General features: G+C 42.4%; 1 protein-coding gene across 1 annotated transcript; it reads right to left on the bottom strand.

Annotated features, from left to right (window-relative positions):
• Positions 1–41474: 41474 nt before the first annotated feature.
• On the bottom strand, positions 41475–68040 carry ZBTB10 (zinc finger and BTB domain containing 10). Its single transcript, XM_065668485.1, has 5 exons — positions 66926–68040; positions 58989–59886; positions 46087–46260; positions 44481–44656; positions 41475–42736 (listed from the first exon to the last, which is right to left on the bottom strand). Exons 1-5 carry the CDS (start codon positions 67859–67861, stop codon positions 42431–42433), a joined length of 2490 nt encoding a protein of 829 aa, XP_065524557.1. The 5' UTR covers positions 67862–68040; the 3' UTR covers positions 41475–42430.
• Between the last annotated feature and the right edge of the window lie 4049 nt (positions 68041–72089).

Raw genomic sequence — 72089 nt, 5'->3', positions numbered from 1 at the left:
AAGAATTCACTAAATTCAGATTTGGGTTTCAAATACTCTTAGCTGCAAGAAAACACACTTTGTTGAAATGTCTTTTGTGCATTTTTTACTTCAGATGCTGCCATTGTCTTGCTTTTGCCACAACCTTTGAAAGCTGTTCTCCAAGTGTGGGGTTAAAAAATCATTTTGTTACAATCTTACTTCTTCTGTGAAGTCCTAGTGGAAATCTGGGACACCAAAAGCAACTTTTTAGTGATGAAAGTACCACTTAGAGAGCAACAGCATTATATTGGTGCCTTTAATTGAACGCATTATTTTCTAGTTTATTTGCTTAAACTGCCAACTTTTTTCTCACCCTCCCACCCACTCTTTATTGTGCCAAGACAAATATTTAGGTTATAAAAGTTGCCACGCTGGTTTGGAGACTGGGCTACAGTTCTCTTTTTGGCTAACAAAATACAAAGCAAACATTTTGCTAAGATTTGTGTTCTAAATTTAGCTTTGGAGAAGAAAGAACTTGTACCTTCCTGAATTATATTTTCCTGCTTTATCCACAGATGATACCACCACCAACAGATACAGGGTTTTTTTCTCTGCAATTTTGAGGGAAGGAGCAGAGTTTTCAAACACTGTTGTTTCAATGCAAGTGTCACGGTTTAAGCCCAGCAAGGCAAACGACAAGCAAATATCTCCTTACTCTTTTTCTCATCTTTGTGGTCTTCGTGGTCACCTTAGCACAGCAACTTGCTCTGAAACAGGACTTCATTGTCTTGGGGGACATGGTCTAGTGCGAGGTGTTCCTGCCCATGGCACAGGGGTTGGAAGTAGATGATCTTAAAAGGTCCTTTCCAACCCTAACCGTTCTATGATTCTTACAATTTTTTGCCAACTTGTAAAAACAAAACAAAACTTATGGATGGGGAGAAAGGGAGGCACCATTACTAAGGGCGGGCTTAAACAAGGAAGCTGTTTTTACCCAGCCTTATGGCATAGCTCCAAGTGTCTTAACCTGGCTCTACAGATTACTGGTTGTCATGGTTTAAGCCCACCAAACAGTGACTTCAGTATTTTTCAGTAATACGTGAACATTTCCTTTTGGCTAGAAGCAGCTGACTTACCCCCCCTGCCCAGATTGTTAGCTTTGCAGGCTTTTTAGCTTTCCTTCGTAATACTACAAGCAGCATTTTTCATATCTATATATATAGATATAGATATATATAAAATATATAATACAGGTATAATAATATGTGTGTGTGTGTGTACATGGTTTAGAGACCCTTTTCACACAGTTAATTTTCAAAATAAGAACATGCAGCGAAAGGGAAAATAACTAGAAAATCTTCCTTTTTAGGAGAGACGAGACAAAAACTGGGTGCAAAATAAAACTGTATGACATGCAAGTGTTACTGAAAGGAACTCGGCGCTCGCCAGTTTCACTGAAACAGGAGCCGCACAGTCTCGGGATCTGAAAAAAATTTCAGACCAGTCACTGGAGGCGCAAACTTATCCAGTGCTGACCTCTTGTGGTACGCAACGAACCTGCAGTGGCTCAAAATAGCTGGGAAAAGTCAACACCAGGGCGAGGTAGGAGAAATACCGGTAAACTGGTACTCCCATCAGACCCGGAGAACACAGACAGCTCACCCCAGAGCGCACACACACACACACTCCCTTCAAACCCGACCTGAGGGTAAGGATTAATCACTTTCTTACAGCACTGTGAAGGCCAGCTGCCTGCAGGAGGCACCCTTTTGTACTGTTGCGCTTACTTACACCTGTCCCACTAGACCTGGTCATCACTCTCCAGCTGACACGGGGCAGCCCCCTACCCTGAGAGCAGCAAGGCTTTCACTAACATTCATGTACAAGCATTCAGTATAAAGCACACTTTGAGTCTTACCTCAGAAGAGGGAACAATTTCGTTCCTGCAGCCTTGCCCTGTTAGTGTCATCAGAAAAACACTATTCACAAAGCAAGCCTTCCTCCTGCACCCTCAGAAATGGGTGAGCGCAGTGAGGATGCCTTCATCTTCCCACACAGCTGGAAGTGCTACTCAAACACAAACACCAGCGTCCTTCTAGCTGAAGCTCCTGGGCTTTGAAGCCTCACCCCCTCAGGGTGAGCTGAGAGCAGCCACCCCCAGAAATCACTGCCAGACACGCTTTTCAGTCCTTTTTAGGCCATCAACATACCTTTTAGCCACCTTAGAGCAGAAACTGGCTCTATTTTTCCCCTTTTATGTTCCTTGCAGGTTCCTCACTCTCATGCATTCACCACCGTTACTTCCCATCATGCCTGAGGTATGAAGTTAGTAAAGTGGTGACTCACATAAGCATGTTTAGCCTGAGCTTTTAGCTAGGATCGGCCAACCTCTCTGAAGTGCTGTGGTGCAGAGGTTTCTGTTAGGGGACTCACATTAACATCCCCTTTAGAAAGGGCTGTTTCCTTCCTTCTGGTCACAGACCTCTTGACCTGTGAAACCAAACAGGATACAGAGTAAGGGAAGGAAGGAAGGAGGAAGGAAATTTTTTTTTTTTACTTCTGCAGCTTTGGTAAAAATAAGGAATTTCCAAAACTATCTGCAAAATTCCACTCCCAGGCTGCTGCTTCCTTGGGTTCTCTTTCCTTTAAATGTTTAAGTTTCCTCCCAGAAATGCTCAGGAGTTCTGGCATTTCAGGCTGAACTTACACCATGTGGCTCACTATGGGGATGGTTCTCAGAGCTCCTCCCTCTGCCAGCTCTGCTGCTTCCCAGAGTCGGCAGCAAAATGAGAAGTACAGTCTCTCGTTGAAGATGTTTCATATTTAGAATTGGCACTTGATAAAGACGCGTCCTGCACTGCTCCAAGACATGTGGAGGGAGGCAGACACAATAGAGTGTCAGGGCAGGGGAACTAGAAAGCTGTCAGAGGAAAGCAAGATGAAAGTGGAAGGGAAATTAGGTAACTCGGTGATAAAATAGTTCTGTTATATAGAAAGAAACCCAGAAGGATCAAAGGATCTTTTTATTTGCATTTTATCCTCATTTCTATTCCTTGCAGTTTCCTTCCTCTGCTGTATATTATTATCACCTCTATTATAAAACGTTCTGGTTGCTTGCAATTATCCCCCCTTTAATCTCATGATAGGCTCTTCCCCTTTGATCCAGTGCAGTACACGCCTCCTTGCCATATGACTGACTGTGTGACTGCTGCATATATATGTAAAAGCATACTTTTTTTTTTCAACCTGATTTCGCCATTGTGTCCCCAGTATAGTCTAGGCAAAGTTGTGTGGCCTTCATAAAAACTTTTCTGCTTACCTCAGTTAGGGTAGATTCAGCTCCCAATAAAAATGTTGCAAATGAAAATCTCCTTCTAGCATCTTTGTTTTATTTTTGCACTTAAGTTACAGTTATAATTGTATACAATAAAAGAACAACTACAGAAAGGGACACCTAATTATGCCCTTCACTGAGAGGCTAAGCTGAGTTCAGTTGGAAGAGACAAACCTATTACTGGCAGACCGTTGATTCTTTCTCTTCTATTTATTGAAAATAAAAACCCAACACACAAAACAAGCACCTTCTCCTGCTTCTCCCTCCCTCCTACCAGCCTGCCCTGAGACCACAGCTTGCCCTGTCCCGTGTCCCTGCAAACCGGGCTTGACGCCAGGACTGGCAGGGCTGAAGGAGGCTGGGATCTGAGGTCCCAGAGAAGAGCTGAGAGACAACAAGGAACAGGGCAGAGTCTGTCAGAAAGTCCATAGGGAATACACTCCTTCTCCAAAGCAAAAGCCAGTGCTTCCTTCTCTGGTGGAAAACAGAAGGCAGAGAAGAGCTGCCCAGCCCAGCCTGGCCCAGCTGCAGAGGGCAGCTCCCTGCTCAGGGGCAGCCATTCTCACACAGGACTGGCACCAGGCGAGACCGGGTAAAGTCCTGTTCTGTTTCCTCTCCTCCTCGCTGGTTTTAGGGCTGTCACACTCTTTAGCTGAGCTGCACCCTTATGAGTGTATGAAACACACCGACCTGGACTGGCCAGAAAGTCTCATCTTCATTCTTCTTCAAATGGAACACTGAAGGAACAGCATTTGGATGGTATGAGTAGTACTTGTGAATGCTGTAAGGAGTGTCAAAAAATACCCACAAAATATTTAAGCAGTTTTAATATGCATATTGTTAATTAAACCTTATGCTTTTATAAGGAGCACGGAATCATAGAACATAATGGAAAATTTCTTCCTTACATTGCTGACACAAGCTGAATTCCCACCAAACAGCTACAATAAGCACCCTGATAGCTCAGGAAAAAAGAGCTATTGAAAGGAGCCATAGAAAGGAGGAAGGAGAGCACCTGAGCTGTAACTTTTATCCTGGCCTACGCAAATCTTTCACAAAGCAACACATCTTCAAGAAAAATCAAGCTTTTATTCTCCTTGGCTATAAAGAGGATCTGCTCTTCATGTCCTCCAGAGTATCAGCTCCCCCTCCAGATTCATTTTCCATCATTCCTTGACTTCCACATCCACAGTTACAACCTCCTATCCACCATCACCACGATGCCGTCTTCCCTGCCACTTTCCTTGTGAAGATGAGAGCTAGCTGAGATTTTTTAAGAGCAACAAGTGCTCTCATTTTGTTTTCCCTCACATGAGTTTGGTACTAATAAGTGCTGAACAAAGGATCTGCAGAGGTAAGAATGGCAAAATGTATTTAGATGTTTTTGCCTTAATCTCTTGCACATGCAGCATTATCTCTCTGAATTAAATGGGAGCATGGCTGTTATGCTGCTCTGCATTCAAATAAATTCACTAGTAATAAAGCAAGATGCAGCATCTCATTTTCTAGTATTCTCAGATCACAACATGACCTTGATCATCTTTCTGCTGCCACCTTCACAGACAGGACTGCAGAAACACAAAGGATTTGCATATGTTATTGAGTTAAATAAAGTCCTCAAGATTTTGCTACTCACATCCTTCACATGTTGTACTCTACACAGATGATGCAGTACTGCCTTCTATTTCTCCTTTTAAAATCTCAGACAATGGTGAATTTATTCATGCCCCGTGCCCTGGTGATTAATTACATTCCCCTCTCAGAAAAATACTTTGCTTGATAGATCAGGAGCAAGAAACTGGATCTTGCTAGCAGAACTGAAAAGCCCCGTGCCAAAACACCTTTTGCAGCTGTGAGCATCAACACCCACTCATCACATTGCCTTTTTCAACCTTCTCTTCAGTAAGGTGTATTAGTCAGGCTCCTGAAATAAGCACCTTCAGGGCATATTTTCCATTCTTGTGGTCCTCCTTTGAACACAAGCCAGCCTGTGCCTTCCCAGAACATGAACAACCATGGTAATAAATATATCTGATAAGAGTTCACAGAGCATTACCACCAACAAGCCAACAAACAGCTACTAAGTGTTGTAGAGTATTACATGCAGGGGATATATAAGACTGTGGAGGCCCTTTAAGACTTCCAAAGGGCAGCTGCCCCCCTAGGGAGTGCGGATGGGCACAGCTGGCATGAATTGACTCATAGAGCTGGATGCCCAGCTCAGAGACTTCAAAGATTGTTTGCCTTGGTGATTCAAGTTTCTTATGATGGACTTGATGAAAGAAAATAAGCAAATACTGGAGTCCATTGGATTAGTTTTGCTGGGTTGCAGTGTTCTGATTTCCTAGGCTTTAGGAAACAAATAATGTATGTATTGCTGCTGATTTAATAGTGGTAGCAGTTCTTTCAGTAGGCTGGTAAGAGGTATGATGCGTGATCAGCCTGGTAGTTCACAACACACAATTGTGGGGCTGGAGCTAGAATATGTAGATCACTAATGAAATATGTGTGTAAATGTATTCTTTTTCTGGTGTGGTAATGTGTCTGACATTGATAGAGGGGAGCTAGGGGTAACTTTTGATGTTGCTTCCACGAGAGGTGAGCTCCAGGTTCTCCATTCAGCCTTTCCTGTCTTAGCAGTACAAAGCAGAAGGGTTCTCACAGGCTATTCTGGCAGCTCAGATTCCTCGGGTGTCAGAACTCTATAGGTAGCCTTCTTCTGTCAGAAGCCCAGAGCTGTGGTGCGCAATGAAATCCTCTAGTGGCCTGTCTCCTAGACTAAGCTGGAGTCCAACTCCCTGAGTGAGGTGTCCCCCATTATAAGGGGAGAGAAATTAATCACTAGATACTGAGGTCTGTCTCAGGTTTTGATGGTTTTTTCTTCTGATCTTAAGGTGTGATATTAAGTCTGTGTGATGCATGTTTCATCTGGAATCAGGTTTCAGTAGCATATGTAAGGGCTTTTCTTTTTTCATAGCCTAAAGACTCGAGGCTATGCTCAGTCTGTTCAGATGCTGTTTTCTGTCAGAGGCCCACAGCCTGTTTTTCATCCAGAATGATTACAGAACACTTCAGGTACATAAAGGCTGTTCACTATCTCCTTGCTGAACTCTATCTTAACCACCCAGCAAACCACATGGGAAACTCTGGTGGGAAGTGAACTGTGCCCTGTGCCTCGTTTAATCTGCAAAGGGGATAGATACAAGCAGGATGTAATTATCCCAAGTGGAAGCTGGCCAGAGCATAGGGCCGTAACCCCCCCCTGTTACTCCATGTTACTTCTGAGGGAAGGGGAGAGTGTGCTGGCAACTGCAGTTCCTCAGTTCAGAAAGGCGACTGCAGTATGTATTGTTCACCTGCTGACTTCAAACAGAAGAGCACAGATACAAAGGCTACTGGGAGAAGGGTGCACATGGACTTCAGATGAAACACTTGGTTGCCATAGCTCTTCATCCACACAGACTGGAAGAGTTACTGAATTTCTCATTGCAGGGGTCATAACTGCAGGTGTTGCCAGGAAATTTGGTGCAGCAGCCTTAAAGCATACACAAAGACAGTAAATTAGAAAAGCAGTACCTCCAACTGAGATATAGTCCACAGTGAAGCTGTCTGAACAGGAACTGATATTCCTAATGACTTGTGACGGAAGATGAAAATACTGAGTTTATATTGTTAAAGTTGCAGTACTGAGGACTTCTGCTTCAATTCATGGTAATGCTTCCTTGCCATCAAATTAAACCGGCTTCTTGGAATTGCTCAATGGTGTCCCCCAACCTTAGCCTTTCTTCTGGGGCTTCAGCTTTATTCTGAGCTGATGCAGAGCTTGCAGCCATGCCAATTTCCTTCTTTCACAAGAGAACTGATCTTCTGTTGTGCTGCAGACAAGAAGTTGGTTGCTGGAGGGAAAGATCAACATCAGGGAGGAAACAAGTTGGAAGAGACATTTCTGTCTAGGAAAATTACGTTAGAGATTAATCCAGTTGATAGTAGTCCTATTCAGTAAACATTTGAGCACTTTCTTTCCTGACCAGAACTTTGAAGAGTTGAGTCTTGGTGCCCTTAGTCTGTATTGAGGTCTGTATATAAGAGGATGATTGTCAAATATATTGCTTTACAGTTGCTTTAAAACTTGATCTAAAACACTTTTTTATGAAAATGCAACTATCAACACGTTAATAATTTTTTCCTAGAAAAATAAAGTATTTGATCAGTGACTTGGACAGGATTTGGGTTAGGTGTCCAAGATAGCTATCTTGTTTGTTGTTATTACTCTAAGAACACTTCTATTCCATTATTTGTGCCATCCATGTGAGTATAATTCACAGCTTTGTGCAATTCTCTGTTTGCTTTAGGGAGGCAAAACAGGAGGCACCCTTCTGTTGATCCTACTTTTTGAAGGGCTGGTGCTTCTTGGCCTGCTGTAAAGATGAACTTCTGAGCCCTTCTAAGTGCACTTCATTATACCCTGATAGCTGGATCCTACTTTTGGTACAAGCTGAGGTAGGAAATTGAAAAATGGGGAGTAGGGACAGTAGCCACTGGAAAAGAAGAGACAAAAGATGAGACGAAAAGGTGTCATCACAGAGCTGTGTTTACCCTGAGTGGAGACATTTTTATCTCAAGTTGGCAATGATTTCTGCTTCTTTGATCTACCAATGTACAGCTGAGGGAACTGTAACAAGAGAGGCTTCAAAACTGGAGGAATATTAATGCAGTATGTTCTAAAGTACCTTAAAGTTATCTGAGAAATGTGATCAGACAGTCTGTAGCATGGAAGGGAAAAGGGCTAGAAAGTAGTGGACAGCTAGTGAGCACTTCGTGTGGAGAAAAGGGAGGGAGAGGAGGAACTTCCCAAGGAGGGGTGCAGGAAGGAGGGAAAGCCAGTGAAATGTTTGACTTAGTTGGCAACAAATGAGTGGAGTGGAGGCCAAGACTTTTTAAAGGTCTGGCTTATAAATCTGTGAAGCACTGCCACAAAGCACAGCACCGTAATAGACACACAAGTGTTTTGCCAAAAAGTATCTTAAAATTTTTTTAAAGAAATTTTTAAGCCTTTCTGTATTCCCTTAGCCATTGCCTATTATCTACACTGCTGCACACTGCAGTTCATCCCTTTACCATGTTCATGTCTTCTCTTCTTGCTTTTCCCCTTTAAATGTCATAGAAGCCCACAGAAAGGGTCTGACAAGTTCAGCTCACCAGCCTTTTAAAAGTGGGATGGGGGAGGTTACTAGTGTCTAAAGTGTTGGCTATTCCAAGGGGCTGGTGGCATGTGCATGTAATGTTAAGGAGTATTATTTCTGTAAAGGACAGAAGGCATCAACGCAGGCCTGGAAGGCAAGAAGCAAGCAAACAAACAAGATAAATGAAGGACAAGTTCTATCATTTTGCTTCTTTCAGTTCAGTGCCTAGTACACTAACTTCACCACACAAAATACAAGCAGTGGCAAGTACCCCAGGAACTAAGGAAAAAGAGGAATAGAGATGTTTCCTTTTAGAAGTGGTTTTCATGTGAAATTCCAAGGGTGAAGTGCATTTTTAGCTACTTACTGGCTTTACAAATTTGCTATATGAAAATCCACTTGAATTTTCTGTAAGATTTCATTTAAGTTTACATACAGATTTTTATACTGTTCTCCTATTTAATTAGTGGAATTGTTTGGGGAAATGTAACCTTTTTTTTCTGTACTCCACAGTCTTGGGGAAAGACTGAAATAAAAAAGGAAACACACAGTTGTGTAGCTGTAGACCTGTGTAGGTCAGAGACTTTCAACACTTACAATATCAAGCACAGAAAGCCTTCCACTTAAGAGTGATGCAAAAGCAGTGACAGCTCATTTCAGAAACACCGCAGACTTCTTCGGGTCAAGCCAGGATGCCCCTCCTGTAAGGTAAGAAGATCAATAGGCATTTCAAAAGAGGCTTGTCCTCCTCCATACTGGTCAGGAAAATCTAGAACCTTTGGAAGCCAATTTACAAAAGTGGAATGGCTGGAGTTGTTCAAGGATGACACTCTCACTGAAATGGTGCACACCTGTAGCTGCTTGATGAAAGCTGGGAGTACACACCAGCATCACTTTGGGTGAAAAACTGATTTCTCAGTCACTTTGCTCTTCTCTTTGTGTCCTCACAGTAAGTTTGTACTTAGGATTACTGCATTTAAGCACCCTGGTACCACTACAAATTGAATGCCTAAATCCCAAAGGCACCTTTGGAAATTTCAGACTCATAAACCAGAAGATTGTATGAATTCAGGATGTTACCTGCAGAAGTCCGGATCAGCACATCCTGATCCCACACACATCCAACTTTCTGCTGGAAATAGCTCTCCTCCTCTATCGTATGCATGTGTATAACCTTTTCCTTAATATCTGTGCCTTTCCTGCATTGAAAAGACCTGTCTTAAAGTATGTAGCAGGTGAGCTTGTTACCTGATTTTAAAGGCTCATCAGCTGCATAACCCACTTGCTCTTCTACAGACTGCTATTTCAGGGTACTTCTCTGATGAAGCTCCAAGTCAGCAAGGCACTCCAGTGAAAGCCTTTGTGTCATAAATTCCTCATACAGTGTAACAGAAGGAGAGAGGAGAAAAATCTCAGGGATTTTAGAGCAGAGCTGCTTGAGAAGTAAGGACTTACATTTGTTGTTTTGTTTTTAACAAGGGCAGTTTCTAGGTACACATGGGTCCCTTTGTTCTGCTTCCAAGCTTAACTGGACTTCCCTTTTTTCAGGTGTGGCAACCTGTGAATCAGACAAAATAAAAGTATTTACAGTTACCTGCACAGGCAGCCTTCCTGACTGAACAAACATCAACCAACCCAAAACACGGTCTTAACCCTGTCAGTATGCACTGACACAAGAACTCAGGATGAAGTACTGCCTGGCCTTTCCCTGATTCCCTATTTGGGCTATTTGGTAAAAGGACAGTACTAGGCAAAGCCTCTACTTTCCTTTGGTCTTTTTTCCATTCTCTATTTCTTCCCTTATTATCACAAAGCCATATTCTCTAGCACTGAAGGAACACACTCATTCCTACAAAATTACGGTGGTAAGTGGAAATTTTGTAAGTAACCTAAATAGGTGACCACAGACATTATTTAGGGAGAACCCTGGGGGCTTGGGGAGGGAGGAGAGGGAAAGCTGGAATTTATTTTGTTGTTTTACTGCTGCTGTATCCCTAAGTTTAGTGGTTTGAAAGTTGAAGTAGCATGCTGAAGGAGACAGGTTCCTGGCGTCTCTCTTCTTCAAACTCATGCTGGTCTCTCACAGAGAAATGCTTAGCAGTAATGTCCTAGGCATAAACACACCCAGGTGACACAACACTTACTGCCAGAAGTTACAGACTTCTGGTAGGAGAAAAAAAACAAATTTCATCCAGCTTCTTCCTCCCTTTACCTTGTAGTTCATATTTCACATCCTACTGGAAACATGCATTTTCCTTATGAAAACAACACTACTCAGATATATCTCGTGCAGCTGAAGTCTGCATTTTGCTACTTGAATCCAATCTAAAAAGAAACCAGGCAAGCACCTCCATGTACCCCACATGTTCCACCAGCTTGAGACCCTCCTAACAAATTGTGCAGAGGACCAGGACCATTATACAGGAAAAGGGCAGGACAGCTAAGCACTTAATGAAGCTGAGATTTGTGGCAGTGCTTCATACTAGTTACCTGATTACAGAAACCTGAAAACATCAACATTGTGAATTTATGGCCCCGAAACTTAATAAAAAGATATGTGTTGTATCTCAGACTCTCCTATTGCTTGCCCTAGCTGCTTCACCTCACTGCTCCTCAGCCTTCCACTTGAAAATGGAGAATTGCCTCCTTCATAAATCATTCAGTTATGTCTTTACGAGCAACCTCAACAAGTTCAGTGCCTGTCCTCTGACTCCAAGGGCCAGTGATGCTGCCCCGCTTGTATCCATGTGGCAGCACTCTCCTTCCCTCCTGAAACAAGTCTCCATGCTCCCTACTGGGAATGGCATCTATCTTGTGCCTGGGCATTGCCTGAAGAGCACCAGCTGCATGGACCAAAGCCATCCAAAGCAGCATGCTATCAGCATGAACAGTCACTCATCAGTCACCACTTGTGCCCTCTTTAGCTCATTATTTTTCTATCATAGTAATTCCAAAAAAAAAGAGAAGTGTTCTTCATATTTTCTAATTAAAGAGAATAAAGTTATGAAAATTATTTCTTTGAATACAGACATGGAAAGCAGAGTATGGAGTACTGAGTGGACACAATTAACAAGTCCTTCCAAAAACATGCAACATCTCAATCTGCATTTTAGGAGTTTTTAGACCATGATTTTAGGAACAACTAAAAAAACTCCAAAGTAGCCATGCCTGGCAGCCCCTTACTTACTGAGGACTGCAAAATAAACTCTGGAGGCAATGTTATGTTCTTAAAGAGTCACTGCCAAATTAAAACCAACAGAAAACACACTTGCATTTCAAACCTATTTGTCTCCTGCTGTTGTATGTCACACAAACTGCAAAACAGATGCTATTAGAAATATTTTCTTCTTTTGCCTGGTGTGCTGGCAATCTTCAGGGCTATTTTGGTGGATCTTCCACACAGCAACAGGAAGGAGAAAACATTTTTGAAAGTGTGATTGTAAAACCACAAAATACTGGCTTGGGAACTTTGGTCACTTGTCCTTGAAGCTGCCCTTATTTCAAACCAAAAGTAACCTGACAAACATGCACTAAACTCTCCAGATTCCCCACCCCTACCAGTCACTGTTTCCTCAGCTACAGACAAGCTTAAAACTGTCCTTAAAAACTGTCACTGCTGAATGGGCTGTGCTACTGTGGAAATAAAGAGGTTATTCCCCTCTTTATATCCAGAATCCTTAAACTTATTTCCTCATCTCTTTTTCCTATAAGACAAACAGAACAAAGGAAACTTCTGCCTTTCTAACTTCTGGGAGCAGTGCCTGCTCCCCAGTTTGCTTAAGTGTATTGATGTTTGGTGGGGCAGACCATCCTCTCACATGGCCCAGCTGACCTGTCCTCTCTGCACTCTGTACCCCAAATGTACCCCAAAGCCTGCCTTTCCCTGAGGAATAGAGGCTGCCCTTCTCCACCCTCACAGCTCTTGGCTCACACACTGCTTTCAGGGGAAGGAAGTGAATGCAGCAGCCCCTGTCAGGGCAAGGACTACACTGGGCTGCCCTGGCAGCACACCTCTGTCAGTTCATCGCTGCTCCTCGGGCACCAGAATACTGCTCACCAGCGGCAGCACCCTTGCAGGCGTCACAGGCAGGTTGAAATGGAGAAACAGTTGTACTGAACAGATCTAAATAGGAATCATAGAATCTTAGAATAGTTAGGGTTGGAAAGGACCTTAAGATCATCTAGTTCCAACCCCCCTGCCATGGAAGAAAGTGGTATTTTTCTTTCGGTAAACAGAGTATTTCAAAACAAATTAGTATTTTAGTCAAATAGTGGGTTAAGAGTTGTGCCCTTCACTTAGCCTCTTGCACAACTGTGCAAGGCTGCAGTCTTTAATCACATGTGATGTTCAGGATGGGCTTTTTCCTGTGGGATTCTGGCATCATTTGGTGAGCAGAACAACCAGTGAGCAGTTGGTGAGAGTCTGATCAATATTTTGATTTCTCCCTTTTTCTGCCTGTGCTTGTGTGTCTGTATATGCAAGATGCTGCCCCAACTCTGCTCTGGGCAGAAAATCACTCGCTGATGTTGCTCAGGGGCTCAGATGGCAAAGTTACTCCCCAGCATTAATGCAGATGTTGTTACAAGCCATTTGAAGGCGAGGGGCAAGTTTCCACGCCATCATTACCACTCGAGCGATGAGGGACTCAGAGTGTAGTTATATGAAACTTTCCTCTCATGGCAAAGACAGCTGAAGACAATTCAGTGGCGCCATCTTCAGCTGCCCAGTCCCACTCTGGCCTCCATAGCAGCGCAGATGCAATCACTTACGAGATTAGCCTGTATATCATCTGCATTGCAGGCCCACAAACAGCTTCATTAGTGCCTTTGGGGAGCCAGTAGCTGCCACGCAGAGGCAGGGAACAGCATATGAGTGGATGTGACATGAGGAAACAGAGTCTAGCTTTGATATCATAGAAAATGTTCATCTAAATAAACCTTAAGTCTGGTAAAGAATATGAACAAGAGACAGGGTACTTTAGTTTCTCAGTCCCAGGTGTAACTTTCATTTCACTTACTTTTACAGAGTATTTAGCATTTTGCTGCACTCACTTTACTGGGACTCAGCTAGTGATCTCAGCTGTAGCTGTGTCAGTGCAGATTGGATATATGAGCAATGGAGCACACACCTGCAGTGGCAAGCCTGATGAAGTTTAAGTTAAGTTGTTGCCCCGCATTCTCTAAGCAGCCCTGTTGTGCAGGCAGGTTCTGCTAAGCGGTGTTTAATTACCTTGCTCCCAAGGCCATCCCTTGGACCTCCCTCATGTTCCTTGCTGTATGTGTTCCAATTTCTGCAAAACTGAAGCAGGAACCAGCTGGGTAACATCCCCCTTCAAGTGCCCAGCTACAATTCACCCCTCAAGCATCATCCACCTCATGCACTGAGGAAGAAAGGCATCCTGGGAAAAAAATACCCCACACGATCATGCCATTTAAACCTACAGTGTGATGAAACTGATGAGAAACTTAACATAAGTGGGCAGCATGTTCTTGCAGCCCAGAAAGCCAACTGTATCCTGGGCTGCATCAAAAGGAGAGTGACCAGCAGGTTGAAGGAGGTGATCCTGCCCCTCTACTCTGCTCTTGTGAGACCTCACCTGGAGTATTGTGTGCAGTTCTGGTGTCCTCAACATAAAAAGGACATGGAACTGCTGGAACAAGTCCAGAGGAGGGCCACAAGGATGATCAGGGGACTGGAGCACCTCCCGTATGAAGACAGGCTGAGGAAGTTGGGGCTGTTCAGCCTGGAGAAGAGAAGGCTGCGTGGGGACCTCATAGCAGCCTTCCAGTACCTGAAGAGCCTATAGGGATGCTGGGGAGGGACTCTTCATTAGGGACTGTAGTGACAGGACAAGGGGTAACGGGTTAAAACTTAAACAGGGGAAGTTCAGATTGGATATAAGGAAGAAGTTCTTTACTGTTAGGGTGGTGAGACACTGGAATGGGTTGCCCAGGGAAGTTGTGAATGCTCCATCCCTGGCGGTGTTCAAGGCCAGGTTGGACAGAGCCTTGGGTGACATGGTTTAGTGAGAGGTGTCCCTGCCCATGGCAGGGGGGTTGGAATTCGATGATCTTAAGGTCCTTTCCTGTGGGAAATCGCCGGGAGACGAGCTCATCCGATGATGACCGACAAGTCTCGTTTATTGCTAAGCAGATGGATACTTATATACCTTGCTTGCATGTTTATAGTTTGGTTACAGAGAGATCATTGGCTTACAGCTTTTACATGTTACAAGATCATTGGTTTGTAGCTTCTACATTTTTGCAGCTACACCATGCACCCCCCCACCATCCTCCTTCTCATGCACTTATCACTTAGTGGCCTTGGCTGTGATTGGTCATAGTATGTTGCTGTTTGCCGGTGTCCTTCATTTCCTCATTATCTGGCGTGAGAGGTTTGCACCATCTTCTACACAGATGTCTTGTTTCAGCTCGTTGATGGGAACATGACCTTTTGACCTTTTTCGACAAGCCAATCCTCCACACTTTCCAACCCAAACTATTCTATGATTCTATGAATATATGCAGGAAGAGGTTAATCCGAGCATCATAACTGTGCAGGTTGTATTAAAAGCTAAGAGAGGACACTCATCCCATCATGTGAATTCATGTATGTTACTGCATGATCTTGGTGAACACTGTAACTCCACAACATGTCCTTCTGCCATTTGAGCTGGAGGATTAACCTCTGCCACTGGCTAACTGCCATCTTGTGTACAGATGAGTGGTGCAGGGCCTTGATGGTTTCCGGCTGTTATTTGTTGACAGCAGAGGAACAGCAAATCGTGGGCGCAGCTCTGCATTTCCAGCCCAGCTGGTCGGTCTATCAGCAGAGGACATCCCCTCCGCCTCAACTCCGCCATAGTGACCAGCCCGTCCACCATTCTGCTTCCTCGCCCTCGTGTTTGGGCAGGATGAGCAGAGGGCAGCACAAGGAAGGAATGAGGCGATGGATGGAGGTGGAAGGCTGCGCAGCTGTGGCAACCGGCACCCTGCGGGGCAACGGGCCCTCCTCCACATTTGCGAGGGGAACAGCAGCTGATGAACAGCAGCAGCCTTGCTGCTTTTGCCCTTCCCAGCAAACCTCACATTCCTCAGCTTCATCCCAACGTGTTTCTTTGCCTTTGCTTTACGCTCCGGCTGTTTCACCTGCCTCCCCATCCACACCAGGTCCCGCCCGCCCTCTCCTCTTCTGTTCCCCCGACCCCTCCATCCGCGCCAGCTCCCGCCCCGCCAGCCTCCCCTCAGCGCCCCTTCTCCTCCCTCAAGTCCAATGCCCCCTCTTCCAGGCAGGCAAGCCGCCGCACCAGCTCGGCGCGCTGCCGCTCTCCCGGGCTGTTAAACAAACACAACGCGCGGTGCTCTGACTAAATTTGGACAAATTCCCGTCCGCGCACACGCCACCGGCGCAGGGCGGCGCGTCCCGGGCAGCCCGCTCTCCGGCCCTCAGCGGGACGGGACGGGGCGGGGCGGGGCGGGGCGAAGGGGGCGGTGGGCGTGGCGGCGCCGCCGCTTCTCGGCCGCTTTCGGCCCCAGCCGCCGCGCCCGCCGGCCCCGGTTCCGCGGGGGAGAGCGGCGTTCCTATGAGGGCAATGGCGGCGCTGCTTCCCGCTGCTGCGGGGAGAAGCGGGGGGGCCGCTGCCGGCCCGGCCTTTTCATCCCACCCGGGGACCTCTCGGAGAAGCCAGGAGAGAAAACGTGAGGGAAACGAGGGGCTGATAAGGGCAAATCTTCTGGTTTTCACCCCAGAGGATCCTCTGGCACCCCGCACACAGGATCTGGGGATGGGCTTTGAGAGGGGGGCAGCCCCGAGGGGTACCTCGGTGCTTCCGTTTCCAAGCCAGCAGTTTTCCCCATTCCTCCCAGTGACAGCTTGCTTTTCCCAACGGGAGGCTGGTTTTCCCCAGGTTTCCATGTCCCGGGGGAAAACACGCCGGTGGCTTCCCAGGACTGTCTGCAAAGCAAGGTGCTGGAACTGGAAAGTAGCAGCCAACTACTGCTGTGTCAGGGACAGGGTTTGTGCCCTGTGTCTTAGCCACTTCTGGGATTTAAGGTTTCCGGGTCAGCTGTTTCCTGAGCACAGGACAATACTCCCAACCATCCAGGTTTTTACTAAAATACGTGTATTCCATGGAAAACTCAGTGATTATTATCTCTTCAAAGGTCACACTGCTCATCAGCAGGGGGATAACGTAGTCAAATTGGTCTGAAGCAAAAATCACTATTCAAGGATATCTATTTTTTATACATACGCAGCATTTCAGTCACAAGACCAGAAATTCCAGCAGCACTGTTGATTCTGCACATTGTGCTCACAACTTTGATGCTAAAATCTTACATGAAAATGGAGAACAAAATGTCCTCACAAACACCAGCGTTGTTGAAATGATAGGTGACATCACTTAACGTAAAAAAGTCAAGACCATTCAAAATAGGCATCAACAGTGTATTGCTAGTGTGTGTAACTGCATACATTATGTCATTTCTTATTCCAGGAAATGTAAAGGAGCCCACTTCTTCCAAAATGATTCATTCGTCCAACCTGGCACCCAGTTTCAAGTGAGTAGTGCAGAAGAGTAACACATCCTACACGTTCCCTGCAAACTTCGTTTGAAAATCAGCTTCAGGAATCTGGGCATGGGCAATGTTCTGCCACAGCTGAACTATATACACATACTGCCTTGTGCTGGAGCCCACTTGGCTGTGTAATTGTACAAACTTGTTTGATATTTTGCTTATTATGTTGCTGCTAAGAACTCTCACCCAAATTAAATCGTTTCGGAAAGTTGTTTTCCAGGCACGTGTGAAGATTAGAAACCCCTTAAGGTTCCATTTATGGGCTATTCATTATTATTATTATTATTAATGTAATACCCTTCTGTGCTAAGTACTTCTGACTCTGTGTGCTTAAGGAGCTTACTGGATGGGTTCCAAAGTAAGGATGTTGCAAAGCAGGAGAGGAAAGAAGCCTGCTGCTCCTTAAAGGAAGGCAGCTTGTTATGTAGGGCTCATGAAGAAGCTGCTGTCTTTAAGCATGGAGAAGGTGGAGAGCATAAGAAGAAGGGACAGGAGGTAGGTTTTGGGTGTGTGCAAAGTCAGTGGGAACAAGAAGCTAAATTCACACTGGTGATTTAAAAGGTACCAGCAGTTCCTCTGAAGCACCTTACCTTTTAACTGCCCTTATACCTAATAGAATCATAGAATAGTTAGAGTCACAGAATAGGGTTAGAAAGGACCTCAAGATCGTCTAGTTCCAACCCCCCTGCCATGGGCAGGGACACCTCACACTAAACCATCCCACACAAGGCTCTGTCCAACCTGGCCTTGAACACTGCCAGGGGTGGAGCATTCACAACTTCCCTGGGCAACCCATTCCAGTGCCTCACCACCCTAACAGTAAAGAATTTCTTCCTTATATCCAATCTAAACTTCCCCTGTTTAAGTAAGTTTTAACCCGTTACCCCTTGTCCTGTCACTACAGTCCCTGACGAAGAGTCCCTCCCCAGCATCCCTATAGCCCCTCTTCAGATACTGGAAGGCAGCTATGAGGTCTCCACGCAGCCTTCTCTTCTCCAGGCTGAACAGCCCCAACTTCCTCAGCCTGTCTTCATACGGGAGGTGCTCCAGTCCCCTGATCATCCTCGTGGCCCTCCTCTGGACTTGTTCCAGGAGTTCCATGTCCTTTTTATGTTGAGGACACCAGAACTGCACACAATACTCCAGGTGAGGTCTCACAAGAGCAGAGTAGAGGGGCAGGATCACCTCCTTGGGCCTGCTGGTCACGCTCCTTTTGATGCAGCCCAGGATACGGTTGGCTTTCTGGGCTGCGAGCGCACACTGAAGCCAGCTCATGTTCATTTTCTCATCGACCAACACCCCCAAGTCCTTCTCTGCAGGGCTGCTCTGAATCTCTTCTCTACCCAACCTGTAGCTGTGCCTGGGATTGCTCCGACCCAGGTGTAGGACCTTGCACTTGGCATGGTTGAACTTTTAAGGTTGGCATCAGCCCACCTCACAAGCATGTCGAGGTCCCTCTGGATGGCATCCCTTCCCTCCAGCGTATCAACTGGACCACACAGCTTGGTGTCATCAGCAAACTTGCTGAGGGCGCACTCAATCCCACTGTCCATGTCAGCGACGAAGATGTTAAAAGAGACCGGTCCCAACACTGATCCCTGAGGGACACCACTCGTTACTGGTCTCCAGCCGGACATTGAGCCATTGACCACAACTCTTTGTGTGCGGCCGTCCAGCCAGTTCTTTATCCACCGAGTGGTCCACCTATCAAATTGACGTCTCTCCAATTTAGTGACAAGGATGTCGTGTGGGACAGTGTCAAACGCTTTGCACAAGTCCAGGTAGATGACATCAACTGCTCTACCCTTGTCCATCAATTCTGTAGCCCCATCGCAGAAGGCCACCAAATTGGTCAGGCAGGATTTCCCCTTAGTGAAGCCACGCTGGCTGTCACCAAGCACCTTGTTGTTTTTCATGTGCCATAATAGCATCCACGGGTTTGAAATGAGAGACCGGTTCCCTCCTGAGATGCCTAGTGTCAGCAAACTGAACAGGGTTCTCTCTGAAATAGCTGTAGGAAATGCTAAGGAGAGAGCCACAAGTTAACCCCAAGGGATTTAGGCTCAGATTCTTAAAAGTAGTTAGGTACCTTCAAATACAAGTTAGACATCTAAATCTTTGAGGCTCAGAATCTTACTTAACTAACTCTGGACTGGAGGAAGTCTCCTTAACTGATTCACAGCCATGAACCGTTTCCTGGATTTGAATCCTGTTTTGTCTTTCAGAAACTGAGCAGGGCATAGTTTTATTATCATGGCAATTAGGCTGGCGTGGTGGGGACTCTGATAGTCTCCAGGAAAAAAGAGATAGAAATGTGGGGTGGATAGGAAATGTTATAATCATTTGTCTCTTGGGGGGAAAAAAAACCAAACAAAAACCCCAACCCACAACAATTTGCTTTTGGTCAGCAATGAGGTTTTCCTAATATAAGAAAGCCAGTAAATGTGAGGAGAGAAAGGCCTGATTTATCATGTAGTGGAGCAGAATCTCAGAATTCTCACATGACCTTTATTTTGATGGACATCACTCATTTCACAGCTCTATTCCTGTATTCTGGGAATAGAAGAAACTTGCTTTTATTCATCTCAAGCATAAAGAGCCTTGAACTTGCACTCAGAGTAATTTACACCACATGCAGGGATCCTATAGTATTTTAAATTAATTCCTTGAAAAATTTGTATGTTCTTTGTTTTGGGCCCCCAGCACATACTGCATTCCACACACAAGTCTTGAGGGGTTCAAAAGGATTCATAGCATACGTTTTCTGAGAGTTACATTACTAGAAATACAGTCATATATTTGCTTCCGTGTAATGTTCAGCTTTTAATAAATGAGCTCTCTTTGTCTCTCTGTCTCTCTCTCTTCTGTCCCTGCTGCCTACTGTCATAAAGCTACAGTTTTTAGGAATCTTGACAGTCATTGTTTTGACATTGTTTGGAGTATAATACTCAGTATTTATGAACCCTTTCATGCTGTAATTTTAAGAGGTAAATAAAGAAGAGCTAAATTTCATAACATCAAAGCTCATTTTTGTACAAGTGGGAGAAATTCCTAGTAATAGAAATGTTTCTGTATTTTAAGATCCAGTGGGGACAGTTTTCTTTCAAGTTCCCAGAAGCATTTCCAGCCCACACATTGCAGTTTTGCAACATTAAATGACATACCTGCTAGAAATAAAACATTACAATGTTTGTTTCTTTTAAGTCACTGATGGAGGGAAATTCTGGAAAATTTGTTTCATTTTTTGTGTTTTTAGTAACTTGGAATGGAGCAAAGAGCACAAGCCATCTCTTGAATAATGATGCATTGAACTAATTCACTCCCTTTTCCGCAGAAAAGAAGTCGGAGGGAGTCTGAAACAGACTCCCTTGCTGAGCTTCCTGTGGAACATCTGCCAAAACAGCATAGCTCTTCGCACCTCCTGTTCTTGATCTTCACACAGCTATACAGCTCTCACCTTCCTGCCCCTTCCCCCAACTTCCTTCTCTCTTAAAAGTGTTTGCACACTTCCACACCTAGCTAGACTACAGCTGCATATTTATACTCACAGGAATGGCATAAGGACCCTAACAGTTACTGGGGATCACACTGAGGCCAGGTTATTACAGCTGAAGAGTTCATGTATGATCACAACTGTAGCAGAACTGTCATACCTGGAGAGCTGTATGGGACAGTCGTAAATACTCCCACACAGTAGTTGCTGCACAGGGAGTGCTCACTGTGGTGACTGTGCTATAGGGCCTGCTGGAATGTATTCAAGGAATTCAAGGGCTGCTAAAATAGCTTTAGTTCTTGAAGTGTGCTGATCCCCTAGAATCTAAGTAGAAAAAAGAGCTGCCAAGTGACGTTAAGTCACTTCTGCATCCCTTCCTCCATCTGTGCCTTTGAGAGGTGATACAGCTCAGCACTCGGTGCCTCTTTATCCACATTAGCAGATGTGGTATAAATCTGAAGGGTTTTCATAGCAGGAAGCGGTAGGTGGAGACATCCTAAGGGCTGGAGCAAGGCTAAGACACAGCTGCCAGGGAAACTTGGGTGGGTGGAAGGAGGAGGCAAGAACATGCCTGGCAAGCCTTCCCAGGGATGAGCACTGCCGAGTGACAGCAAAGGTAACTGAACAGCAGTGCCTGGGGTGGGGTTTGTCGTCGTGTGTGTGTCCCGTCCCCCCCCCCCCACCGCTCAAGGCCACATGTAGAATGCTAACTCCCTCTATTGTGTCCCAGAGAAGTGAAATGGAAGATGTGTGAATCTCCCATCTTACTCCTCCCCACCTTTCCCCTCTTTCCAAATAGAAAAGGAAACTTTATGGAATGAGGGCATTTTTTCCTTGAGGCCAAACCAACCTTTTCACTCCTCACAGTATTCCTTTCACAGTGTTTATTGACTGTACTGTTGTTACCAGCAAAAAAGTCTGAGGAACTCCAGTCTCTGCTGGAACAGAAAAACGTTGTTGTGAACTCAGCCTTCAGCGTAGAGATGGAAAGTGAGTGTCAGATGACATGCATGGAAATTCCAGCAGTGTCGCCTTCTTTATAGGGTCTAACGCTGCTGTAATTTGTTGTTGAAGCCAGTTGTGGGGGAGCATCACTAGAAGGCCTGCTGGCACCTTCCAAGGACTGAGTTGGCTGGAGCAGCCAGCAGCCCACAAGGGTATGAGGGAGATATTTAGGGTGTAGGCTGGTCAGAGGCCATGCCCTCACTAAATTTGATTGCTTACCAAAGTCTCAGAGGGAAAAAAAAATCACTAATAATTATGTACTGATTTTGTTGGGAGATCTTGCAACAGTAATTGAGAGGTCTGCCTGTGGGCTAAAACAGCTCTCAGAAAGTTGCAAGTAAGAACTTGATACGAAGCATTAGTGTAGGAAAAAAATCTGAAATCCAGATGGGAACTGTAGACCTGCGTGTAACTGACATTGTCAGATATGTCCAAGAGCTCACAAGTAACAGGGAGGCAGAGGTGGCTTTGCTGGATCTGGAAGGCAGGAGCACATCAGCTACAGGCTCAGTGGTGGTGTTTTAAATCCATGCAAGTGTAGCAATCTTCGACCTTGATTCTGAGAGGTTCCTACAGCCTGACACTCTGCAAAAGGCTGGTGGAGGAGAAGCAGATTAGACAGTTGTTGAGGCTTCTTTTATTTCCTCCTTTCCTAACTGAGTTAAACACATCTGGGTTTGGTCCCTTTGTTCAGGGAGCAGTAACAAGTATTTGTCATATGAACATATTCTCTACAGACTTCAGAAAGATAGTTTGTGTTTAAAAAAAAAGGCTTTTCATTTTGTCTCTACAGACAGGCAGGCTCTCCAAGTGCAATTGGAGCACAGAATACAAAGAAGCTAAGGAAACAAGTCTGCCTTCTGGAACTTGAGACATCATTCCTCTATCGTTCTGCAAAAACAAAACTGAAAGCATAGAAACTTCCAAATGCTCAAGTGAATGTGTTCATCTAGGAAAGTATACTTCAGTCTCTTCTAGGGGAAAATGATTCATTTAACTTACAGTAGGAAAAGAGGATGATTTCCTTTGTTTAAGGCTCCATGGAGAATTCCTTATTTGGAAACTGTGCACAGTTCCCCCTATTTGGGAGAATCTGGTTGCTGTTTCCTAAGGGTGTGTTCCTAACTGTGAGAACAGCCCAGATTTTAAAGGCAGAGGACTTTCCTCCCACTAGGAATGCTGTCTACCAAGCTGCTCCAGCTGCTTCTTTGTCCATCTGAACATTTGTCTTTCATTTTAATATTGAGTTTAGTTATCAGTTTGGAGAATACAGATTGAATGACCATCTTGTTAGGACATCCTCTTTGAGTTATAAACTCAAACCAGGCAGATAGTAGGTTTAGCTGTTTATTTGAAACAACAGGTGGTTTGATTAGGAAAATACAGGATGTGGCAACAGAGGAGAAATTATGCAGCTGGAATAAATTAAGTGTCTCCATGTAAAAGTCTGTATTTACCATGGCTCCAAGAGTGCTAGCATTCATTCACTAAAGCGAGAGCATAGGGTTTGGTAGAATGGGGGTTTTATGCATGGCAGCAAACTAGAACATGTCAAAGTGACTGGGAAAATTCCTTAGGATTTATGTTTTGAGTTAATGCTTAATCAGACTGCAAAATCCAACTACTCTGATAGAGTGCTGAGATAGGAGTCAGGTCAGACACAAAATCCCTATTATAACATCAATAATAACATTATATCACCATAACTAGTAGCTTTGTTTTCAAAGTAGGCTGTAAAATGTGCTCTGGGTTGAAATACAGTGTATGTAATTAGATTTCCCTGCAAAACTTGTTTCTGGAGGGCTAATATTCCCAGCTGCCCTGTGGCAAAAAACTCAAAAAAGATTCAGAGAAAAGCCATAGAAAACACATCAGAATTCCATGTGGAAGGAAAGACCCCTAAGTTTGCATTTTTCATGGTCTCATTAACCTGTAGGCACTTCAGATCTCTCCATTTCTGCAGTATCAGAGTACAGCTGCAGCTCACTGCTCACCAAAAAGTTGTTGTCAAATACAAAACAACTGTTCAACTTTTCCTGAATCGCATTAAAAATTTGTGGTATTCTTTTGAGCATTGTATTTTCTCCTTGTGTGACATTCCTTGGAGGGGACCTACACACCCAAAGAGCCAGGTGGTGGAAGCTGGGCAGATGCTATCGCTTGCAAGAGCAGAAAGAAGTCAGGTAAGTGGAGTAGTCCCCTTGCTAGTCCAATGGTCGCAGTCAGATATCCTTGCCAGACCTAAAGAGTTTATGGGACAGAAGAAAAGTTACAAAGTCTTCATCCTGTTCTGGTACTGTGTAACCTGCAAAAAAGAAGCTGTAGACCTAACTTCCACATTGCACATGTGGTCAGTAGCTGCATCTAAGAAAGACACAGTAGGGACACTGTGCATGAGCTGCACGTTCTGCATCCGGGCAGATTTCTCCTGCCAAAAGGAAGAGCCGTTTCTGAAGTAGGTGGGGGCCATGCTGTACTGCCTCGGGAAATTAGTCAGCTGCAGGGGAGCTGTAGGAAGGACAAGACAATGAAAGTCCCATGCTTTTTTTTTTTTTTGTCTTCTGAACATTCTTCTAATGGAAGGAATGCAGGAGGCAAGGATTTTGAAGGGAGAAGAGACATTAAATCATTATTGTAGGTGATCTTAGCTCTTGCTTCCCTCCTTTTCAGTGGAGTATTGTAGCTTCTTTTTCTTCCCTGTCTGCACATCAGATGAAGTAGACCAGAGTGTCTGCACTGCTGCAGAGGAACCTGAGAAATAAGCTGCAGCCTCATGTTACCTGAAGGCCTGTGCTATAGCCCACCCCAGTAGCTGGCAGCCAGGCAGAGCAGGGCTGCACGCACCCACGCCAGGGGCACAGTTTTGCCATCATAACTCTGTAGTTAAGATATAAATATGTTTCCTAGATTCCTCCTTATGCTAGCATAGAAACCTCTGAAACTTTGCAGTATCTAACTGATACTGGAGTTGCCTGCTGCTCTCACTAGGCAAGTCTCTTCATTACCAGTTCTTCCGACAGTTCACGCTTTCTCCTAGGTTTGGCTCTTTAAATCCCTTTAGTATTTTTGTTGGGTTTGAATGACAGCTATTACTTCCCTTCCACAGAAATTGCATACATGACTTCAGTGCAGAAATCTCCGTGTAAATCACTTTTTATGAGTTTGCAGATTTGGCAGTGCTAGTGATTTTCAAATAGATCAGAGACTCTCAAGTCTTTTAATATACAGCTATTAATTAAAATCTGCTGCAATTAAATCTAAATAAAGATTTGCCATCTAAGCTATTTAACTCCGTTAAGACTGTTCAGACATCAAATAAACCTGTTTCTGTTGTTGTACCTGAACAGCCCGTATCACAAAGATTCAATAAAGCCTCTAGGGCCATTGTTGCAGCTTTACACATTAAAAAGAAACTGAGTTCTGATAAAACCAATGTGAGCCTGAGCAGGAAGCAGCGGAGCTAAAGGATGGCTTCTGTGAGCAGCTGCCAGAAGCTTCCCCCATGTCCGATAGAGCCAATGCCAACTGGTTCCAAGATGGACCTGCTGCTGGCCAAAGCTGAGTCCATCAGTGATGGTGTTAGCACCTCAGGGACAACATATTTAAGAAGAAAAAAAAACCCGTGCAATTACAGCCAGAGAAGGGAGTGAGAATATGTGAGGGAAGACTTGTTCTGTAGACATCATGGCCAGTGAAGGAGGAGGGCAGGAGGTGCTCCAGGCGCCAGGGCAGGGGTTCCCCTACAGCCCATGGTGCAGCCCATGGTAAGGCAGGCTGTGCCCCTGCAGTCCATGGAGCAGGTCTGCTGGCAGGACTTGTGACCCCGTGGGGGACCCACACTGGAGCAGTTCAAGAAGAACTGCAGCCTGTGGGAAGGATTCATATTAGAGACGTTCATGAAGAACTGTCTCCTGTGGGAGGGACTCCACACTTGGAGCAGGGGAAGTGTGAGGAGTCCTACCCCTGAGGAGGAAGGAGCAGCAGAGACCACGTGTGAGGAACTGACCACCACCCCCATTCCCTGTCCCTCTGTGCCAGTTGAGGGGAAGGATGTAGAGAATTTGGAAGTGAAGTTGAGCCCAGGAAGATGGGAGGGGTGGGGGGAAGGTGATTTAAGATTTGGGTTTATTTCTCATTACCCTGCTCTGATTTGGTTGGTAATAAATTTAACTAATTTCCCCGAGTCGAGTCTATTTTTCCCATGATGGTAATTGGCGAGTCATCTCTTCTTGTCCTTATCTCAACCCACAAGCCTTTCATTACATTTTGTTTCCCCTGTCCAGCTGAGGAGGCGAGGGATAGAGGAGCTTTGGTGGATACCTGGTGTCTAACTGGAGTCAACCCATCACATTGTTTTCCAAATTTAAGAGCATTTCAGACAGAAGTAACTTTTCAAACAGTTGTAATCTGAAGTGAGGAACACGAGATGATGATTAAGGATGGATGAACTGCAAGAGCAAACATACTGCCATAATGCTCCTCAAACACTCCAGAAACAGCTCCCATTCAGTTAGTTTCAGAGCACGTATTTGTGTGTGTCCTGTATTAGGTTTGCTCATTTGGGCAAAGTGAGGAGCGTTAATTATTTGTCCATTCGGGTCGGTAATTCTGACGTGTACTTACCAGTTTCCTCAGTGTTTGTCTGATCCTTAGCTTAACATTCCATCCTGAGACTGAAATGTCACAAGCCAAGGCTAACCCAAGGAACAAATAGAAAGCAATAATACGGCATTTCCTGACAAGTTTCAGTGAAGTTGGCTTTAACAGTTGCTGTGAGTATGAAAGCCTTTAGAAGATGAGCACATTTACTTGTTGCCAGCTGTTACTGTTTTATCCTTATTCTTGCACCATGGGATTGTTGTTTTTTTCCCATAAAATCATAACCTCCATTGTTGGAGTTAAGATTATGCAAAAATTTCACCTTTTATTTTCTTTGCTGATGATAATTCTAATGGTTGCAAAGAAAAAGAAGAAATTGTATTCCACAGAATATTGGAGTTTAGAAAGGAAAAGCCATGCTTAAAGATTTCATGACTTATGATTTAAAGAGGCCTGACTTAGTGTGACTGCTGGGTGCTGCACATGGCCACACAGGCATTATGATGGCAGAGAAGCCAGGGAGGGAAGTTTACTTGTATGTTTTACAACAGTTTGCAGTGTTTATGTTTCTCTACAGGCATTCTTCATAGTAACTGTCACTAATTCTTAGATTAAAATGAAGTGGTTGGATAAACACTTTCCCAGGGCTTTGGTGGAAGGCTGGTTTGGCATTTCAAGTCACTCCTCTGAGAAGCGCTCACCTGTGACAGATTACTATGGCTACTCATTTATGTCTCAGCCTGTTTCACATTAGCTTGTCCTTTCCTGACTCCAATAACAGTCTGTTTATTTAGTTTGTGGCAGATGCGCCAAGCCTGAGGATTAACAAACACGAAGAACTTCTCCCCCACACCCCCCAGTCAGGTGCCCCCACTCTGTGGTCGATTTATTTTGGGCAACATTGTTGGCTCCTTTTATATGCTTTTGGGTTTCTGAGCTTGAGGATGGGCCTGACTCACATTTTCCAAGTGCTATGCAAGCTCTGGGGCTTATTTTATTTTCTCATTAGAAAAGATCTGTTCTATTGCAACCACTCTATTCCTACAAGTCAAATCCTGGGGAGGAAAATCTAGTATAAAATCAGCTGCAACAAAGCTGACAGAAGCTGGCACCACCCCATTGCTCATTACTGGAACAAGTCAGGAGGTTCAGGAGCCGTGTGGTGATCTGTTTGCTGCAAGGTGAAAGGAGTAGGTATCTGTATTAATTGTTGTGCCAAAATACTATGCTCTAGCCTGAGGTAAGAAAATTGCAGCTATTACGTTATTCCAGTTATCATGTGACCTTTGAAAAAATGAAGCCTGCACTGCTCTGTGCCCAAGACAACAACTCCTGCACAGTAATTTATGAGGTCAGGCCAACAAGGCTACCAGCACCCAACCAAACCCCACCATCTATGCGGATCAGCTCTTACAGAAGGTGAAGGGAGTTCTCTAATTCTTAGTATTTAGAGCTCCTCGTTGCATGACACCTCCAAAAGTGACCACACAGCTCCCTGATACATGAGGGCCGTTTTTCCCCTGGAGATGTGGATTCCCTTGTGGCTGCTCTTTTCTGCGCTGCACCTTTCTCCCCCAACCAGTTTGACGAGGCAGTACAATCACCTCCAGTCCCTCCAGCCTGACTGGCCTCATTTATTCAGGAACTATTACAGTTACTGCTCTTACACTTCTGGCTACAAAGCTGTTATTCTGTCAAGAATTTGAGAGTAAGAGCTCTCTTCCAGCACACACAGTGAATTTCCACTCCCTTGGATGAAATAGCCTAGTAGAATTCGTTCCTTTCCTTTTCTTGAGGTGCAGATGGGAAAAATACATAGCAATCTCTCACATTCAGGAAAATTGCTAGAGAAAACAGATTTTCCCTCAGCCTCATCCCAGTGACATTTATTTTCTATTTCAAATATGCCCTAGTATGCTCATAGCAGTTTCAATGCTTACAGTGCTCTGCCATGGTCCCAAATAGAGCTTTGTATCTCCCAACTCCATTTTGTGGTACTGATAGTTTCATATATTGGCCATATATTTTAATTTGGGGTCAGACACTGGGATTCTGAAGAAGGCAGAGCTCAAAACCAGGTGAGGGCAGTGATGCCTATATTATATTTGCCACCTACACAGCTAAGGCAAAAAAAGGTTACAGAAAGCTCTGTGCCACACAGCTTGCAGACTACAGCTCCCCTAAGGAACCTGATACAGATGAAACATCTGCAGGTGCAGAACCCAAAGCATTAAACCACTACAAACCCATTAGAAGTGCAAGTTTGGAGTTGTACCTGTCATTGCTAAATCAGTTGTTGTTTCTAATGTCCTACATTGATCTAATTCCACAGAATTTCAGGTATCCTTTTTCCTCCTCCTGTATAAAGCCACCTTGAAAAACCCCAAAATCGTATGGAATTGTCTGCACTTAGTATGCTGATGTTGTAGAGCCATGTCATTAGGCATATGAGCCCCTATGCTTCTTGGCATTTAAAGCAGGACTGTCTGTCATTCCCTGTGCTTGAAGAAAGTAAATTGTGTCTGTATGCAGGAACATAAAAACCAGAAGTAAAATACTGAGCATTGACTACAAAACTACTTAAAACTAGCCTGGATTTGGCCAACCTTTCAGCCACAATACAAAAATCTTCATCCAAATCAATACCCACAAGCAACAAACCATACCTAACCTTGCTATCAGGTCAGAGAATGTGCTAGAAATGGTTCATAGGGAGGAAGTGATGGTGCTCAGGAGTTCTGTAAATTCCCCGCAGGAGGAGTCAGGCTGGTGGTACAGAATGGTTTGGGTTGGAATGGACCTTAAAGCTCGTTTCATTCCAACCCCCTGCCACAGGCAGGGACACCTTCCACTACATCAGGTTGCTCCAAGCCCCATCCAGCCTGGCCTTGAACACTGCCAGGGATGGGGCAGCCACAGCTTCTCTGATTCACTCCTTCCTGCAGGGTATCAATAGCCTTGATGCTGCATAGGCCTGAACTGCAGGACGCATATGAGACTGTGCATGTTTAAGCTTTTTTATGGAGCATTTTATGAGCAGGTATGACAGACTTGACAAGAAATTAATGTCTAAATATAATTTTACAGCTACATGTATTTTTAGTTTCCTGAAAGTTAAAGTTTGTCCAGACTTGCTTTAATTACCTAATTATAAAACAATTCATAATGCCAGCCAGCTATCAGTTGACATTATCTGTGTATGTCAGCACCAGTTTGTTTTGCTGAGCTTTTGCTTAACTCCTGACTCCCTTTAATTATTATACTCCATAGATTTATCAAAAGTGGGTAATACAGCTTCTCCTGCAATAGACGGTCTGATATTTTCCACACATTACAATGTTTCAGACTTAGGGGAGGCTTAGGTTAGGTATGAGGAGAATATTCTTTAATGTGGGAGTGGTGAGACACTGGCACATGTTGCCCAAGGGATTCGTGGCTGCTCCATCCCTGGCAATGTTCAAGGCCAGGATGGATGGGGCTTTGAACAACTTGGTCTAGTGGAAGGTGTCCCTGCCCATGGGAGGGGGTTGGAACTAGATGGTCTTTAAGGTCCCTTCCAACACAAACCATTCTGTGATTCTATGAATATCATCATAAACAGCAGCCACTTCTAAAGAAATTCTGATCTAAAGAATTGGATTCTAATCTGAGGATTTCCCTGGCAGACGTAGCCTTCCCTGACTTTCTGTGGTGCTGTTTGCCACGGCTGACTTACACACATGTGAAAGTTGCTGTACTACATTGTTTTGTGAAACGAAGAATAAAGAATAGATAAGTCTTGCTCTTTGGCCCAAGGAGCTAACAAAAACCTGGAATCCTCTGCGGCCCTGTGTACTTAAAGCCTGTTTCCCTCAGCAGAGAACAGCATTTAGCTGGCAACAAGCTTTTCCCAGGTGTTTCTCAAGGTCACATACCCAGTATTGCTCTGGCTTGTCATTAGGGCTCTCTTTTAGCTTTCATCTCCTCTACTATTTTTGCCTCATGAAGTTTCAGAAAGGAATAAGATGCATCAACTGAAGTTCTTATCTGACCAAATACAAGGTGAGGTTTAGCTCCAGGTCAAGGCACCTAAATTCAGGTACCTACCTGTCTAAGTAGGCTCGATGGAGTCTATGGAGTGATTCTGTTTACCCCTAGAGAGACTCTTGATAGCTTGTCCACTAAATGGCTTTTAACCTGCACCTGAGCTGAGCTTCCAGTGCAGTCAAGTGTAATGACTAGCTCCCCACTGTCTCTAATGGACCTCAGATGCAGACACCTGCATTGGTGTCTTGGCATCAAACCAAACTCCATCCTATGGAATCAATTCAGTACTTCAGCTCTTCAAAACATCCATATGGGACTGGCAGCATCTATAAAGTTACCCCCATGCTTTCTAACCAGCACCTAGAGAACAAGTATTCACCCTGAAGCATCTGAAATTGGGCAGCCCAATCCAGCCCTAGCTCCTTCCACAGGAAAGGGGTTTCTATTATGATCATTTAAAAAAGCTGCTGAATTCAGACAGCTTTAGCTCTGGGCCTACAATTTATTTTGCAACCTTCCCCAACCTGGTCTCTGGTAAACAGCAAAGCAGGCATCCAAGTCACATCAAAGAGCTCCTCCGGTGTGCGTGTGTGTGTGTGTCACCGGGCTTCTGCTTGCACTGCTAGCAGAAGGTAAAACCAAAGCTGCAGTCTTTACCAAAGTTAACATAGCAGGGAAGTAGAATGACTTGGTCCCATGTTCAGTCAATGCAATTTCAAGGATTGCACATACAGCTATGGAAAAGCAAAGTAAGTGTTTCCATCATGGTGACAGCCATTGCCTAGACAGCTTTCTAGCAAGATGCTCAGCAGACAGAGCATTCATAAGCAGCTTTATCCCTAATGTTTTTAAGAGGAATACTAAATGGCCTTTGCCTCATCAGCCCTTCAGGTTTGGGTGTTATTAACAGGCAGATAGGGCCCAAAACATTAAAGAATATTGGCAAGAATGCCTAATTTGGGGCAGTGGTGGTAGGGTTTTGGGTGGTTGGTTTGTTTTTTTTTGAACTGAGCAATGAACTGCATTTCCCCTTTGCAAGGTGAAAAAAATTGCATCCAGTTGTGGGGAGTTTTTGATGTTTGGAAATTTGAAGGTTAATGAGTGTGATTCATGCAATATTTCAGAACAATACATTGTAATTAAGTTTATATATACAGCAAGGAAGCAAAAAACCCTATAAAGCAGTTCAAAAAATTAAGAAACTTCCAACGATGAAAAACGTCCACGCAACTAAATGGCAAAAAAGATGCTGGACACCTAACAACAGAAATTGGGCTTTTGCAGTCTCACATACTGCAAGGCAGAAGGCAACTCAAAAGTGTCCTTTACTAAAGCAAGTTCATTCAGCCTAAATGGGGGGAAGAAAAGATGGGAGGACTAGAAAAAGTGGGTTTATTTTATAGTTTGCTGGAAAAAAGCTACCACCACCAAAGTCACGAGTATGAGAGAAACTTGGTGTGGAGAAACTTTCAGAAAGTAATTTTTATTACTCTGAATAGAGATGTCCAAGTCCAGTAAATTCTAACCAAGCTAGACCCAAGTAACAGCAGAGTTGTCCCTTTTGTCCTTTTTATAGCATCTGTTCCAATTCCCTCGTTACTTCTTTTAAATTGTAATGATGTGCTAAGGCTGATTTGTACCATAGTCAGATTTAACAACAGGAGTGGCAAACTGATAAAGCTTACGAGTAAAGCAGCTTATTGGCACTGGCAGCTCAACCAGCAAACAAAAAAGGGTTTAACTCACAAACTGAATCCCTGCCCCTTGCTTTTCAGCTGGTTAACAGCAGAAGATAGAGCATACCAAAGAATCAACTGCATCAGTCACCAACTCTGTTAAAACTGACAGGAAGCAAGAGTAGTACAGACTTGACATAAAATCTGTCAGTATTGAGCCTGTCACCCCCATCACCTGCATAACATGTCGCCTCTATTAAAAGGTAAGAGAGAGCTCAGCATCAAACTTGAAGAACTGAAGATGCACCACCTCTCATGGCAGTTCACTAAGCATCCGAAGCCTCAACAACTGTCATGCTCTTCCCACACTATTTAAAAGAAGGTGTAAACTAAGTTACAGCGAGCTCAAAAGAATAACCCTCTCCCTAGAGAGGAAGTGGGCACCTGATGTACTTGCATTTTGTTCCTCAGAGAGGATTCTAAGGAGAAAATACACACGCTACAGAGGACAAACATCACTTCAAGGCAGAAAGCAAGCAAGGAGGACATGACCAAGGTTTCAGAAAAGCTTTCCGTGACACAAAGCTGCTGGCAATGTTTGTGCCCTACTACCTCAAGCTTCAGCAATACCTTGATTTCTTCCGCTTCACTTGCCCAAAAGATCTACCGCATTTCTTTAATACGGCTGCATTTTGTACCATGTTTTATTCACAAGTATTTGTGCCTGAAGGCACACACTTCAGCATGGAACCACCAGAGACTGCTTTGAGGCAAAGTTGGTATTACATTAATATTAAATGCATTAATAAGATATTGCTTGGGCCATCCTGAATGTAGGCCAAATGTTCAGGAACAGCCTTTATTTTAGCACCTGAAAAAAAACCAAAACCAACCAACTTTGCAGGGTTTTTTCTTAGAACTCATGTAGAGTGTGAAAAAATAGCAAGTTTCAAACGATGTGCTTACCAAATAAGCTAAACACACAGTATGAAGACTTTGATGTTTCATTTGGTACAGGAAAAGCAGCTGAGAGGTGGGGAGCAGCTGCATTTCAAAGTGAAATTCAGAGCTGGCCTCCCTATAGAAACAAAGGAAGGCAGCCAGAGCTCAGGCCTGCTTATCTGAAGGAACAACTGCAAGATGAAACACAAAGCATGCAACCTTGTCGCATGCGAGAAGGTACCGTATGATCTTCTTTTTGTGTATCAGTTGCATTAAATACTGACTACACACAGGGTGTCAAACAGTGGATTCTCAAATGCTCGCACAGAAGCAGCTTTAAAAAAAAAATATTAAGTTGCAAATAAATTTAAAAACAGAATCTGGCCTTCACATGGCAACAACAGGTTGCAGGCTGCATGCTACATTATACTAAGAAAACTCACATACTGTTGAAAGGGTTGTGGTGTAAGCTCAGGCTTGGAATATCTGAGCGCCCTAGCACAAAAGTTCAAATTCCAACAGGGCTGACTCAGTACTTCTGCCTTCCAAAGTACATAAATCTAATTCCATGCAGTTTTACTGTGAAAGGAATTCTTAAAAGCAGGAGTCCTCTTCCCTGCTGTGCTGAAGCGGAAGATTCCCTGTCCTGAGATATTTTCAAGTTGTTCCCTGCCATTCTTCATGAGAACTGACCTGCAGGCTCTGTGTGTGTTCCAGCAATCAGGCTGTTACTTGCTGATATCAAACATGTTACCTTGAAAGCCTGGAATCAAGTTACAGAAATACAAATGACTCGCAGTAATGTAATTAGTGTAATGTAGTTCAAAATACTGTTACATGAACAACCCCCCCACACACACATTTCAAGATACTTCACCTAAAATGTTTTAAAGAGTGGCATCAAATCCACATTTAAAAGCTACCGCTTGCTTCCTTACCAGTAATTTCTTAGGTATGCTAGCAATCTTCAGGATACACCAGATTTGCAGGCAATTGTTTTGCCAGTGTCCATGATGCACTCACATTATTTATAACTGTTTTACCTTCAGTAGGTGTGGGGGAAGCCAATCACCTTCTTCAAGAGTGGTAAAAACAAAGCAGCATCATGAAAACCCCCACCTAGCCCAGCAGAAGATCCTTGTGCTAAATAATGTTGTTACTCTTTTTTCATCATTTACTTCTTATAATCGCATTGAGGAGAAGCAAGTGTGCAACTGTCAGCTCATGTCAGGCAAACCCAGTTCTCCCTGACTCCACTGGCTTTCTTCCTACACAGCTCCTTTCCAGTTTTTGTATCTCCAGCAAGGAAGGAAGTCCATGGATCTAGAGGAACAATCACTTCAGAGCCAGCTAACAGGAGTAGAGAAAAGAGAACTATAAGCAAAACTGAAGCATTCCAGCCTGTGAAGAGAAAATAAATAAATAAGACAAGTATGTGGTGCAAGACAAACAGGTAGAAGTGTTTCTTGGAGAACAGCTGTTCGAGATTTTAGCCTGTGGCAATAAAGAAATGAGTCATCATCCATCACAATGAATATACTCTAAAGTTAAATCATTTGATGTGGTAACTTAAAACCACATTCAGCTTTAGATTCTTTTCTAAACCTACATCAAAGAGGAGGAACTTCCAATAATTCCAGCTAACCACCACAGACTTACACAGGTTCCCCAGTACTTAGGCCCTTGAATGGTACTGTTCTCAGTACTCCAGGAAAGCCTTATGAAGTATCTCAGCAGAAGGAAAAAAGAGTCAATGATACAACTGGCGAAAGACACAAATGGGGCAAAATGCCCCCCATTCCCCTTCCCACTTCCCCCCCGCCCCGAGATCACCCGAGAGGCCACGGCACAAATGGACAACAAAAGGGCTGTCAAACGCTGCCATCAGAACACACCACTTTGATAGCCACCATTATTAAAGCAGTGCGAAGAGTAACAGCTGCAGTTAAGACTTGTGCAGCACTATAACAAGATTACGATTTTAACAACATAAATGGTGTGGAAGCACCAGAATTACCATAGCAGTTCAGACTGACTACTGGTCTCTTTATACTGGTCAGGCTTCAAAATTAAAATGCTTGAGGACAGTGCAAGAAATTCCAAGGGAAAATTCTGCTTCCCCTATAAAGGACAAATATATGCCCTTTTTGTAGATTAACATTCTGCCCCCACCAAGCATACAGCGGGCACTCTGCCCCTTTCCACATCTTCCAGACAGTAAAAACCATCATTCAAAGAGGAACCTAGAGCAGAATAATACCTTTCAACAGAAAGAGCCACTGACAGCTTAGCTGTGAACACTGTGTTTTCATATCTTGCTGTTTCTATAGAGTGAGCAGATCCTCTAAAACTGTAAGTTATATTACAAGTATAACAATAAAAGTAACTTTGAGATTGCAACTCCAATAGTTTCAAAAAAACACCCAGTAATTAAACATGGCAAATGTAGTTTTTGCCAACTTAGCCACAGGAATGTTATCCATCCCATGCAGTTTATGAACACTTTGGCATATCAAGTCTCAGCAAGGCTTAAAAGCAAACCTCTTTCTCAACTGCAGTTACTCGTAAGTTAAAAGATAAACCTTCCCACTCCCCCCTCTTTTCCAATTACCTCGATCTCTGAGAAAGATGACAAAAATGCATAGAGAATATTATAGCCTATGACCTCAGTAATCTGATTTTTCAAGTGGATGTAGAGAATAACTTGCAGAAAGATGGTATGCCAACACTTGAAGAGCACGTGCAGGTCACTCACCAAACCAGTGTTCCTTAAGAAAAAGACTTAGTTTTAGTCAAAGGAGCTTTCAGTTAAAGAACCCTTCAGAAAGGTACTTCCTACATTTTAGCAGTGAGAAACACACACAAAAAAAATCCCAGGTTGATTTATTTCATGACTGTTCTTCATAGAGAAGATTTCACAACCTATATCCAGGAGGAGGAACTTGAGGCTTGTTTGAACAAGATGTAACCTAGGCAGGCCACATCTTTGGAGCATGCGGCACACACCGACTGATAAAAGCAGCCCTTCCAAGTCAGAGGCATTTTAGGAGTTAATCACAGCAGGATGCAGTTACCATTTCCTATTGAGCTGACTGCTTTGGCATTCAGTATCAATAAAATCTTTGAATGAACTGAACCAGTGATGTGTCTTCACTAGACAAATTTGGGAAGTCAATGCACTGAGATGGTATAATTGCTTATATACTGAAAAAACCCTCTTCATTTGTTTTTAAAATAACTTGGGCTGTTTCTCAGCATAAGTTTGTCATGTCTTCGCAGTTAACCCTACAGCTGTTTTCAAGTTAAAGGGCTAGAAAGAGGCTGACTGCTTAAAATTGATATTGGGTCTATCCTTTAAAGACCAGGATTTCAAGAGTTAAGGGTTTACAGCAACATCAACTCCAGTCTGCTGCAGAGGTAAGCATCTTTTCCTGTCATAGATGTAGGCAGCTAGACTTCAGGTCCATTAAGAAAGCTGCTAAAGACCATTTCAGTTCTGCATTGGCTTTTTTCATGACCCTCCTACAAACTTTGCAGCTCATCTTCCACGTGTGCTTACTGTCCCACTGTCAATCCTTACCTAATTAAACTCATTTTGCTGAATTTCAACAAACTCACATGGGAACAAATATGTTTCTTTTTCCGCTGCTCTTTCTAGCTACAAAGTTAACCCTATTGTATGGGATCTGAAACTTGTTTCTTAACATACTTAGATGCAACAGAATAGCTTAGATAAATTTAACACAAACACATCACATTAGTATATAGCACTTCAACAAGCTGAAAACATATACAAGTCTTGAAACAATCCTCTTGAGAAACACCATTCAGATCATTTTAGAAGAAATGCAGAAGTCTGTCCAATAGACTACAAATTATCTTCCAGGCTCTCCCAAAACCAGCGCTATTGTCACCCACGGGACAGTGTTCTTACGCACTTTAGGAGATAAAAAGCTGTGCAGAGCCAGCTAACAGGGAAAGCTGACGAGACCTTACTGTTCAGAACCCGCTAATATCAAGTCAAGACAAGCAGACCTCCCTGTTCAGGTCACAGAACTGAAAATTTCCTCTTCAGGGCAAACAGAAAAGTTTTGGATATGAAAGAACTAACCCAAAGAGCTGATAGTTTTCTAACTGAAGGAACCCAGTTGCGTGTAACCTACCAAACACCCCACTTGCTTAGGAAGATAACAGGAGCCAAAGGATCAGTTCACACACACATCCAGCCTTATTCAGTCAAGCAGCTTTGAGAAACGCAGGTGAAAGCGCTTTTCCCCAACATCTCAGGTTGGTGGGATCGAAAGAAGAGAACTAAACACCAAAGCAAAGGTTTTGGGCACACATGGTACAACTGCATTTCTGAGGGGATGCAATCCTTCTGGTATGCGCTAGACTGTGTCTGAAATATCCCTCCAGTTGATCTGCTTTATGAGAGAAGTTTAAAATACAACCTTAAAATAGATTCTATTTTCTATAGATTCTGTTTTATGTCAGAAGCAGAAATTAGTCATTTGAGGAAAATGATTGTACATCAACACTTATGTGTCCACAGAAATCGCTCTGCACCTACTTGTGGAGGGTGAGGAGGCAGGGCACAGATGAAGATAGAATGAAATAGTGTTAACATTTATTTGCAGCATGATAACTTAAAGACTGGTACACAGACTATTAGAACTCTTCAAATTGTGTTTACATATAAATATGTTAATGAGAAATTACTGATGTCTGTACTGTGAAGTGCCTAAGCCAAATAAATTCAGGTAAAGAAAACATTATATATGTAGCTTGTTTTAAACATTCGCCCCCAATTGCAATAGTATTAAATACAATGTACTTGTTACAGCCAATTTTATTTTCCAGCCTAAGCCATAGAATCTTTGAGATATTTTTTACCTTTTTTTTCCCCACACAAAAATATTTTAAAAACCCATGGTAAATTAACTATATGTGGAGTTTTCAATACCTCAAAGGGTTCAGCTCAGCAATGCCCCTGCACCTGGATTTCAAACATGTATTTTATTACAGGTTTGTTGAAGGATATTAAACCCAACTTACTTTTTCTCAATTATATCAATATTTAACCTTTACCATACTGTTCAGTGAAACACAGTAATGGGCTATTAAAACATATAAAAGACAAATCTCAGTTCTAAGAAGCAAACATCCATCAAATAAAAAATGGGTAACACATTACATGCTGAAGAGGGATATGGTAAAATAACTACAGAGAAGTACTCAGTGGTACTACCTCTGCAGAGCATGAAAAACATTTTGGGGACACCGAATAAACTCGTGGGCTTCTTGCATAGCTTCTTCATTAGAAGGTTGTCACAAAATTATGCTAGAGAGAAATACAGTGAATTGTCCAAAACATTCAAGTAGCAAACCAAAGGAATTGTAACAACTCTAATTCAAAGCCTTTTTCTTATCACATTGCATTCAACATTTGTCTCCTTTGTCACTTTCTTTTGGCACAACAAGTTTTGGGGATTTTTCCCAGGCTGGTTGTGGTGTCAATTATCTTGCATTAATTCCTCTTATTACTTTGCAAGGCCATTTAAATACAACAAAGTACAAAGGAACAGACAATAAGGTACAGTTCTTGCAAAGTGAATTCTGCATCTGTGTGGAGTCGGCAGAGCACAGAAATATTCTAGTATAGGTGAAGACTTGTGTTACTGAGTGGCAAGAACAGGAAAAGTCAAGTGAAACAAAGTTTAAAGCAAGCAAACCAAAGAGATTGGCCTCATTAAAGAAAATCCTATTAAAAGCCTTATCAACTTAAAGCTAGGCAAAGAAAGCATCTTCTGCTAACAGCATTACTGCTGTGACCCACTACTAGAAGCCTACCACATGCCAGTGTCCTGTCCCCACACTTTTCTTCACTTGATAATGCTTACTCTTTTCAGAAGGAAGAGGGGCACGTATTAATGCCTGAAGACTGTGCAACTGCAGAAGTACATGCATCTCAGAAAGCTGACAGCGTATACTATGGGGACCAGTAATTTCAACTCTTACTTCTGTGGGTGCATTACTATGTTGACAACCAAGTACCATTTCTGGTTTTTAAAATTGGTCTCACTTCAGAAAATACAAGATACATTTGACATGCCAATTGAAAAGTGCTTGCGATTGATTGTAATAACACTGGCAAATGCATTTCACATTGTCTGTCTTCCTTACATGACATATACCTTGACATGGACTAATTCATCCACTTCTACTCAAAGTGAACTTACTGATTTGATTTCATCCTGTATCACAGTTTTGTCCTGCCAGAAAGTGCTAAGTTTATTTGTAAAAGGTAACCACCACTGCTTGAAGAGACCAAAAGGCAAACCAACCCACAGAAACGGGGAACCCAGTATCAGAACTGTACGTGTTTTATGAAGAGAATCGTGGAAGTTGTAAAAACTACTCTCATGCGGCATTGTCCCAAATATGCATATCTCAGACATTTAGTGTAAGCAGTAGTTCATCAGAAGACAAATGAAAGCTTGGGTATCTTAATTTGATAAGGAAGACAGTTTAAAGGCATTAGTCTCCCTTTTTTAAAAGGGAAAAAACGTCCAAAAAAACCCCAAACTAGCCAAACTAAAATTCACTGCCACGTTACTACAGCACAGCTCCAGTGTATCTTAAGGGGAAGGCAGTTTCTAGTGCAAACACAAATGTCTTCCAACATTTTACAACAGCAAAGAAACTCGAGCTGTCCCTTTTAAGGTAATTCTTCAGAAATTTACATTTATTGATTTAGAGCTCCCCAATCAAAGCAACTTATTTAAAATAACTTCTGAATAACCAGCTCAGAAAATCCAGACTGCGGGTAGCATCCAAACAAATTCTTCTGGTTCTCCAGCACAAGAGCAATGGATGTCTGTTAAACTGTTTCACACCATTTGCTAAGAGCTAGTATCACATTTAAACAGCCATCCCTTGCCCTCCAATCCCAAGGGCAATTACATGTGACTTCTAAAAGCGAGGAGTTAAGTATTACCGAGGAAACCATGATTGTCACAATGCAAATGCTAAAGAATATTAAGGCCAGTGAATAATAACTGTTTATAAATAACACTAATTTCTATTAAAGCTTGCTTTTCCAAATATAACCAGAACAAAAGCACAACGATTCTGTAGTGTACCAAGTGTATATTTCAATTTACTGTATGCAGTCTAACAACAAATTTGGTCATAATTTCCCAGATATACATAAATGATTTAAGTAGTAAAAGAAGATTCAGTTCCAAGAGAACAAGATCATACCTTGAAAGGAGGTGAAAAACAAACAAACAAACAAAAAAAAAAAACAACCAAAAAACCAAGGGGGGGAAAAAAGGGGGGGTGGGGGAGAGGGAGGAGAAAAGGAAAAATACATGAAGACTGTAGGAGCCAGGTCCAGTTTCTAAGCACTAAGTGAGCAGTAATTTAATAAAGCAGATTTAGGTGAATTTCAGATATATATATATTTTTATATATAGACAGATCTACCAATTGTAAACTATGTTTTTAAAGGGGATAAATGGGATGGAAAAAATCTTTATGCTATACTTACATATTCACAAAGCAGAACATTACTTTAACGTTTAAAATACTTTTTCATTCATATCATCTTTGCCCAACTAATTTCTACTTTGGACCCCACCAGAATTACACATTACTCATTTCAGTCTAGAACAGAGAGAATAAAATGTATTCTTCAGTGTAAAAAAAGGCACCCCACCCTCCCACCCTCCCCAAGAAACTAATCATCTCTCAGGTTTACAGTGATGTGGAAACTACCAATGAAACAAGTGGATGATTAAAAAAAAGGAGCATTTTAATTCCCATTTAAGTGTAGTTCAAACTCATCTCACCTTCAATCAGCAAAACCAATGCCTTAACATTACGTTACTGTTCTAATGATGTAAAGGACAACAGTAAAGCTTGTCTCTTTAAATACATAATGGTGTTCCATCTGAACACAGTTAGTAAGATTCTGTCCGTCAAAGCATAGTTCAAAGTCATCCACACAACTAACATAATTTAGTTACTTGATATAAAATAGGAAAAAATATACTCATTTTAAAATTAAACAAAGCTGAAAATATGGTGACCCTCAATTGGTTTTTATACAGTACTGTCACACTGGCCTAGCTATGTGTCATGATAAATGCTCTGCATATTTACTGTTGTGACATAGTAAATCAGATGCATTGTTCCAATGATAGCCTGATTTCATTTGCCTTAGACTAGACAACACAGAGGAGTTGAAGATGACAGTGAAATGCCCTCCCCTCCCTTTGAAAGAGGCTAAAATCATTGGTGCAATATTAGAAGCTGGGGGGGGGGGGGGGGCGGGGTGGAAATAAAATCCACATGGCAACAGAAATTCAAGTTTCAATGCCTCTGAGAAAATCTGAAATAAAGAATGGAGGGAGAGGTCATCCTGAAAGGTAGAAACTCAAAGAGCATCATTTTGCTTTGGACTCTCCATTTTTTCTTAACAAAAAAAAAAAAAAATAATCGCAGCAAATTAAATTGACAAGTTAAGTGTAACTGGTTTACATTAAACACTAGCAACAACCCCATTAAGTACAAAAGAATAAAAAAGTGTGTTCATTTTCATGACGAACAACGGGCACAATAGCCTAGTGTCCAATTCACATCACAAACTAGCCAAAAACCGGACAAGTAAGAAGTTATCAACCAAAAAGCTGTTTAATATGACACTTTCTCCATTTCTTGTATTTTTATTCTATGGGACTGAGGTATACACCAGGGAAGTCAAAAAGTCTGAGAGAAGGGGGGCCTTAGAGGAAGAAGGAAACATTATTACATCAGATACCTTTTAGCATGACTATCTCTTTTGACTAACCGGCAGAAGAGCTACCCATGCTGTGACCAGTTTGTTATTTCCATTATTGGTCATTTCTTCTGCCAAACCATTTTGGAACGGACACATCAGTAACAACCTTCTTGAAAACTCAAAACTGTGAAGAAACAGATGCTAAATTAATGCCATTATTAACTTTTCCAGTGCTTATCACCTATACCACCTGCCAACATAGAGCCACAAGTTTCAAAACCCAATTTCAATACGGTGGTGGCATTATCTGTGCTGCATATTTAAATGATTGGCTTTCATCTACCAGCATATGGGAGAGGTAAGTTTTGTATGGCAAAGACATGCTTGTGGAAACAAGAGCCACTAGCCCAAATTAGATTCTCTGGCTCACTGACAAAGTAGGAGTAGATTTGGGAAATCTGTCTTTGTATTTCCATACCAAGTTGCAATTTTCTTCATTCATGTTAACAGATACATGAATGTGTAACATACGTACAGTTACTACTATGTCTGAATAGGACCCAAGTAGCTATATCCTATAAATAATAAAAAATACATTTTTCTTTTGATAACTGACTGTAGATGTGAGGACTCTGTATAATTCAACCAAATGGTTGTATGCTGTACAGTCCTGTGCAAATATCATAAAAAATTAATAATCCGTTTTTGCTATAAGGCTTTGACCCTACATTTCACAGCAACATAACTACCATCCAGCCTGTACCATATTTCGCAAGCCTTCAGTCCAAAAAATTCAAATAGTCAATCCATACAGTGTCCATCTGTGGCACCCTGAAGTCATATGCTCTGTCAGTCATCTAAAGGCATACAAACTTCTGCAGATTCATCCCATCGAGACTGGTCATTCTGTTCTTCTACATCATCACCAAGCTCCTCATCACCTTCTCCTACTTCATTTTCTTCATATTCTTCATCCCTAGGGAAATCTGTGTCCTGCACCTGGTCTGCTCCCTCCTGCCCTCCAGGTTGAGATTTATCTGCACAGTCTACACAAACGCCATAACGTCGTGATCCATGTCTTATTCCAACACTGGCTGCCAGCATGAAAATCTTCTTACACACCATACATTTATACTTTTTATCCTTTTTATGCACCTACAGAAGAGAAATATTAACAGCTGAAAATATGCATATTGGGATGCACTGGTATACAGGACTAGAAAACAATAATTGCTAATTAAAAAAATTAATTTTTTTAACTCTCCCAAAAGATACCCAGCACTGTTCAGAGAAAGAGAAGTACTACTAGAAATCCTTTTTGACTCCATAATCTATTGCCCACAACCAAGCTAACTGCTTACTGTTCAGAAAGAAGCTTAACTGCCTGGTTCATAAGCAACTGAGTGCTCATTTAATGACTATTCAGTGTACAGAACAACACTCAAAGCCAGCACTTGTGTTGTGCACGGGGTCATCTCTCATCTAGAAAATTGCCTTTACAATTTCAAGTCCTAGAAACTTCAAGAACAAGTAGGAGTTAAATTGTGCGTGAATTCAAACAGCTGAAAAAGCCTCCCCTCCCAACATATGAAGGCCTAACATCATCCAGGTTCCTCTGGGGAATTTCATGTCCTGTATTGAGATTGTGTGTAAAATTAGAAGGCTGCCGTTGACCAACTTGACTAAACTTGAATTTTAATCAAACTTGGGTATACGTTACTTGTACAATTCATGGACAGTAGTTATCTTGGAAAAAAAAAATTGAGTAGAAAACTTCTGTCTGGTGTCCTCACAACAGACTACAACTATGTGCTCAAGCATCTTATTTGAGACCACACTGAAAAAGCTGCCATTTTAGATAAAACAGAAATTCCCACCCAGATGAGGAAAAAAAAAAACCACCAAACCCCAAATCCCAAGGTCAAGATACAAATAGTTACTTTAGTCCCACTGTGTAATCTGTACAGATGATACAACGGTTTTTCGTCAGCCTCTAGACTTTTTATGATAATGTTTCACATGAAGCAGAATGTTTAATGTATTTCTTGGAGGTGGGTGAGGAGGAAGGTGTTCCAGCTCCATCAGGGAGAGTACACTTCAGTGAAAGCACAGAGCTGTATAGAACTTACTCTATAGCTACTTTCACCCTGTACGACTCCATCTCCTTTCCTGGAGAGAAAAAGTCTTTAGCTACAAGACCTGGTCATAAAGTACAGGACAGAAACCTGAAGTCCCACTCTACACCACCTAGTAGACTGACTACTATCCACTGTTGCCATTATCTGTGGTGAGCCACAAAGGAAGAAGTAAAGTAGCTGCTGCACCACCAATAAGGTGATAATTATCTACCCTCCCCAGTGTAAGCTCAACTGCTGATTATGATATTGGCAGAACACAAGTCAGGAGGACATTCACTTTCTGCATTTTTTGTTCTTTCCTAAACCTTAAAGCAGACACTATACTATAGCTTTGCCCAGCAGTGAAATAGTATTTCAGAACTTCACCAAGATGCTGCAATTGCTGATTAACAAGAGTGTCCTCACAGAAAATGGTGATGCAGCATTATAGAACAAGATGTGCTATTCTACTGCAGTAACATTAAGCTGAGACTCCCTTTTGTTACCCATAGAATACTTAGATATAATGCATCTCTTTATCACATCTTTATCAGACTTCAAACTGTCTTAATTGATGCTGCATTTTCCACTGAGATAGAATACTAGAGGTGTAGTTAACATAAATAGATGCTTATCTTCGCCCATTTTAGATTAAGACAAAACAACTGACATTATGGCAGATCAGAGAACAGTGTTTCTTCCAACTTCCAAAACATTTGTAACAAATGCAAAACCCACTTGTACACGTGCACACATACATACACACACTTGAGGTTACCTACCAAGGAATGTCTCTTTACGTGCTCTCTTCGAGTGAACAGCTTCCCACAGATGTCACAACTGAAAGATCTCACGCCTGTGTGAATGAGCAAGTGTCTCTTTAGTGTTCTTCTGTATTTGGCTACATAATTACAATGTGGACACTTCAGCTTGTTCATGATTAAAGCAGAGGAATCGCCTACAAGATAATAAGCCATCAGGAGAAAAGATGAAGAAACAAAAAAAGTAAAATAAATAAATTCAGTATGTACTGTCTGGTGCACAAAACTAAACAGGTGCCAAAACAATAAAGCACCCACATGACTTTGCATCAGCCAAATCACAGCAAATGTCCACCTCCAGAAACCACAAATACTGGTAGGTCCTGCATGTATGATCTTGCTAGAAAAATACCTACTTGTAACCAGGGATTTTTTACTACACAAGTACAGATCAATTCTTTGAAAATAAGTCTTATGTAAGTTATCTACAAGTTAACAGTATTCTCTTTTCTAGAAGTCACTTATACCAGAAAACACTGTATTCTGGATTAGAATGCCTATACCCAAGATACTGCCTCCCAGTTTCAAAACCCATCATAACATGGAAGTTAAGTTGTGCTAACATTAAAAAGTTTGCTTTGGTGTATCAGAGCACTCATGCTATTTGCATGACAACATAATGTTATGTGTTTCCATGAAGAATTGTCAGTTTATCAAGGTAAACTGCACTCTTATGCATATCAGCAGGGATATGACAGACAGGCTGACATCAGGACTGTAAGATATATGGAAATTTCATGGTTTAAGACCAAGCAGACCTCCTGAAACCCAAGGTCTAATCCTTCGCCTGCTACTGATTTTCACCTTCTTTTAACCCAATTTCTTCCTCTATAAAAAAATATTTACAATAAACCATAAACTGCATCCCAGTAACAGCTCAAAGTTACTGAGAAGATGTAGGCATTACTATTACCCAGTCCCTAAGATCCTCTTTTCACTGAAGATTATGTAATTTAAGGATCTAGCAATAATTATTTTAGATCTGATTGTGGTTCTGGTATGTTTTTAGACAGAAAACTAATTCCACATAACTGCTTGCTTGAACTATTCATGAAGCACACAAATGGTGAAAGAGTAGAAGATGCAACTAAGTTTCACTGAAGAGGGCTTTAGTTATGGCTGCACTGAATTCAAAAGCTTTATTGCAATGAAGTATTCTTAATAGCAGGAAATATGCTCAGAGATCTACCTTTAAAATTATATTTAACTTTGTAGCTTCAAAGCATTCAATTTCAAAGCCCATTTATCTATAGCTAGCTTACTAAGGAGAAGGAAGGGGGGAAGCCATCAGATCATTAAAGACCTCACGTATCTTCCTATTCAGGCACAAAAGCTGATCTAAACCTATGTTCTGTTTTTACTTCTCCATACACCTGAATTCTTCTCCCTCCAAGGAAGTATTCCTATTTACATTACCCAGAAAGGCAAATGAAGTGGAAGATAATGATACAAGCACTTGATCTTATAAATCTCTAATCAAATTAATCAAACATTACCAGCAATGACACAGAAGATAAAGAACCCCTAGAGGCAAAAAAACCACCTCCTGTCCATCAGATATACTTGCCATTTTCCCAAGCTTCTTTTGGCCAAGATTCTGGCAGCAGTCCATACTTGAAGTCACTTGAAGTACCCGGCAACAGTCCGTACTTGAAGTCACTTGAAGTACCTGGCAGCAGTCCGTACTTGAAGTCACTTGAAGTACCCGGCATCAGTCCATACTTGAAGTCACTTGAAGTACCTATTACAGACACAGTCTTACTTTAGCTTCCCAGGTTCTAACCAGTCATGTTGTTTAGTGAAATACATATACTTTTTAAACTGTGACAAAAAAAGTTCCAAAGCTAAAAATAGTAATTATAATCTTTTTTTGCACACAATCTTCAATACTGAAATGAAGAAATAACTGCATCCCTAATTGCAATTAAATGAGACCTTTGAACTACTCTGAACAGCACCATTTTTTCTCCCCATCCTGAAAAAAATTCAAAGCCTTTTCCCATACTACAGGAACTTCTATGGTAAGGATATTTATTCCTTCACTATCATCAAGACAGGGATAAAAAGTTTTCCATTGAATGCTCTTTACAACTACTTTGCGCAGTGACTTCATCTGGTCTACCACAGGCAGTCTAGCTGATACAAAAGTAAATATTTTCAAATGGAGGTGTAATTTTCTTTATTGCCTTAAAATACCTCAGTGGTATATTAAGTGCTTAAAAGTACCTTTATTTGTATGAAGTATCCTACAGCTATGTCTAAACCCTTTTTTGAGTAATCATCTCCATTACTCTGTAACCACATCAATTCAAGAGACCACAATTACTCATAATATACCAGCTTAAAAGACTAGTTTGCATATTTACATTTGGTCTTTAGACAAGCTCTTCATGCAGTGTGCATGGTCTTCGTAGGTTTTTCTCCCACTTTAAAAGAACAAAATAATTCAGAAGTGAACAATGCCTTAAAGAGATCCTTGCTTGTTTAATCCTATACTTTCGTAACGAGGAGGAATTGCATGTGTGAACATGGAATCATTACTACACATCACAGAGAACTATAAATAGTACATAAGAAAGCTACACTAGGCATTTGACAAAACTGTATTGGAGGGGCAAAGACTCTTCTGGCAAGAGCGCAAATTGTTCTTCCCCCCTCCCCCAGACAGCAGTTTGTTGGAAAACATGAACTCATAAATCCATTACTTTCCTCACAGGCACACGGTTGTTAAATAAACAGACTGCAGTGGAAACTGGCAGATTCCTTTTCATTTGTCTGCATGGTGCTCAGGTCCTCACACTGAGTTCCCAAATATCACCCTTGTGAGAAGTCTTGAGAAGGGCTTCATAGCAAATAGATGCATTTTTACTTTAAAGTCTGAGACTGTACATTTTAATATTCCTAAGACTTTATCCTTTGTCCCTATACTGCTCAAGGATTTTCCTGGGAAAGGAAATTCTCTTAATGTAAACTACATGCAGCTCATGCTAAACTGCATACTGAAACACTCCCTCCCAACTTACAGTTTTCTTGGAAAAAAGTACAGGTTACAAATCCTCACAGCATTAGACATACCCAGTAGTTTCATTTACTGCTCAGGCAGCATTACATTTGGCAGCAGTGGGTTCATTTGCAATATAAGATGGCAGTTCAAAAGGATACCAGTTAACAAATAGGAAGTTTATACTCCTATCCTATACGTTAGACAATGGCAAACTATAATCAAAGCTGTATCATGACTTCCAAAATAAGTATTCCACTGGAGCTTTTAAAAAGCAGAGCTGGAGTGGACGAAGGAAGAGAAATCCCACCGTTTTAGCTCACGCACCTAGCTATTTTAGTATAGAAAGGAAGAAAGGCAAGGAGAACAGAATAAATCTCCCCCTCCTTTAAGAAACACAGTAGTGAGGAAGTTTTTTTTATTTTTTTATTTTATTATTGACTGTAATAGCTGTTATGTCCAAAAGAGGCAAGAACTCCTTACACTAACTTGGAGCTATGGATTCCAGCAAAGACATCCCAGAGCAGCTCAAGGAATAGAGCACAGATACCCTATAGACATGCCAACTACACATTCCTTTGAGGTGAGCAGTCAAACTTCCTTCTGCAATACACAAGAAAGGATTAGTGAGAAAGCAGTGATGTACAGTCTGGGCAAGAGAAAGATGACTTCAAGGCTAAAAGCCTCCAAATTAAAGCAGGCTTCAGGAATTAGAAGGAAAAAACAAAGCCAAGCAAAACAAAGCAAAAACATTCTATAATCTGTTTTAAATATTAGACATTCTCCTTATAGGGTCTTTCCCTCTAACAAAACTGTTCCATCTTTAGCTGACCAGTGGAAGATGAATGATCAAAATATTTTAATCACACACCTCTTTTATGGAAAGAATTATCTATATGATAAACAGATGTCATGTATATGCTGTGTGTAGCAAATATCACATAGATTCCTTCAAATTAAGCATACAAAGACTGACCATAAGTAACAGTTGTACCAAGCTGAGCACATTTGTCACACTGTCACTTTGACAGTTCTGGATCTAACAGAACACAAATTGAATTTCATTAGGAACATTCATACTCACAGCTGGTACTGAAGTCTGAGGGAAGTTAGGAGCTCAAATCCTTGCACAGGTCTAGATCTTAATGTAAGACTCAGCATAGAGCCAAACAATTAAGAGCTGTAGTGTAGATAACAGCTTCTAAATCTACCTCCAATTTTAAAAGAAAACCTGCTATAACATGAAAGAACTTCGGCACTGATACCACAAAAGATAAGAGGTTGCTACAGACACTTCAGTCTCTGCACAATACAGGACTAAGTAGATGATAACTAAACCTAATGCTTATTCTTAGAATGATTTGTTGACCTAGAAAACCTGCTTCCTAGATTAAGTACACATACAATGTGTCCAAAACAACATGAAAAAAAGGCATTTTTTAAAGGGCTAATTGCTCATCCATATAGGAAAGACATGATTTTCCTATAGACTGGGAACTGGAAGTGCAATACCCAGCCCCTGCTAGTTTCTCCCAAGTGGACACAGAACCCATAGTGAGACAAGCTTCTGGCTGCAGCTGAGCCAACCATAAGATGTTATGGACCCCTCTGCTTGTAACATCTGCTCCCATTCCTCCTCCCACTCAAGCTGCTGCCCCCTGAAATCTACTTGCAAAACTGTTCCTGTCAGATGATTTTGATAGGAGATTGAAAACAACTACGTATGCGATTGTACTGGTAGACTGAGGGTGGGGGGCAAAGGGGAAAATACAGACAGCAATGGGAAAGATCTTAAACTAAAAAAAAAAAAAAAAAAAAATTCTCCAACAAAACCAAAATGAAACCAAAAAATAACAGAGGGTACTTGGGAGCACTGATGTTCGGTATCCTCAGACCAGGTCATCTGAATGCAATTTTTCTCTGATCAAAGGACAACTTTTTACAGTTTTTACAGTAGCCCGATCTTAAAAAAAAAGAAAAAGAAAACCCACCAAAAAACTAAGCACCTCCCCCCACCACAAATCAACCAACCAAAAACCCCATAACAAACCCAAAATAATAACATCAAACCAGGATACAAATAAGCTGATTAACTATCAGCACTAAAATTCTCAAGATGTCCATTTGAGAAGAGATGGAGACAGTCTGACATACAATGAGGTGGTTGTGTAGGCTTTCACATAACTAACAAAACTTTTATGGAAGGATTTTATGTTCTACCGCGCTTGTTCTCAGGAAAAAGGATAACCAGAACTGGGACGTATGGATTTTCAGTTTTGAAGGCAAGTAGGGGAGTACCACCAGAAAGAACACATTTAAGCAGAAGCATCTTTAGCTTGACGGATTTTCTTGTCTTTCTGTAACCAGAAATATACAGATATTTGGGGAAGAAAAGGAGACATTACTGAATAGGGAATGATCCAGGAGATTGACAAGAAGATCAATGACAGAACCCATTGCACAGGTCATTACGGAAAGGGACATAGAGGTAGGGCGCACCAAGACAAGATACAAAAATTCACACTGGTTACAGTTGCCTGAAGAACTTAACCTTTGCTTTCTTTATAGACCTTAACACTAAAACCACCACCAACAGAAAATAAGAGGATACTACTATTTCCCACCAGGTTTTCTGGCACTGACTGCTCATCCACATCAGTTAAAGGACAGGCAGAAAACAGACAGGATAAGTGATTAGGCCATAGCTTCCAAGGATTGTGAAGAGAGCAGTGGTAATCTACTGATACAATCTGGATTGCTATTACAGAGCTGGATTTGTTGCTTGTGTTAAGTAGCATGACATAAAAAAACAGCACTGCACAGACAGACATACTGGGGAGGTGCGGGAAAGAAAATATATTGTACTCTATTTGTTTCCAGAGTACTACTCACAGCTTTAACCTTGCTTCTGAAAAGGGGTCAAAGTGTATTACTTCTCAACTGCCTCTTGCAACAGAAGGCTCAGACAAATTTAAGACATTCTGCCAAAGCAATCTTATGTACTAATCCAAAGTGCTCTTTATCTTTACTATTTCTCATTCATGAAAACAAACAAAAAAAGTTTTATTGCCTTGACTATGGAGGCAGATCTATCACTACTGAACCCTGCCAGATGACCAAACTGATGCCAAATATACCATCCACTTAGTTATCATTTATTCCCGGAAAAACTCCTTCCTAAGAAAGGGGTGCCATTCACATTAGAAAACTATTTTGTTGCTCTCTTCCCCACAAAGCCTAAATCATTGAAACACAAGATAGTAAGAGTTTTCCTCATCCAGGCCATTTATTTGTGGGGGTATTATTGATCTCCAGGGACTATCACAGACTCAAACAAACAAAAACTTAAGTCCAAAGGGACCTCTGAAGGTCACCAAGTTTCAATCTCCTGTTCACAGCAGGGCTAACTTCCAGGCTGGACTGTATCTTGCCTTGGACCTTGCCAAGCTCTAAAAATCCACAAGGACAGGAGATTCCATAAACCCTCTACACAATCTGCTCCAACACAACTGTTCTCATGGCCAACAGTTTTCTTAATATACAACTGAAATTTCCTTAGCGTCAACCTGTAACAACTGACTCTTGCCCTTTCCCTGTGCAATCCTGAAAGGCAGCTAGGTTCATTCTCTCTTTAATCCCCTTAAGGTGGTAGAAGATAGCAGGTAGATGTCTCAACCTCCTTCATACTAAACAGATCTAGTTCCTGATGTTCTCCACCCCCCTAACCACATTAGTGCCCCTTCAGTGGGATCCCTTCAGCTTCCCAGCATGCTCTGGGCTGCCCTAACCTGGGCACAGAATTTCAAATGTGCTCTTGCCAGTCCTGAGTACAGGAGTATTCCCCCAGCCTGTGGGCTATGTTCTTGCTAATACCACCACCATGAGGCTGGCCTTCATTGCTCCTAGGATGCAGTACTGACTCATGTTCAGCTTGCTGTCCACAAATACCCTGTCATTCTTTTTGACAGTTAGTACATAGCATTCAGCTTGTAGTGATGCACTAGGCTGTTACTTCCAGATGCAGGACTGCACATTCATCTTCGCACAGCATCCTGGGGGCTCCTGTTCACCGATTCCTGCAGATTGTTGAAGTCCATCTGAACAGCCACCCAGCCCTGCCCTCCAGCATATCAACGTTTCTCACCAATTTGATGTCATCTGCAAAACTTGCAGACAGCATCTTCTGTACTACTATCCCCATCACTGATGAAGATACTAAACAATATGAGACTCTGCTAGTTATTTTCAGGAAAAGAGCCCTTTTGACTTCACTGTCAAGAAAATAAATTCACCAATAAACTTCAGGACTAAGTTGTCAGCTCAAGGGCTAGATCATGAACACTGCCAACAAGTCAATTTAAGGACGTACCTCAAGTTAAGTGTTAATGTAAGTAGGACTTTCAAGGAGGTAACACACCTGAAAAGCTGCATGAAACTCCTAGAAACTGACTGGCATTTAGAATTAAGATCTTTCAATACAGTAAAAACCACCAACCACTCTAGATACTCTGATAACTAAAATGTTTTGCATCATGTTCTGCTTCTATTTCCTTGCTAATTCTTTGGAAGAGTGACTGCAGAACAAATCCAAGGAAATATGTTTGATTTGTCCTCAAAGCTTCTTCCTAATGAGGGGGTAAAAAAGCATCCCATTAAGAAAATGGGAAAATTCAGTTTATTTTCATCTTAGCCCTAATATAAGGGGTTTCTACACAGTAAAGCCATTACTTCCTTTCTGCATCACCATTAGAGAACTGCTACTGCTACTATTCTATCAGCTACCTGTTGTAGCTTACAAACACATTTTCCTGAAGAGTTAAATGTCAGCCTGAATGACAAGAAATGGAAAAGCATCACAAATGAAGACCACTGATGTCACTGTAGTTGACAAGTACACTGAGAACAGGTACAGGTTTTCATCTGTACTTGTTCTTATGTAAGTACATAAGAACAGATATTACTGCTGTATAGAGACCATTTCAATCCAAACAACTTTTTATGCTAAAACAGTGAAAGGATATGATAAGTAGATCATCATCTTAATTTCTTTAATCACAGTCTTAGAAGCAGTATTGTAACTGACCAAACCCCCTGTGTTGAACTGGTATCTCAGCAGCATTTATTCCAGACTTGGTTTGCAAAGCCTAACTGTGTCCAGGAATACCAGTGAATTCTGTCTTTACACTGGACTTTGAAGAAAAGTCAGGTACAAGACAGAGGCACAAGTCTGTAAAAACACCAAGAAGAAAACCCAAACCTTCCAAAAACAAACCAATGAACCCAAAAAAGCCCAACCAAACTAAGAACAATCACAAATACTTCCTTCAAGAACTCTGCATAATAAAATGTGGGAGTACCTGAGAAAATAAGCCATTCAGCCTGGTACCATGCTCTCCTCACAAAGTAACATGCAACATTACATCCTGAAGAAAGGGGATCAATTCAAGTCACAAGCAAGCGTATAAGAGATTGGCCTTTTTTATGTTAGCTCATACTTTGCATGTACCACTTGACCACAGAAGACAACTACTGCTTAACAAAGGGCTGGGTTGTTGGGGGATTTTTCAGCTTTAAAGATCACATCCCCTCAATACCACCCTATCCTCACCCCACCCCACCCCCCCCAGCAGTGAGTGGTACTACCAGAAGTGACCGAAGTTCAGCAATTGTGGCTACATTTTTACAGTAAAAATGGCAACTCTGATCTTGCTACATCCCTTCCCCGCTCTTCCCGGTATGACAGAATAAAGCTTCCAACTTAAAAAGCTGCAGCAATGAAGACTAGTATGGTTTAAGTGAAACCGACTGCTAAAGCTGTACTACCAGCACAGATGTACCACAAGCACTACAGCGAGCTTTAGGATAAACACACAAATGTAAGTTTGCTATGCTATAGTATTTTAACATTTCACATAAACTTTCTACTTTCTGGTTGGATACATTTACTGATACCTGTCAGAAACTGGCACAAGTAAGAAATGCTGCCTACCTCTCTCCTCCACCCCCAAAATAACTACAAGTTATGCACACAATAATTCCAGAACGTGCACAGAGAATAAATGGTTGGGCAGTGAGCGAAACAACTCGGCAAGGGAAGAGAACCGGAAAAAGAGAAGCTGAAGAGAAGTCTTCTAGTCAAGTTACATGCCACTTAAAACCTATTCTACTCGGCTACCTACACTGAGGATGACCTAACCCTTCTCTCAAATTTAGAAGAGGCAAAAAAAAAAAAAAACAACCAACCCAAAACTTCAAAACACACTAAGCCTTACAAGCCCAGAGTAACTGAATTGATGAATTTATACTTGTATTACTCTTTCATGACAACATGACTCTAGCTTAGGACTGCTCTCAGAAGAGTTATGGTAGTGTAACTGAATTGGTCTCCAATGCAGAAAACCTACAGGTTAAGTAAGATACCTAACATTGGTTTCCTGTACTGTATCACTGAAGCATAAAGTGTATTTTAAAAATACGCTTTAGTGGACATTTAGCTTCATAAATATCATATGGGAATGGACAGATATGTGAAGACAAGCACATAGGAGATTAAAGAGGCTGTGGATAAATACACTATTTTCTAGGGTAATTACTATCTGGAAAAAAGCTTTTAAAGGAAGTTGCATTCTAATTTTCACAATAGTTTTTTAAAAAAAGCTCCATACTACTCTGAAAATCAGCTACAATCCAAAAGGATTTGAAATATCTCACTGCTCAATGTGCAATAAAATTAATTAGATTTGACTTACTGAGCTACATCTCTAAGATGCAGAAGGGAAGCTAGCTGAAGAAACAGCACAGCTAACTTCTGTGACTGGAGTTATGCCCCCAAATTAACCAAGATACACAAGCCTTTTTCTTTTTTTTTTTTTTTAATGGAGTTGCTGTCATCATCACCATCTCATAAATGAGTTAGCAGAAAAATCAAATCAGCACTTCAGACTGACAAATCGAATGTATTCCCTGTACTTCACCAGCACAGAGACAAGAAGAGGTTTGTCAGGTAGGAAAGGCCTGTGGACACCTTATAACCTTCCCCAGCCCATCTACCTTGCTTGCCTGTATGTGTTATGCTGCTCCCTCATGTAGTTCTGGTCACAGTTTTGGTCATGACATTATTTGTAAGCAGGTTTAGCTAATGCTTGTATCCTTCTGAAAAGTAGCTGCTTCTATAACAAGCTGAATTAAAAAACTTTAAGAACGCTCACAAACTCATTCAGGAATCCAATTGTTCCACAAAAGGGCTATTTTCATCCTGCCCTTGGTATCCTTCTCCTCAACACCACCCCCCACACACACTCTCCACCCACCTCCCCCAGTATATGATACAGGATTACCTAGCCTGAAAATCATGGTAACAAGTAATCTAGTGGTAGCTTTGTAAAGATGTTGGGATATTACATACAAGTCTCCTTTGTCAGCTCCAGGAAGCATAAGCAACACTTCTTAACTGTGTTCTGAAGCCTAGGGATAGGACACTTGCACTCCAAAAACCAGACCCAAATGAAAGACAAATTCAAGATGTGACAGACATTTATAAAAAACCAACTCCGAACGGACATTAAGAATGTGATGAATTAGAATCACTGAACTGGAAGTCATGAGATGCTGATTGTTATTTTCACCATGGTAAATGGTCAATTGGAGGATGTACCACAGCTCGAAACAATAAAGATATTTTTTAGCAGATTATCAACTGCTAGGGAAAATAGCAAGATAGAGTGTAACATTCAGCGTGAAGAAACATGGCTATTGTAATCAGTACAGCTAAAACTGAAGAAAGGCTTGAAAGCTTCAGTAAGAGTAGGTAACTGAAGTAAGACAGTACATGCAATTTAAAATCCATGTCAGCTTCATGGAGTTTCCTCAAGCTCACCAAAGTGCTACTTTTACAGAGCAGGTGTTACATATAAACTCACTGGGCAGCACAAGGTAAGGAGAAGGAGCAGCTGACATTTCCTTATGGATACCTGTAGGAAAATGCACATTTGGCAAGAAGCAGTAAAACATGTTTGTTTTACTGGGACAAGAGCAGTAGCAGATAGTTCAGAACACTGTTACTGTTGATTATGTAATACTTACCTAGCAGTACCCAACTGGAAAGTCCATTTACTACAGAATACATGGTAGGGACTTCTGGAGTTAAATTTCACAGTGAGAAGAGTGTCCTTAGACAGGCTTCCCTACTACCATACCTATGCTATTTCCCACAAAACCACCAAACAACCCAAAACCATAATCAAGGACACAGCAACTCACTTCACATCTAACAAGACATATCATAACCACAGCTGGTGTTGGTTTCCTCTATCAGCCCATGACAAAGCATAACAGAATCAGCTCATTCTTTCCCTTTTAGCAACCAAAAAGGGCACTCCTTAGCTTTCATCATAAGAATTTGCTATGCTTTTTTTTTCCTTCTCACACCATTGTCTTTCATCTCTTCCAGAAGAGATTTTGTAATGCATTTTTAACTCCCAGTTCCTATTACTTTTGGTAGCTTTTCATTTCCACCAGAAATTTAATCCACAACTAAAAAGTTACCATATAACCTGCAGGTTACTCTACAACTCATTCTTGTCATTCTTACGGTTCTTTACTCCTGCCTCTTCCACATTTTCTTGGGCATAGAGGGAGCAATTGAAAGCAGAGTGTTTAACAGTAGAATCTATCCACAGAGCAAAGAAAAATCTGCCAGAATACAAGGGAAAGAAAACTGAATGCTAAAGCACAAACTATGGGTGAAAGTCAAGCTATACCAAGACCTACTTCCAATACCTCTTCTCGTCTTAAACAATGTGCATGTACATAAGAACTTCATAAAAGGTCTTACAAAAATACTAGATATGGCTTCCCAAAAATAGCTCTAACACTGACAGAAGATATCATTTTTAACTTGGGACCAATTATGTTGCGCTCTAAGAGTATCAAAGAGATCATTAGTTGACACAATAAAACGAACTTCCCCTGCAATCACAGAACTTTCAATGGTTTTGGACAGACAACACAGCACAAATTCAGTGTGTTCCTGGCCTCTAATACAGCTCTTTTTATTAAGATGTTGCATGGATGTATTTTTAATTTAACTTTTTTAGCACAGTGACTTAATGGAAACCTTGGTGCTTCTGTCCAAAAGAACTGAACAAGGACTAAAATTGTTTAACTGCATTATCTATTATTTCTTCAAGGAAGCTCTACAGCACATATTCAAATTATGCAGAATGCAAACGTGTATTTATTTCTGTTGCTGACATCATTTAGTAGACATATTCTCTGTGGTGTTTCCAACAGAGAAAGAGGCTAAATATCTACCCCACAACTACACATGCTAAATTGTGTCAGAAATTAACATTTGTGCAGTTAATATACAGGCCCTCAGCTCCTACTCCAGTCCTCCTGCTGCCCTTTTTAATGCCGCAGCAACTGAGTTTGTATTAGCAAGTAGTACAGTGCAGCATGGGCAGATGTGTTCTGTGGGTGCCGTGGACTCAACATCTAAAGGAAACAAGCATGCTTCTGAAAGGCAGCTCATATTTTCATTTTGGCCAGAAGAAACCTTAAGAAAAGCTTAGATGGTATGAGAAAAATCAGGAAACTCACTCTGCAAGTGCACTCTCCCCAGCTGAACTGCAAAGCTAAAGTAGATCTACCCACTGCATTCAGAGATGAAGACCAGAGAAAAGCAAACCCCTGAAGCAATTACAGAATGAATGCTAGCTCCTCAGCACAGCTGCTTCTCCAGAGCTGCTCCCTGGTGTGCCACACTGCTTGCTAACTATACAGATGCATCTTGTACTGGCTTTTCCTGCTCACACATTAGATGTATACATCCATAGCCCCAGTCTTCATTACTCTATGTTGTCACAAGTCAGTGGTGCTCATGCACATATACTGTAGGGTACAGCACAGAGCTGAACGATTGCATGCCCTCCACTGAGCTGCTCTTTGGCTATTGCGGGCTTGCACGTGGGTACTGCCAGCCACATGGATGGGCATCTGCACTACCATGGGCAGAGGCACTGCAAGGCCCCAGGAGAAATGGCTTGCCCCTGCCATTACTGAAAGCATTTATTTCAGCCTTGTTTTTGAAAAATTCTGGGGGTACAGGAGGAAACTACGGCCACCCTTCCTTCCAACAAAATAAATAGAGGTTCCTGAACCCTCCCAGAACTCAGGCTGCTTTCAAATCTCTGTTTTGTCACTGAAACACAAAAACATCCAGAAATACTCTGTACCCAGAGGTGCGAGTGCTTTTTTGTTATTTCCCCTCTCAATTCTACCCCTTGACCCTCAGAAGCAGAGGATATCTACAGCGCCTTCAAGTTTGAAGGACGCATATGTTTTAAAAAGCTTTTCCAACAGACACGTAAAGAACTTGGTTCCACCTATGTCTCAAATCCACCGTTGACTCCTGAACTGCAGTACATTTTCAAAACCGAAAATTCATCTAAAAGTGATATAGGTAAATGGCAGCACTCCAAATAGATACTTCAACTATTCATACAGTATAATAACTCAAAAAATTAAAAACCTTAACTTAATTATATTGCCCAAATCCCAATTATACTGTGAACAGTCTGCTTATAATTCTTTGTGTAATTGTATCTCTTTAGAAAACATTTAATCTTACTCTAGCATTTAGATTAACCATAGATCTTTAAGGGAAAAAATATCCCGTGAATTTACTCTCTGCATTTGACTAAACAAAAGTTCAATAAGGATATATTCCCTCTACTATATATCATTGTGGCATCTCTTTCCAATCAGTTTCACATGTTTAAGAGTTTCTATTACACTAGCCAGGATTGCTCTATTTTGTATCTTCCCACATACCCTACCATAAACAGCAATAAAAACTTGACTTCTGTTTGTGTGTGACACTCAGATGAAGGAAATCACCAGAAGGATCACAGAACCACAGAATACCAGGTCAGAATGGACCTCAAGGATTATCTGGTCCAACCTGTACACATTTCTAGCAGTGTAACATTTTTCAAAAGCCATGAAAGTTACACAATCCTGTCCAATGTAGCTATTTTCCAGCACAAACTGATAGCAGTAGAAGTCCCTTTTGCTCATGCAGGAAAGGAAATTATAACAGCCCTTTCTCCCTGTGCAACCAGCTAACATCAGCCACCAGTTCTCACTCCTCAATTTTGTGCCTACTAGTGCCTATGGATTAAATGTAAATGTAAGAATTTTATTTTCTACTGCTGCTAACGAGCCCCAACCCAAGCGTGAAAACACCATGTTACACACTGCATGGCACAGGAGTGCCATTTCTTTCTCTAGCCAAAGATACATGGCTGTGCCCTAAGGCACAGAACCAGGTTTAAAGCAGATTACTACTTCAGTAACTTGGTTGGTGTGCTGCCTTTACTAAAAGATCCTATCCAACACACCCTTATAAAAGTTACATTGCCATGTACTTTATTCAAATGACACAATTGACATTAAGCAATATTTACCTGCTTCTTCTTTAATAAATGACAAATCTTCTTCTGGATATGGGACTGACGGCTGCAACACTGAGCAATCTTCTGAGTTCTCTTCAGTATTAGGTGGTATATTATAAATAAATCTCTTTGCAGTTTGGTTTTTCCTTCTTGCTTTTCCAGGCTCTTGAACCGACTGTCCCTGTGCACCCATGTCATTCCATACAAAAACTTTTCCTTCACCTTGTGATTCATTCTCTGCCATTTCAGGTGAGCTGTCCTGGACCCAACTGCAGTCATTCATTTGGTAGCTTTCCATTTGGCCCTCATCAATCGAGTAACCATCATTCTCAGTTTTTATGCTACTTGCCAGGTTGGTAAGGTTTCGTGTTGCCCAGAAGCTGGCAACTTTCTGATCCCTTGGAGACAAACCATCCCTACTAACAGATCTTCTGTTGTAATCCACTACAACAGTCTCCGGAGCTTCGGATTTTATGCTTATGTTTAAGGCATCTTTAATGAAGTTGCGGCAGGACTGGACAACCTCCGTCATCTGAAGGTAGCTGGCCACTGACATCACTTCAATGGCGTTTTGGCTCGTAAGCACGAGGTTACCAGAATATAAGAAGTCCAAGATGACAGAAAAACCTTGAACAGCAACAACGTCTAAATAGGTAACAGTGGTTTGGTTACGGCTTTCTTTGTTTGTAAAGCAATACAGAGTCTTAAAGAAGCGGCTGCCTGCAACCAGGATGTTCTTGTGAGCTCTGAAGACCCTCCCACTCACCACAATATTAACATCACAAAGAATGCCTTTCTTCCTCTGCTCGTTGAGCTCTTGCAGGAGCTGATAGCAGTAAGAGTTCTCATTTGGCCTGCTGTTAAAATCACAGTATCCTTCATTATTCAGTTCTGCCGGTAACTCTGACTCCTGCAATTAAAAAAAACCACAACCATAATTACCTCTTAATGAATGCTGTCCCCAGTCCTCCAACACTATAATACGGATATGAAAATAACTTACGATAATTTTACTTAACAGTTTGTTATTTATGTTCTTGGTCACAAAGGCACGCAGGGATATATAATTAAAAAGAAAATGCACTTCTGAAAACTAAGTATCACGATCTCATTCTGCACCCTCTGCCCCCAAATTTGACACAAAACCGGAAGTAGCAGAATTCCTTGAGGGCAAAGGAAATGACATTTTAGCCAAAAGTAAGAAGATTTAGTTGAGTGTAAAGTACTTGCTTTTCTTAACCCACATATATTAAGGATCCAGGAGTCTCTAAAGTTTTAAATAGATGGTTCTCACATATCTAACCCCCTGCTCTTCTCTAGAAATCTCCACTTAAATAGGCAAGTAGAACCCTGATGAACGATTCAACATTTTCTCATGATGAAAGATGAATACATAAAGGTTAGGTCTGTATCTTGCAATCTGGCTTGTGTATTTTGTATGTCACTGAAGCAATTATAATAGCAGATATATTTCTTATACAGTTCTACACATCAGCTATTTATTCTTTAACTGTGGCATGGTTAGGATTAAACAGCTATATTATATGACAAGCGACAGAATATTGCCGTGACCAACCAAAACTTAAGCTTCCCTTACATTACTTAACTGTGATTTTCCTGAATCAAATTACACTGAAACTTTCTTGCAGCAACACCTTTAACTAGTACATACTTTTTACACAGACAATATGTACTTATTTGTCTCTCTACAACCTTTTTAAGATGTGATCTCAAATGAGGTTTGAAGATTTTGCTCAAAGCAGTATCAGACAAACCAACACCAGGAAATTACTTGTTATGAAAGATTAGTTCAGACAGTGAGAGGCTGATAAGTAACAAGAGATCTGAACTGGATTTTAGAACACTTAGAAAATTTTAAGCTGATGCTTAGACAATGATAATTCAGAGCTGCTACAAAGGAACAGCTAGGAGAAAGAAGACAACACAGACTGGCAGGTTTGACACCATGCTTACATTCACTGACACATGCTGCCATCAAGAGCAGCAATGATGAGTGTTTTATTTTATGCTGGATCTCCAAGATTCTCTCTTCTTCCCTAGCAAATACGGGCAGAACTGTCTGGCTCACACACAGTTTCAGATGAGAAATGAGCTTTTGCAGAATCCATCATTATTTTTACCTCTCATTTACTAAAACACAAGAAATCACAGATCTGGGGGCTAGAGGTATCCTTAAAACTCAACTGCCTCAACATTTCAGTTTAAATCAGCCTTAATAAGGTAATGCTAATGCTGTCATGAGCCCATCATCGATACTGGAGCTAAAACATATGTTGCAGATAAGCACTACCCTTAATTTGGGACTATGGCAGAAACCAGTTATGTTAAAAAATAAAAACTCACTTTTCCATCACACAGGAATTAGTGGATTAAATTAATACTCACCTCAATTTATAATTCCAATGTGGATCCCTGGGATGACAACAGAAGCTGCAACTACATCTTCTAAAATGATACTTACATCTATAGGCAGCAAATAATGCCCAGAATAACCACAACAGACACTGTACTATTTCAGCATCTCCTGCAGAGAAATTTCAGATTGCTGTCACACTGAACTTGTATCTAAATCTCTACCCCACTCAGAAAAACACTCCAGTGACGAGGTAGAAATAAAAGCAATTAGTTTCTGCAAAAAAAAAAGGCAACAGATCTTTGTCCAACCTTGGCCTAATTTTTTTCTGTGGACTTCCTGACATACCCAAGTACTCCAACAGATCAGAGTTCTGAAACAGAGTGTATCCCAAATGTGTGACAGCTATGTCTATCACTCCAAGTTCTCACCAGATTTCAGATCTGGACTAGCTTCCTGTCACTCCAGCAACAGAGTATTGCGTAGTTTCAAAACACCAATTACACTGACTTTGGATCCAATTAAGATAAAATTACCGTATGCTAAAGTGTTGTCACTCTAGTCAAAGTCAATCATCAGTGACTTACATCTCATATAATAAGAGGTAGGTAGATGCTATGATAGCTGCCAATTTGATTCTCTGAGAACATGTTAAACACCACATAAAATTTAAAAATAATCTGCAGCCATATTCTTTTTACAAATGTCTGATCGAAAACTTGAGTGAGATATGTAACATTTTAACTGAGCATGTGTATGTATCCAGTCAAGCTGACAGAAAGAGAAATAGAGCTTTATAATGGGGGTGTTTTGTTGCTGTTTTCCTAAGAAGAAAACAAGCCATACTGGAAAAAGCTGCTGGGGATCACAGAAGTGCCACAGAAACACAAGGCTGAAGTTTTCATTATGAGAAGACTAGAAGACCAAGTGAAAAATAAGAGACATAATTCAACTACTGTCCAATCTATAGGGATGTGTGGTGGTGAAAAGAGACTGATATTACAGCTTCGCAGAAATACGTACATAAAGATTATTAAAACTAACTGTAATACTGGAAACAACTGTTTGCCCACTGGTATGGAAATGGCTAACCCTAATGCCACACCTCAAATGAAATGAAACTGTTATCAAGCCTCTGTACAGCAAGCCTGACAAGTAGAACTGACATTTACCATGAGAAAAATGAAATAAACAATGTCCCTTGGAGAGTTTTAAGCATCGGCCCTTTGTGCAGAACAAGTACAGTACAGTTCAATAGGAGGTAAGGTGCAAAAAAATAATTACAGAAAATCAAAAGTGTATTTTCAAGCTTCTGTTACTTTTGCTGTGCTCATGGCACATCATAAGGGCTGTGATTTTCATGAGGAAAAACAGTAACTAATGACATTCGCTTAGACTGTATTTTCAGAATACAGACTGAATACTAGCATCACCCAATATTCCTCTTTCGACACCAAACTAACTTATCCTTTAATAAAAATATTAAGAAATCTAGACTAAAAATCAGGAGTATTTCAGCTTTGTAGAATCTACAGCATTATAAGCTGAAAAACCTCTCTCTGTAGGGGAGATCAAGAAGCCATCTAATAGAACAGAGACCACTCAAGGAAACTAAAATGTTGTCCTCATTTTCAATTAAGTTTGACTCATCTGAATGCACTTAAATTACTTTCACAACTCACTAATGAAACTTGCCTAAAAGCTAATAGGAGCAGAAACAGATGACAAACCTCTGCTACTAGAACCTTGCTTTTCCTTCTCTGCCTGTGCCATCAGCATACTCTGTCCATAGGAGCAAGAACAGTGAGGGGTGAAAGGAGAGAGAAAAAGAGAAGCAAAATCAAACTAACCATAGGTTCCATCTCAGATGGAATGAAAAGTAGTTATGCCACATTTTTGTAATCCCTTCCCCACTACCACACCTTACTCTACAGCAGTTCCCTATGCCCCCAAATGAATTCTTATCCTGAAAAATGGATCCTCTAACAAAAGTGAGCTTTCAGGAGCACATGCTGTTACAGAGGAAAATTATTTCAAAGTATGGTCCTATCAGCTGCAAACTCTTCTGCTGTTTTACATAGCTTCGTATTTCTGTGGGCAATGCTAAGGCATGTAAGCGATTTCAAACTGTCCCATTAAGTGCTTAACATCCAAACCAGTAGTTCCAGGTCTGGTAAAAAAAAAAACTATATAAAAAAACAAACAGTAAATGACAGTCCTTACTCTGATGGCCTGACTCCTCAACTTCTTTGCTCTGCCAAGAGTAATTCAAGGATTTAACTTAGAATACTACAGCATAACTCTTACATCTGAAGCATGACTTCTATTCATCACAGCTCACAAAACCCAAACAATTACAGTTCACATGATAAAAATAACACATCAAAGGCCTTCCTCCTTTCGGAGAGCTTCTGCTTTAAACCAACATGCCTGCTAGGCTGGAGAAAGCTTTTCTGGCAGTATTTCCAAAGCTCAGCTTCAAATTAGGTCCAGAGAGAAAACCTTTTTAAGACACTTCTTCGAAAGGAACAACCCACATCAGCCAATAAATCTGCATCCGGGGATCTAAATTAATCACAGAATTAAAACTTTTTTCCAGTGATTTCCCAGTAAATGCCTATTTAAGATTTCTGCAACACAATAGTCTATTTATTTTTTTTTTTTTTTTAAAGGTAGTTTCAAGCTGATTGTATCATTTGCTAAGCTTTAAAATGGAGACATTATTTTAAAAATTAGAATAGAAAAAATAAGTCAAGATTTTTGTCTTAGAAAGAGGCACCAACTGACAGCTCAATACCCTTGAATTACAGCAGCTGCAACCACTTGTGATGTATTTTGGCATTCCAAATTAAATGTATCCCAAAAATAAACCAAAATCATCACTCATTTTTTCATAAGTGTAATATCCAACAGACCTATAGAAATTCCTACTGTTTTACTGTCTCAACACCTACAATTTCCTTTTCACACTCGAACAGTGGCATTATGCCATATGTTTATTAGCAGCTGCTAAACATGCCCTGCAGTTGAAGCTTGTCAAGTCAAGAATACATGTGTGTTGTCTCTAACACAAAGGCTGAAAGATCCCTCCCCAGTTTCATTAAATCTAAACGGCTTTTCTGCCTCATTATGTACGTTGGAAATACGGTCAGGGTACAAATTACCTACTTTTGTTCCAAGTATCTGGTATCATGGCATTAATGAAAAATGGGTCTATTGTTTTGGTATTAATTTAAACACATGTATCAAGAAATTGAAGTGCTATTAAAAGTGTGAAAAGATACGGAAATTAAACAGAAAAGCCAAAAGAAACAGAGATTCTTGATCAGATTTTTGATTAAGCAAGTGTAACCTCAAACTGTATCACAAAGAAAACTACACTGACTCTCAAAAAACTGCAATTCTTTCCATTGTGAGTTTTCAACTGAAATGTAATTGCACAGGGATGCATCCAGCAGTTTTCCCACTTGAAAACACCAGTCTCTGTACAGCTACCTCATAGAAGCTTATCTTTAATACAGCACAAAAGAACCACTGATGCATCTCACCTGCCCTACTGTTTCATTTATTACACTTACTACAAATACTTTTTCTTAAACTCTCAGTGGTATAAAAGCACAGGCTCATTGTTTATAAAGATACTCATGACAATGAAAGGCTAATCTTTGAATAAATACTTACATGAACTTTCAAGCTACTGTGGCACACAAGCCAATAATACTTTGTGCCCCTTCCGACCTCCCAGTATTTAGCAGTGTTACAACAGACTAGGCATAGGAACACAACGAAAAAGCTACTAAGTTCAGTAGGAAAAACTGTTTGGAATAGGTTTCAAATTTTTTTGTTTATTTGTAGCTTAACGTGAGAGAAACTTCTGAAGTGTGGCATGAAGTAGCCACATCTAGTAACACATAAGGCTACACTAAGACAGGACATACCTTCATGACTCCAAGTTAAAAACTAGGCAACAAGGTGGTAAGGAATATACTGCAAAAACATTTTTTAAAAAATCTTATTTTCAAAAGATACAAAGAGGCAAAAGCAACTAATTATGAAAGTTTCAGAATTAGAAACAAGTTATCTAAAGCAAGTTTGGCTAAAAAAAAAAAATCCCAGATTGGAAGAAACTGATAAAATGACCTACTGCCACGAAGTGTCTGTAACAAAAGCTGCCTTAGAGATACACTTACTAAAAAGGTAATTACTCATCCTGAACATGAATGTTTCATTTGTAAATCCAAAAACATTTTTGATAACTGATATTTATGCTCCATAACGCTTTCCTTGCAGTCCTGCAGCAGTTTCACATAAAACTTGCTTATCTTTTTCAACTAGCTCTAAGAAAACGTATGTCCACTTAACATTTTATCTGCCATCCTGATATCCTAACTAAACATTAGAATAGCAGCTCTTGTCCAAGGTACCCCGAGCTCCTTAAAGCACTCATGCAGTAAGCTCCATTTAACTACTGCACTACAATTTGGACTCCAGATACAGCAGTACAACCAAGGTGAGTGTTTCAATTACAACTTAATTCTAAATAGTGAAAACCGGAGCAATCGGGGGTTAATTCCAGCCAACAAATCGAGATCAGCTAAACAGCTCTCGTATTAGTCTAACCTGAAGCACATCGGTTTGTGCCAGCTGAAAAGTTTAATGCCAGCTAGGCGATCCGAGGGAACTTTTGCGGTGCAGCCTTTCCCTTCCTTAGGAGGAAGGGCTGCAGAAGGCTAGCGATTCAGCTCAAGTATTCTATAGGAGCTTTCCATCCACGTATGTTCTGGAGTTAACCCTGCCTTATTCGTAAGAGCAACCAGGAAACGTAGCAATTTTAAGTTTAGCGGGGAACATGAAGAGCTTCACTAGTCCTAAAGCATTTAGGAGAGCTGGCATATTAACATGGCTTTCAGGAAACCACATGTTTATCTCTAACACACAACAAGCAATTGCAGACTGCTTGCTCAGTAACTCAATCTAAAGCAATACAGTCGAGAATAAAAAAAAAAAAAGCCCCAGAAGGCTGACTACCCAGAGTTATCCGATCAGTGTGCGGGGATCACACCATTAAGAACAGCAAAGTAATTCTACCTTCACGCCAGCAAGTACCAGTTTCACACGCAGTCGGTAGCCGGACACTATCCCCTCCTCCCCGGTACCACAGGAGGAAGTTGTAACGAGTGTTTTTAAATCAGTGCTGCGACACTATTCGCACGCAACTTTTTTTCCCATGTTACTGGTTTATCTTCAAAACATAAACTAATGAAAACAGCACTCGCTCCCTTCGAACAGTTAACATGAACCAGGCACAGCCATAAACAATAGCTCACGCTCCGGGGCCGCAAAACGACAACGCTGACAGCGCCGTGACCGCCCAAACCCCACGGGAGCGTCACCCCGAACCGAGGCGACTCCTGCCCCGCGCCGGGGACAGCAGCGAACCGTGCCGAGCCCTCCGGGAAACACCACACGCAGGAAGCCATTTAAGTAAGTTAACACACGTGGGCACAAAAAACCAGCCACCTAAGCGAAAGGGGAGCCCGGCCTCCCACCCGAGCTTAACCCGCCCGAACCCTACCTGCTCGGGGTTGACGGGCTCGTTGAGGCGATGCTCAGCGGAGAGGTGGTGCCGCAGGAGCAGAGTACGCTTGTAGTTGCGGGTGCCCTTGCAGAGCTCGTCGTGTCCCCCAGGCAGGGGCCCCCCGGCTATGATGAGCTCGGGAGGCGCGGTGGCGGCCAAGGCTGCCGTGCACCAGGCGCAGGACATGAGGCCGGTCTCCTGGCAGTAGTAGAGCCATGGGAACTCCTTGAGCCAGGAGCCCTGGAAGGAGATGTGTAGCTTCTGCAGAAGGGACTTGGGCCTGGCCAGCGGGAAGTGCTTGATGCTCTCCCCCTCGCCTGCGCCCACGCTGCTGCCCTCCGCCTCGTCCCCTCCATCGCCGCCCGACCGCCTGCTGCTGCTGCAGCTGCCGCCCTCGGCGCCGCTGCCGTCGCCCAGGCTGCCCCCTTCGCCGTCCTCCTCGTCGTCGCTGCTGTCGCTCAGGGAGCCCCCGTCCTGGACCAGCTCCTTCCCCTCCAGCAGGCCCTCCGGCTCCAAGCCCTCCGCGCCCTCCAGCTCCATCTCCTCGTCCGCCCCCCGCCCATTGAAGTGCTTCCGCGGCCAGGCCGAGGCCTCGCAGCCATTGTTAGCGCCAGACGGGGCGGCGAGAAGCCCCCCGCCGCCCCGAAACGCCAGTGTCCGGCGATTTCTCTCGGCGAACGTGGGGCCGGCGGCGGGGGGCAACGCGGCGTCCTGAGGCAGCAGCAGCTCCTTCTCGTCGGCGGCGCCCTCCAGCTCCTCGGCCTCCAGCCCCTCCAGCTCCACTTCCTCGTCCGCCCCGCGTCCGTTTAGCGGCTCGGGGTCCTGCCGGTCCCAGGCCTCGGCCGCGCCGCCGGCAGCCGCCGCCGCCGCCGCCGCGGTGACGAGGCCTCCGCCGCGGAACGCCAGCGTCCGCCGGTTCATCTCCGCGAACATGGCGCGCGCGCGCCCCCCGCCCGCCGCCGCCTCGCGCCCCTGCCCCGCCGCTCCCCGCCCGGCCGAGGGCTCCGCCAGCGGGAACGGGGGAGGGAGGCGCCGGCTGCCGTGCGGGAAGGGCGGGGGTGGCGGCCGCGACAAAGACAGGAGTCCGGCCGCGTCTCCCCCCCCCGCCCCGGCTCCGGCCTAGATCACTGCCGCAGGCTGCCCACAATGGATCCCGCTCGGCGGCGCTTCCGTCCCTGCAGGCCCCGGATCGGGTCGAATGGCAAATGAACAACGGGCTGCTCCCACAATGCACCGGGAGAGCCGCCGCAGGGGAGGGGGAGCGCGAGCGGGGGGCGGGCAGGCGGGGGGCCGGCGGGGCGGGAGCCACACGCGGGGCGCGTCACGCGCCCCTCCGCCCCCCGCGCGCCCCGCCCCGCCGCGCCCCGCCCCCCTCACGGCGGAGGGGGGGGAGCGGGGTGCGAGCGCCGACCCCCGCCCCCCCGCGGCGGGGCCGTAGCCCCCGCGCCTGGCCCCCGCGCAAGCGCAGCGTGAGGCGGGCCGCGGGCTGCCGGGGCTGCCCGGCGGGAGCGCGGCTCGGCGGTACCGTTAGGCGCGGCGCGCGCAGCCCGCACGTGCCGGCGGGGCGGGTCCCTCCGCGGGGCGAAGGCTCGAGGAGCGGCCGGTAACGGGCCGGGCGGGAGCTGTGGTGACCCTGCGCCGCGCCGCCGCGGCCTCCCGCGGGGAGGCGGAGAGGAGAAACCCCTGTACCGTTTAACCCCCGTATCGTTTAGTGAGTGAGGGACGGGGAGGAGGACGGGTGGTGCTGGTGCTGTCACTCCTCGCCTTACACGGGCAGATTGATGCCCAGCCGGTTCCTGAGGAAAAGGTGATTGACTTCCCTAAATCCGCGTCTCGCAATGCTGCTGCAGATGTTGCCACCATGGAATCGCTCTTTTGGTTCAGGTCATCTGCGCAGTTGCGTCACCTCCCAACCTCTTCGGCACCCCCAGTCTGTTCACTGTAAGAAGCAGCAAAGGTCTCGGTGCTGTGCGAGCACTCTTAGCAGTCACAGCCCATTCGGCTTGCTGTGAGGAAATCTGACTCCATCCCAGCCAGAGTCAGGACAACAGGCAACAAACGATGCCAGAAAGAGAGGGTCATGGAGTCCTCCAGATAAAGTGAGGTGGTGTCACTGTCCTGTAATGCAGGTACATACTGAATTCATCAGTAAAAAAAGGCACACCTCTGTGTCTTGGCCCGGAAATGCATACAGGGGTCTGAGAGATCTGATTTCGGCTTAAACTTTGGAGAGGAATTTGCAAAAATACTATAAATGCTGCAAATCTGCTGTAAAGGAGAATGCTTTCCTCTTTCCAAAAATTACTTGAGAATAGGAGAACTTTGATAGAAAATGTATTGATATTCTGGAAAGATTAAGGAAATTTTTCTAAAATTCTGAGGAGGGAGGAATCTACCATGGAGAAATACAAACGCTAAAGGCAGTTTCAGATCTCCAGGAGAGGAGCGAAGATGGTTTAAATTTAGGCAAGGGATCAGAGGAGTGATGGGAGATGAAGAGTTTTGAAATTTGCTGTGCCTCACTGGGGCACAGGATGGAGATAGCGATTCACATCTGGGTCCATCAAAGCAAAGGGTTTCCACGATGCAGCCTCCCTAAAATACAAAACAGACCCATATTTCATAAACCTTTGAGCTTTGTGAGGTATCGATGTTTTTTCATTCCTGAGGCACTTGCTCCTTGTTTGACAGCTGACTCAGCACTCACCTACATCAAAATTTCTTACCCGTTTTATATTGCTTTTAAGAAACGTTTGTAGGTTGTTTCTCACCATATGTTTAACCTAGCACAGATTGCAGCAAGTGTATACAGGAAGGTTACATTAAGAATCCCTACTGGATTCACATTTACAGAGCGGATTACTTGTGATCTCAAGGAACATACCCTGCACCCAGGACTGGTGTGTTTCACACCTACCCAGTGGATGTCCAGGAATGAGGTGGGATAATACTTAAGAGGAATGGTAGGCTAACGAGCTATAGGTCCCTATCTTGGAGTGCAGAGAAATGTTATTTCATTGCAGCAGGTAATCTGGAGTGCTAACAGATCAATGCAGAATCATAAAGTAATTTAGATTGGAGGAAGCCTCCAGAGTTCACTCAGGGCCAACGTCAAAGTGATAGTAGGTTGCTCAGGGACAACATCTCAGACTGTCCTGGGCTGTTGGCTGAGAAGATCTTTGGTAATAGCTCCTCCCAGATCATCTCCTCAGAGTTTTGGTTTGTCAGTTTGCTAGCAGGGTTTCCACTGCTGTGCAGTGCACTCAGGAAAGGGAACTGAACCAAATCACTGTGCCTCATTTAACAGATCTACAATCAGCGTAGCTCTGTTGCATCAGAGCTGAGGTTGTATTGGTCTATTTAATAATTCCATTTTACTGAGTGTCTTAACTTTTGTGTTACAAAACTTTTCAAACCACTTCATCTTCACTGCAGAAATTGTTGTTTTCAGACTGATTTGTTGCAAGTGCGGTTTTATATTGTATTCATGATGGGACTAAATATTTTAAAAAGCCTCTTGAGATGCTATAATAAAAATGCAGTTATCTTGCAGAAATATTAATTTGCTGTTTCTTCATCAACTTGTCTTCAGTCCCCCTGTCAAGCCCACATGCAGTGTATTTCACATAACTGAAAAATAAGCATTGATGTACACCTCATGGCAATTTTTCATCATACCTTTTTCACCCATAGTGGTTAACCACCCTTGTCCTGTAGGAAGCAAATGCTGTGTTATTCAGTCTGAACAAATTTTCCAGATACAACCTGCAGATTCATTTCTCTGATACTGTTTTGGCTATTTCTGCTTCTTTCTGCTGTGTTACAGAAAGACATAAAAATCTCCCACTGTTCACTGGGAAGAATCATAAACTGATTTGGCTGCCTGCAAATGAAAAATCAGTGCCTCACACCAGGTAGTGGCATTAATAATTGATGCATCATGATACATACACTGCTCCAGTGTGGCATTTTGCTCCAAATCTAGACTAACCCATATCTAAACTGTGCAGCTGCCAGTACTGGTAGTACTTTGTGCAGGGCACGCACCCTAGGAAGGCATCACTTGTCACTTAGTTTTGTTTTCCAGGATCAGAAATTATATTTAAGCACAAGTAAATGGACATAATGCTGTGAAAGGGAGTGAACATGGCATAAAATCCTCTCTTTCATTCTACCTGTGTATGTATCTGCAGAGAATGGCTTTTAAAACTCCTGTGGGGGTGAATATCATCACTGTTAAATTCCATATTTAATACTATTTAAAGTCCATTCTAACAAAACATGTACATGTGCGTTTATATATTCCACTGAATTAGGATTTCAATGAACAAATTGCACGCTCCTACACAAAGAGTAGGATCTTTTGCTTTTAGATAATCAAACCCTTTGTGCAAGACGCTGAGGATTAAGTTTTCATACTGATATGATGCCTGATGTAGAGTACCCTGCTGATAAGGGACAGTCTGTTACCCGTAGGGGTAGGGAGCTTGTTATGCACATCCAGTGTCTCCTCTTCTTGCAGCTGAGGAGAGTATTTAAATCCTGATCTAACCCTTACAGGAATTATGCCATAAGAGACACCTCATGCGGTTCCAGTGTATACTGGTCATAGCATTTTTAGAAAAATGCTCCTGATACTAACAGCACGTTATACCTAGAAAGATACCTGAAATTCCTGCTGTGACCTAAGAAACATGTTCATGATGAAGCTGACTCTTCCAAGACAGCTTCTGAAACCAATGGGTTGTGGTCCTGTGCCCTAGAGCACATCTCTGCAATAGATGTTTGAACAGTAAGGAAGATTCAAGATTTGTTTCAAAGAGAGTTCAAGTTTCAGTTACATGGAGTTTGTGTTACTGGAGATCTGTATTCCTGGGCATATGAAGATTTCAGCTCAAATGCTCCTGCATACTGAGGGATTTTGGAAGCTAGAAGCTGACTGTTGCGAGAGGAGGCTCTTCTGCCTTTCAGGCAAAAGTATTATTCTGAAGAAGAGGCTGATCTGCTGTGTGGACCACACAGCAAAGTGTCGATGTCAGAATCAGAGCCTTGTTACTGAGGCAGGAACAAGAACGTGTTTGTTCTGATTTTACAAAAGTGGAAAAATAGATCATAACAGAAAATAAATAGTATAAGCTGTCACTTTGTGCTGTGCTGCTCC

The sequence above is a fragment of the Lathamus discolor genome, chromosome 2, assembly GCF_037157495.1.
Source record: "Lathamus discolor isolate bLatDis1 chromosome 2, bLatDis1.hap1, whole genome shotgun sequence".
NCBI classification, from domain to species: Eukaryota; Metazoa; Chordata; class Aves; order Psittaciformes; family Psittacidae; genus Lathamus; species Lathamus discolor.
The sequence above is the reverse complement of the archived record's forward strand: the minus strand, read 5'-3'. Positions and strand labels throughout refer to the sequence as shown.

Bases quoted from the DNA above. Each gene is read 5' to 3' on its own strand.
- ZBTB10 (XM_065668485.1), bottom strand. From the start codon at position 67,861: ATGTTCGCGGAGATGAACCGGCGGACGCTGGCGTTCCGCGGCGGAGGC. The intron at 59,887-66,925 runs GTAGGGTTCGGG...TTTTAATTGCAG, and splicing joins AGCCCGTCAACCCCGAGCAG to GAGTCAGAGTTACCGGCAGA. The intron at 46,261-58,988 runs GTAAATATTGCT...TGTCTGTAATAG, and splicing joins ATTTATTAAAGAAGAAGCAG to GTACTTCAAGTGACTTCAAG.